The sequence below is a fragment of the Dendropsophus ebraccatus genome, chromosome 11 (genome assembly GCF_027789765.1).
Source record: "Dendropsophus ebraccatus isolate aDenEbr1 chromosome 11, aDenEbr1.pat, whole genome shotgun sequence".
NCBI classification, from domain to species: domain Eukaryota; kingdom Metazoa; phylum Chordata; class Amphibia; order Anura; family Hylidae; genus Dendropsophus; species Dendropsophus ebraccatus.
In genome coordinates, this window is record NC_091464.1 from 62310200 (window position 1) to 62382288 (window position 72089).

General features: G+C 44.7%; 1 long non-coding RNA gene across 1 annotated transcript; it reads right to left on the reverse strand.

Moving 5' to 3' along the window:
* Positions 1-8280: 8280 nt before the first annotated feature.
* On the reverse strand, positions 8281-16344 carry LOC138768041 (uncharacterized). The gene is made up of 3 exons (XR_011358927.1): positions 16257-16344; positions 12826-12973; positions 8281-8364 (listed from the first exon to the last, which is right to left on the reverse strand). It is a non-coding gene; the product is annotated as an uncharacterized lncRNA (long non-coding RNA).
* Positions 16345-72089: the final 55745 nt, after the last annotated feature.

Below are 72089 nucleotides of genomic sequence, written 5' to 3' on the forward strand. Positions count from 1 at the left end.
ATAGGACCCTTACAGTGGTGACAGAGGACCACCTGCAGGGTAGGGAGAGAAGTGGGACCTATCCAGACCCTTAGGTACTCAGCTATGGGGGCTTTAGTGAACAGTACCTACATCCACAGGTATGACCTTCCACCTATTGCTGTCCGTGGGCACAAAGTGACATGAGTCCAGAAATGTAGCCTGCACCTAATAGGTAAAACTAGCTGTGAGGACAACCAATAAAGAAACCAAGCACATTACAGCAGAGTTTGTGACTTTAAAGGACAACTCCCACGAATTTTTTTTTTTTTAGCTTATTTAACACACATTACCCCCTTGCCGCAAAATGACGTTTGGGGAACGTCATGTAAAGTAGGTACTTAATGCAACATGACGTTCCCCAAACGTCATGTTGTTCCTGCCTCCCCCCGCAGCCCGTAAGTGAGATCGGGCAGCGGGAGGAGGCAGTATCACACCACATCCTCCCGCTGCCTCTGCCCGGAGGGGAGCCGCGCTCCCCCCGGGCAGTTAACCCCATAAACGCCGCGGTCGATGCGACCGCAGCGTCTATGGGGGAGATGTGGTGTTCGCCGCTGATCGGGCGGCGGGAGGAGGCTGCAGGACGTTGCCTCCTCCCGCCGCCACTGTCACAGTGTCCCCTGGCCCCCCTTCCCCTGCCGCCGGTACCGGAGATCGCCGATATCAACATTATACCGGCAATCTCCGGTACCGGCGCCGCCGACAGCTTTCATCTCCCCCCACCGTGGATTCACGGTGGGGGGAGATGAAAATGTAATAATCAGACCCCAGATCAGCCCCCCTAGTGCCCCGATCACTAACCCGCTCCCTCCCCGGGCGGCCATCAGATCCAAGATGGCCGCCCCCATCCCTGCGAATAAACGATGTTTGTTCGCAGGGATGGAAATGAAAGAATGATCAAAGCCCCATGCTCTCCGCCACCGGAGGTAACGGAGAGCATGGGGCAGTGATCGGGGACCCCCCTGTGGGGTCCCGGAACAGGCGATCGGCGGTATATACTATATACCGCCGATCGCCTGTTCCCAGTGCTGCCGGCACTTTTTATCCCCTGTCACCATAAATCATTGGTGACGGGATAAAAAGTGTCACCGTGCCCCCCCCCAAGTCGCCCCCCACCCCCCCAGTCACCCCCGTCCCCCAGTCACCCGCCCTTCCCATTATACGTTACCTGATCCTGGAGCTCCTTCCTCTTCGGTGTCCTGGCTGCTTCTGATGTGCGCATGTGCGCCAGAAGCATCCAGCTCTGAAAATTTAAAGTGACAGAGACCAATTTGGTCTCTGTCACTAAACTATTATTACTGTGATAGAAAATATCACAGTAATCATAGTAATACAGTGAAAATGAATGGATAAAGTACAAAAAGTGAAAAACACACAAAAAAAAAACACACACACTTTTTATTATAGTAATAATTGCAGTTTACTCCCAAATTACCCCTAACCCCCCCAGATTACCCGTAACCACCGCACGTTGCCCATAACCGCCCCAGGTTGGCCGAAATCACGCCAGATTGCACGTAACCACCACACATTGCCTGTAACAACCGCACATTGCCCGTAACCACCGCACGTTGCCCGTAACAACCGCACATTGCCCGTAACCACCGCACGTTGCCCGTAACAACCGCACGTTGCCCATAACCACCGCATGTTGCCCGTAACCACCGCACGTTGCCCGTAACCACCGCACGTTGCCCGTAACCACCGCACATTGCCCGTAACCACCGCACGTTGCCCGTAACCACCGCACGTTGCCCGTAATCATGCCAGATTGCCCGTAACAACCACACGTTGCCCCTAACCACCGCACGTTGCCCCTAACCACTCCAGGTTGCATGTAATCACAACAGATTACCCGTAACCACCCCAGGTTGCCCGTAATCACGCCAGATTACACTTAACCACCGCACATTGCCCGTAACAACCGCACATTGCCCATAACCACCGCACGTTGCCCGTAACAACCGCACGTTGCCCGTAACAACCGCACGTTGCCCGTAACAACCGCACGTTGCCCATAACCACCGCACGTTGCCCGTAACCACCGCACGTTGCCCGTAACCACCTCACGTTGCCCGTAATCATGCCAGATTGCCCGTAACAACCACACGTTGCCTCTAACCACCCCAGGTTGCATGTAATCACAACAGATTACCCGTAACCACCCCAGGTTGCCCATAATCACGCCAGATTACACTTAACCACCGCATGTTGCCCGTAACCACCGCACGTTGCCGATAACCACCGCACATTGTCCGTAACCACCGCACGTTGCCCGTAATCACGCCAGATTGCACGTAACCACCGCACGTTGCCCCTAACCGCCCCAGGTTGCCTGTAATCACACCAGATTACCCGTAACCACTGCACGTTGCCCCTAATCGCCCCAGGTTGCCCGTAATCACGCCAGATTACACGTAACCACCGCACGTTGCCACTGACGGCCGCACGTTGCCACTGACGGCCGCACGTTGCCACTGACGGCCGCACGTTGCCACTGACGGCCGCACGTTGCCTCTAACCACCCCAAATTGCCAAAGACCCCCTCCAGATTGCCGTAACCAACCCAAATTACATATAAGCACTTCAGTTTATCCGTAACCAACCCAGATTGTCCGTAACCACCCCACGTTGGCCGTAACCACAGCAGGTTACCTGTAACCACCCTAGATTGTCTGTAACCACCGCAGATTACCCATAACCACCTCCAGATTACCCGTAACCACCTCCAGATTACCCGTAACCACCCCACATTACCTGTAATCTAATTTTTTTATTGTATTTTAGTAACTGCGCTATTCTAATAACTGTTTCTAGCTGCGGTTTTGCTCCAGCAAATTGGCGCTCCTTGCCTTCTGAGCCCGTCTGTGTGCCCATACAGTGGTTTATGCCCACATATGGGGTACCGTTGTACTCAGGAGAACCTGCGTTACAGATTTTGGGGTACGTTTTCTTTCCTGTTCCTCGTGAAATTTAGAAATTTCCAACTAAAGGAACATATTACTGGAAAAATTCGAGTTTTTCATTTTTACTGTCTACTTTTGAATACTTTCCTCTAATACCTGTGGGGTCAAAATGGTCACCACACCCCAAGATAAATTCTTTGAGGGGTGTACTTTCCAAAATGGGGTGACTTATGGCGAGATTTTACTACGCTGGCACTACAGGTGCACTAAAAAATGCACCTGGCGCTCAGAAACTTCTTCAGCAAAATCTGCACTGAAAATGCTAATTGGCGCTCCCTTCCTTCTGATCCCTGCTGTGTGCCCATACAGTGGTTTATACCCACATATGCGGTACCGTTCTACTCACGAGAACCTGCGTTATAAATTTTTGGGTACATTTTCTCTCCTGTTCCTCATGAAATTGAGAAATTTCAAACTAAACAAACATATTATTGGAAAAATTTGAGTTTTTCTTTTTTACTCTCTACTTTTAAATACTTTCCTCTAATACCTGTGGGGTCAAAATGGTCACCACACCCCAAGATGAATTCTTTGAGGGGTGTACTTTCCTAAATGGGGTGACTTTTGGGGGGGTTCTATTCTGCTGACACTACAGGGGCGCTGCAAACGCACCTGGCGCTCAGAAACTTCTTCGGAAAAATCTGCACTGAAAATGCTAATTGGCGCTCCTTCCCTTCTGAGCCCAGCTGGGTGCCCATACAGGGGTTTATGCCCACATATGGGGTACCATTCTACTCAGGAGAACCTGCGTTACAGATTTTGGCATGCAGCTTCTCCCCTGTTCCTCGTGAAATTGAGAAATTTCCAACTAAACGAACATATTATTGGAAAAATTCTAGTTTTTCAATTTTACTGTCTTATTTTGAATACTTTCCTCTAATACCTGTGGGGTCAAAATGGTCAACACACCCAAAGATGAATTCCTTGAGGGGTGTACTTTCCAAAATGGGGTGACTTATGGGGGGTTTCTCGTCTGCGGACACTACAGGGGAGCTGCAAACGCACCTGGCGCTCAGAAACTTCTTCAGAAAAATCTGCATTGAAAAAGCTAATAGGCGCTCCTTCCCTTCTGAGCCCAGCTGTGTGGCCATACAGTGGTTTACGCCCACATATGGGGTACCGTTGTATTCAGGAGAACCTGCGTTACAAATTTTGGGGTACTTTTTTTCTCTTGTTCCTCGTGAAATTGAGAAATTTCAAACTAAACAAACATATTATTGGAAAATTTCGTGTTTTTCCTTTTTACTGTCTAATTCTGAATACTTTCCTCTAATACCTGTGGGGTCAAAGTGCTCATCCTACCCAAAGATGAATTCTTTGAGGGGTGTAGTTTCGAAAATGGGGTGACTTTTGGGGGGATTCTATTCTGCGGACACTACAGGGGCTCTGCAAACGCACCTGGCGCTCAGAAACTTCTTCAGCAAAATCTGCATTAAAAAAGCCAATTGTCGCTCCCTTCCTTCTGAGCCCTGCTGTGTGCCCATACAGTGGTTTACGCCCACATATGGGGTACCGTTGTATTCAGGAAAACCTGCGTTACAAATTTTGGCATGCTTTTTTTCTCATGTTCCTTTTGAAAATGAGAAACTTTAATCTAAACGTTTATATTATTTGAAAATTTAAATTTTCGATTTTTTTACGGCCTAATTGTGAATACTTTCCTCCAGCCCCTGTAGGGTTAAAATGCTCATTATCCCCCTAGATTAATTCTTTAAGGTGTCTAGTTTCCAAAATGGGGTCACTTATGGGGGTTTCCAGTATACAAGCCTTCTAAATCCATTTAAAAAAAGAACTGGTCCCTAAAAAAAAATCAGTTTTGGAAATTTTCACAAAATGTGATAATTTGCTAATAAATTTCTAAGCCCCGTAACACCCTAAAAAAGTAAAATATGTTTCCAAAATTATGCCAGAATAAAGAGGACATATTGGTAATGTGATTTAGCAACTAATTTATGTGCTATGACTTGCTTTTTTAGAAGCAGAGAATTTCAGAAGTTCATAAAATGCAAAATTTTCAAATTTTTCATGATATTTTGATGTTTTTCACAAAAAATACACAAAGTAGTGACCAAATTTTGCTACTAATATAAAGTGCCATATGTGACGAAAAAACAATCTCAGAATCGCTAGCATACGTTACAGCATCACTGAGCTATAAGCGCATAAAGTGAGACAGGTCAGATTTTGAAAAATGAGCCTGGTCATTAAGGCCAAAACAGGCTTTAGAGGCAAGGGGTTACAAAGTTATATAACTTTGTAATGTGGTTAAATAACCGGTCTGGCTCCCTTCCCCCACTTTCGGACCCCCGACCCCCCCCCCCCCTTCCCGGAAGTTAAAGAATGTATACATTACCTATTACGATCGTCACGGTCCTCTTCTCCCGGGCAGCATCTGGTGACAACGACGTCTGAGCCGGGGGGCGGTCCGGGTCTTCTTCCTCCTCGGCGTCTTCATAGAGAGTGAATGGGACGGAAAAGGCTGCTGGTGAACATGCGCACCAGCAGCCTTTTCATTGTCTGGAGCACATCACATGGCTTCCAGCTTGCTCAGCCCTGATTGGCTGAGGTTGCTGGAAGCCATGTGATGCGCTCCAGCCAATGAAAAGGCTGCCGATGCGCAAGCGCACTGGCAGCCTTTTCCGTCCCCAGGACCCGGAAGTCAGAGACATCGCTGGGCGGCGGACAGCGGTGACGGTGAGGCGGACGGAGGGCGAATGGAGTGGCGATCGTCACCGGAGGGATGGTGAGTATGGTGTCTGTGTGTGTCTGTGTTTTTTTTTGGGGGGGGGGGGTCCCGGCGGAGTTGTCCTTTAAGTGTGCTAACTTAACTGCTGTCTTTTACTCCAGTCAAATTATCAGAGAACAAAGAAGATAGCCCGGCATGGACAGGGTTCCCATTATTCCCGGCCTAAAAGTAGTTTTTCATCGGTATAGTCCCACAAATGGGTTCTGGCCTCCAGGTCAAGCTCTGGAAGATACTCCTCAGCAGGAACTTTGATTCTGTACTTTCTGTCACAATACTGTACTAGCCCCAAATTGGCTCTACATCACAATACATCAGATTGGGCAGGTAGGAATCAGAAGACTAAGAAGCTGTTCTGTAACAAGTCACAGGAGTAGAAGAAAGACAAGTGTGAGGCAGCAAGCTCAGGGACTGGCTCTCAGTCAGTTAAATATCAGTGGCATAAAGTAGAAAATACATGAAATCAGTAATGTTTGAAGTTACTCTCCTTCAGCTGTGCTAGAAGGAGAGTAGATGGAAGTGCAAACTACTACCTTCCACGCCACAGCATAGAAATACACTAGTACCAACCTACACATGCTAACCAAAGCAGTGGAATATCCACTCTGGGACACTGCAGAGGATGATAATATTAGATGGCCATGTTGTCAGCTGTCTCCCATACAATAGATGTCAGGCTTCTCCATGTTGCCAGCACTATACAGACTGTATAATAAAACACATATGCTATATTCATATGAACGTGTCAGGCAGAGTTTAAGGACATTATGTTCTTGGCTTAACTTGTCTTATCTCTCTCTGCATCTATTTCTGCATACATTACCGTTCATTTTAATCACCGTCCACCGTTCTGGTCATTTATGCTTTAGATTATTCTTAAAGCGGTCTGTAGAACGGAAAATCCGAAGATCTTGATCCGCGTCTGCTGGACACAAGAAGACAGTGTTTTCACTGTCACTTCCAATAGAGAATCTATAAGACCTCGAAACCTTAAAGCTAAATTCTGATGTTATTCCGTGTCTTCTTCCAACTTATGAAAACTCAGAATTTCATTGCTGTAAAAATTTTTAAAGTTTAACAACTAAATAATAATTTTTCTAAGTCTTTGAGGCAATTATCATAGCATCATATGATAAATATACCATATGCCCTATGTGACTGTCATTTACTTCTATAATTTATCTGTACATCTTAATGAGAATGTATGACCCATATTTTACTATCATCCTGACTGCAGATTTTTTAAATACTTTTTTTCTTTACATGACTATATGGACCACTGTCTTGGCAGAGCTGAACCTATAGCCTAGAGATGACTTTTTAAAGAAGTACTCCAGAGGGGAAAATTTTTTTTTTTTTTAATACATTGCTTTAATAAAGTTAAATGTAATATTTTAAAAATATAAAAAAAATGAAAAAGTTGATTTTTTTATATACCACCTATGTTTGTGTCTATAACTGCAGAAGTCTAAGCCCTGCTCTATTCTTGTGCTGCCGAACTTCACTATTGACATACAACGCAGGTGGTTTGTACTTACCCCAACATAGTCACAGTGTCCTGCAGCCTTTTCACAGTGAGCAGTAGTTGCTATCCATCACTAAGTCATTAAGGAGGAGCTAAGCCGTTACCATCAATTATTGTGAATGGTGTCAGTAAATAGATAACACATGATGAGAACAACCCAAAAATTTATGATGATAATAATAATAATAATAGAGAGAGAGAGGAGCAGAGTCCTTGTGGGACAGGATTGCAGAGCAAAGTCTTGGTGGGAGAGCAGAGCAGAGTCCTTGTGGGACAGGAGAGCAGAGCAGAGTCCTTGTAGGACAGGAGAGCAGAGCAGAGTCCTTGTGGGACAGGAGAGCAGAGCAGAGTCCTTGTAGGACAGGAGAGCAGAGTCCTTGTGGGACAGGAGAGCGAGGTAGAGTCCTTGTAGGACAGGAGAGCAGAGCAGAGTCGTGGTGAAACAGGAGCGAGAAGTAGAGTCCTTGTGGGAAAGGAGAGCAGAGCAGAGTCCTTGTAGGACAGGAGAGCAGAGTCCTTGTGGGACAGGAGAGCGAGGTAGAGTCCTTGTAGGAGAGGAGAGCAGAGCAGAGTCGTGGGGAAACAGGAGCGAGAAGTAGAGTCCTTGTGGGACAGGAGAGCAGAGTCCTGTTGAGAAAGGAGAGCAAGGGAATTACTTTTCACAATCCCCAATGGAAATAATTAATAGAAGTTAATCAATAAATTATATGTACCCCAAAATGGTACAGTTAAAAATGACAATTCATCCAGCAAAAAACAAGCCATCAAATGGTTAGATCCACAGAAAGATAAAAATAAAATTATGGCTCAGTTGAATGCTGAAATTACAACAAGAAGTTCTTATGGCTCTAAGTGGTTAAAAATATGCAAAATTGCTAAACATAACCTTTTTAACTATATGTAAAAATCCCTTATAAAGCAGCTATAATGCAGAGCTGTGGGGAAGAACACTAGCCAAAGTAAGCTCCCTCTATGCCAGGAATCCAGCTTTTCATCAATGTTCTGTACAAACGAACTTACTGTAAATTACACAGGATTGCTACCTTTGAAACAGATCTATGTTGAGGTCGAGGTCGCTCTGACCACCAGCTCGCCATGTGAGAGAGAAATCACTGATTTTAGAGACAGAAAAAAATGGTTGACATTATTAGACTGTTGAGTCACATAAACATTTGGTTTTAATGTTCTAAAGTAAATAGACTTTATACAGGATAAATTTATTAACTGAAAAAGGTTCATCTAACTCACAATACAGAACATTCTCCGCAATTCCCCCACTGCTGATCACTACCGATCCTGATTATCCCAAAAAATTAAATGTGTGCAGTTATAAAAAAAAAAATGGAGATACCTGGAATTGGGCCCTTAGCAAGTGTGAACATGCACCAAGAAAAAAAGAGCAGTTGGCTCGGACTGTCACTGTATCTGGGAAACAGGTCTCTAATGACAGAATGGTCTTATGCTCCCATAGACTTTAAAGGGGTTGTCCCGGCTTAGAAAACATGGCCGCATTCTTCTAGAGACAGCACCTCTTGTTTCCTTAGGGCCCTATTCCACTGGACGATTATCGTTCGCATAATCGCTATTGATAAACGATCCAAATGACCGCTATTACGAAAGACCTGAAATCGTTCGCCCATTTACATGGAAAGATAATCGTTACTTATGATCGTTCTTGCGGTCGTCTTGTCGTCGCTATTGTGTTCGTCACTACTGCGAACGACCGCACGACTTCTTATTCAATGCGAACGATTTGCGAACGAGCAACGATAAAAATAGGTCCAGGTCTTATTGAACGATCAACGATTTCTCGTTCGGTCGTTAGTCGTTAACTGCTATTCAAACGAACGATTATGATTTAGATTCGAATGATTTAACGACAATCTGAACGATAATCGTCCGGTGTAATAGGGCCCTTAGTTTGGGTGTGGGATTTGAAGCTCAGGTTCACTGAAGTGAATGGAGCTGAATTGCAATACCTCACAAAACCTGAGGACAGGGGTAGTGCTGTTTCTGCATGAAAGTAGCTGTTTTTTTTTTTTATCTTGGATACTCCCTTTATTGGAGAGAAAGCTGCACCAGTAGGGCTGACGTGATACCTACCAAGTAAATATGGATCATCAGGGCTGCTAAGGATTTGATGTTGGACTTATCTGAGCACCACAGTTCAAAGGTTTGTTCACATAAGAAATGATCAATCACAGAGGTGTTTTTATGTGGCAGATTCTGCCATAGTTTTGTTTGGCTAATCTATTTTCTGGCTACCCAACCTGGTATCTGTGCAGAATCCTCACTAGTAAATGATATGTCACTTAGCTTGCTCAAATTCTGTGGTAAACTTTACAAAAGTCTGACTTTGTTGAAAATAACATAAAAAGGCCCCCGATAGAATATACAGTAGATTTGTGGTGATGCCCCGCTGGGAGGCGCGACTGGTCACTTGCCAGATGGTAAAGTGTGACTCCACTACAGTAGTGGTTGGTCAGGGAATAGATCAGCCAGGTGTTATACTGTTGTGATGCCAGTGCCAGTTGGGCACACAGGTATGATGGCACACCTGCTTTGAGTATAGTGAGGCTGGCTATACCCTTTCCCCTGTGGTCAGTAACATGCCAGGCTATTTGGGAGTCCCTTGGGCGATTATCACGGTGGTCCAGAGTGGAATCGTTGCCCACCTGGACTATCGGTACTGCCACCCACAGAAAGGGGAGATGACCCAAGGAAGGTGTAATGGCTGTGTAGGTGCTTGGACAAGAATCAAGTCCTGTTACAATAAATAAACTCTTCTTTACTGCAGGAATACTTGATACAGTTATACACAATAGGCTTTTGGCTTGATAAGATAGCTTGGACTTTAGTAACCAGATCTGTGCTGAGAGCTAGAAAAAGAGTACAGCCATGCGTGCTGAGAGGTAGAAGAAGTTCAGAGAAGTAGACAGGAGGATGTCGAGAGAGTCCCAACCTAAAGTAGTACTGTGCTCTGCCGGAACTTGAGAAGTAGAATAGATAGAAATACTTGAAAGTAGAAAGAATACTTGTGCCCGTGTTTTGTCTCCACCTACTGCCCACCAGTGTCGGGTGACTCGTCCTAGAGGGTGACACAAGCCCCAGACCTTGTTACCTGGGATGAGCAGAGTGGCCAAGGTTTCCTGGTTACACCCATGCTGCGAGATAGAGTACGTAGGCTTTTAGCAACTTTGCTCTATCCGGATCAGTTCCTATTTCATCAGGATACTGTCCTGCACTTTTAGGCTATGTTCACACTACGTAAAAGCAACAATTGCCATGATTGCCATTACGATGGCAACAACGGCCGTACTTTTTGCACAGTGCCTTACTTTCAATGGGATCCCGGCCGGAGCGTATACACAACGTATGAGCTCCGGCCGGGATCCCATACGGGGCCGCAAATAACTGACATGTCAGTTTTCTGCGGACAGAATTCTGTGAATTCCGGCCGCAGAAAGACCTGTCAGTTCACACAGTGAAGCGAGCAGCTCCGGCCGCTCGCTTCACTGTGTGCTATGGGAAGCTCGGATGCGGGCGCATGCTGATGCGACCGCATCAGAGCTCTGCAGCTGTCCGGATCATCCGGCCGGTACCTAAGTACCCGGCCAGGGTCACGGAACGGCCGGGCTGATATGTTGTGTGAACATAGTCTTAGACTGGTTCTTGGCGTGGGCTGGAATGATCCCTGACTTGTCCTCTCTGAGTGTGCGTTCAGCACTGCATAGTGTCTAGAAGTGCTGCTTTCAAGAAGAGAGTGCTCTTGCTTCCATTTGCGTCTGTTCACTATCACACCTTAGACTACATTGGACTTGCCCTCTAACACGGGATCTGGCATAAGCCAGGGTCAGGCTTGACCGCTGCATGGACCACTCTGGCTTGCGTCCTTCCTCTACAAAATCCAGAGTAAGACCCCCAAAGGTGTGCCTACACTTCCTCTCCCCATGTGACAACTTCCTACAGCACATGTGACATGTGTTGTGAGTGGGTGAGAAGAGAGTGCAAGACAGAGAGAAGGATAGAGATAGGTAGAAAAGAGAAAGAGCCCTCATTGGTGCACCGATCACAGAGACAATAACCCTTTAACTGCTACAGCTGTGCAATACTTAGGCATACAGTACATGTACTAGCGACATCTAGTGGTAAAACATAGGTAATACTTCACTACCACTAACACTTTGAAGTACAGGCGAGAGGTGTAAAGACAAGGAACACCCGTGGGACACCACAGATTCATCACACCAATATGTTTCCAGCTGTATACAGCTCTTCTTCACAACACCTTATGGTAAATGCAGCAGATGGGAATTGGTAAATGGAGAGGAAGGATAGATGAAAGGGAGGGGTAAGGGATAAAGGAAGGAAAGAAAGAAGGAATGGAGGAGAAGAAAGTAAGGAAGATAGAAAAGAGGTAGGTTGGAAAGGAAATCAGAACAAAGCAAGGAAGGGAGAAAGGAGGGGAAGGAGGAAATAAGGAAGTGAGTAAGGAAGAAAAGAAATTAAGGAGGAAGCGAGCAAGGCAGGAGAGGAGAGAGGAAGGAAGCGAGGGAGGAAAGAAGTGAAAATGGAAGAAAGGAGGGGACTAAGGAAATAAGGAAGGGAGAGTTTAAGAAAGGAAGGGAAGGAGGAAAGAAGGGAGGGAGAAAGAGAGGGAGGAAAGAGGGAATGAAGAAAGGTATTGAGGGAAGCATGAAGAGAAGTAGTGTGGTAGGAAAAAAGGAAGGAAGAAAGGGAAGGAGGAAGGAATGAAGTGAGGGAGGGAGAGAAAGGATGCAAGAAGCGAAGGAGGGAGAAGAAAGGGATAAATGTAGGAAAGTAGGATGGAAGGAAGGGGGGAGGAGGAAAGAAGGGTGGAAGGGATGGAATTAGGATGGAAGGATGATTTTAAAGAAGGAAAGTGTAAGAAAGGTCAGGATGTAATGGAGGAGAGGAGGGATAAAAGAAAGTAAGGAAGCAAGGTGGATGGAAAGGGAAGGAGAAAGGATATATTTAAGGAAGGAAGGGATGTCAGAAAGTAGGTTTTAAAGAAGAAAGGAAGAAGGATGTAATGGAGGTGGAAGATGGGGGAGGGAGAAGAGAAGGAAGGACATTGAGATCAGAGAGGAGGGAACAAGGAAAAAGGGATATAAGGAACAAAAAAGGAATAAACAAAAAAAAGGAATCTAGGAAATTGTATTTGCCCTAATCTGCTGCATATAGAACTGTTCCAGTCTCTCATACATGCAGCTGGCTAGACGATCCTGTTTTGTTTGATAAATCTTTCCTGTTGGCAATTAGCCTTTCTTGCCACATCACACTATTATGCCAAGCTCATATTAATACAGTGATACCAATTATAATGTCATGCAAATTATTTGTAGATTAGGGCCTCAGAAATGTTCCCAGGAAGATCTCCCGGGCTAAGCAAGAATATTCTAAAGTGATTCAGAGCAATTAGCGCAGATCATCAGACGTCTTGGCTCTCATTAGCAGATGAGGTTCCCGTAGCATGCACCTCTTCACAAATCACCATTGTGTCAGGCTTCTCCATCGCCCACATGCTCAAGAAGCAACAGACAGTGAGTCACCTCTAGTAAAACAAAGGTAACTGTTTTCTCAGACAGTTTTCTTCCCTCCTTGTCTTCATATAGCTGCGGAGCCTTCAATAAACGCTATTGTTTTCTGCAGATTGTTCATTGGATCTTGGCTTCAGCGCAAATAGATGGGGAAAAAAGCCTAAAAAGTAGTAAACAAACAATGCAACAAAACATATTTAAAAAAATCTATCTTAAAATTAGTGGTTAAAGAAAAAAAAAAGCCACAATGGAATATCTGACACAACAAGCGTGTGATTTGTGTTCTCTAGGTTTATGGAGGACAAACCCTCTTTTCATGGGGGATGATTTACATGTCATGTGGTTTACCAAATGGTAAAATCCCTAACGACGGGAATCATTATTTTTTTTTTCAAACTGTTATAAAAATTAAACTGCTTTGCCATAACAGTAAATCTCCATTCAGACATTTGAGGCTGTAAAATGTGTAAGCAGTTAAAGCGAGCATCTTAAAAACAAGAGGGTCATGGGGCAACATCTGCATCAGCAAAACCGCACCAACCAATTTGTCAGGGACATCTTTTTGAATTTGTGAAGGACGTTGAGATGAGGAAATTAAAGATTATTAAGAAATAACATAAAAAATATAGAGAGAGAGAGTCATAAGAGTGAAGATGGATTCTGTGTTTAATGTTCCGGACATATTGCGTTCTGCTAATATGGTAGAATTTTTTTTAGCGAAGAACATAAACAAATTTTAAACATTTATCCTAACTAGCTTTCCCTGAACTATCCATCTATCTATTACATTGATCCCTGAACATTACTGACCCTTACTGCCCCTAATAAAAACCCTAACCCTCTACAAAAAAATACAGAAACCAGGAATACACAAAAATGACCAATAACCAACTGGACTAGGCTAAAACAAAGTATAAGAGAAATAAAGTGAACATTGGGTTAATTCAAATCCTTAAGTCTTTCCTAATATGTTTTATGCCTGACACCCTCCACCATTTTTGTCTCCCGTCTCTGGACCCGTTCTATTTTATGAATATCCTTTTGTAGGTGAGGTCTCAAAAACTGGACACAGTATTCCAGACGTGGCCTCACCAGAGATCTATACAGCGGGATCACAATCTCCCTCTTCCTACTGGTTATACCTCTAACTATACACCCCAGCATACAATTTGCTTTCCCCACCGCCTGGTTGCACTGGTGACTGATTTTAGGCTGTCAGAAATCACTACTCCTAAATCCTCCTCTTCTAAAGTCTTTGCCAACACAGTACTGCCGATGTGATACTCGGATAGAGGATTCCTTCTCCCCAAGTGCATCATTTTACATTTGGAAACATTGAATTGCAGTTTCCATTGTTTAGACCACTTATCTAGTAAAGCTAAATAATTTTCCATATTACTGACACCTCCAGGAATATCAACCCTATTGCACACTTTTGTGTCATCAGCAAACAGACAAACCTTACCTACCAAACCTTTTCCTATGTCACTTTAGTACCCTATGAATACTTGTTCCCATAATGCATGTGAGTTCTGACCTGAGAATTCCTATACTTAGGAGCTTCTCCTTGTATATTAATCCATACAAAGGGTTTTTGAGACTTCAATATTAATGGACCGACCTTAGACTAGATCCATTACATCAAATCTTTGGCTATCTGGCTCCCAGCACCGGGCCGGTTGATCATCTGGTATAGAAGGTGTGCATTCACCTGTTCATGCTCAGTGACCAGGTGACCAAACAATTTTTTATATCCTCAGCTATGAAGCCAGCTATGATTGCAACTCTCCAGGAGTACAGGCTGCTGCTGTAGCATGTGTAGTACCATGTTCAATAAAATAAGTAATCCATACCGTATATAAATTTATATAATTTTTGGAGAACCTTGGGACTCTGCAAGGATTTATGTATATTTTATACGTAATTCTATACATCTCTCTGTATAAGACACTAATGATCTTTGTCCCAGTATTTAATAAATTAAGGTGTTCTTTAGATAGCTTTGAAGCCACCTGGGAAATGTAATGTTTCTTAGGACCAGAGCCGCTAATAAAGTAGAGGAGTCTAAGCCTATGAGGTAAGCACTCGCTGAGACTCGCGATCTGTTCAGCCTTAATAGGGATTAATTTTTAATTCAATGACAGCTCTGTAGTCACTAATGAGCAGTGGCTACTGAACTGACAATTTCCATCGACGTTGGAGTATTTATGCAGTCAGCTCCACTACCGAGGACTCTTCTCGCATGTAATTATACTTTCAGAGTGCTTAATAATAAAATGGCTGTAAATGGGCTTTATTCCTTCAAAGAGACGAGAATATCGATTTGGAATTAATCAATTTCAATCCCAATTTTCCCCGTAAAATCCGAAAATTAATCAAGATCCAAAACTTTTGGGATTTGCTTCTTGTGAATACTTCTGTGGGGCCCAATGCCGAAAGTATAGAGCACCATGGAAAGTACAGGGGCAGGGATTCCTGTGAAGGGAAGGAGTCCCTGCTCCTGTACACTGGGAAGCCCACAGGTAAGTGATGATGCTATAGGGTCACCACTTACAATTACTACATTTTCTGGCGCCTGTGAATGTGTAAGGTCATTTCCTGCTCCTGTACATTGCGCATCCCACAAGTAAGTGGTGATACCATATGCATCACCCCTTACATTTACTTGTTCTCCTGAATGCGTAAGGCCGCTTAATATACTGTACAGGAGCAGAGTCTGCTACCTTTGAAAATAGTCCCTGCTCCCGTACTTACTTTCTATGGTGTTCTTAGCCAATAGCATCCCAGAGGTAAGCAACACTGCCTAACCTGCCTACCCTGTACTGCCACAGAGTACTATATGGGAACAAGGACTCCTGCATTTGACATGTTTTCCAACCGATTACAGTTGATTACTTGAAGTCTCACCAGTGAACTCTTTGTGATCAGCTTTAATGAATAGACAATCACTAACAAGTAGGCATTGTCCAAAATGGAGAACCTCTTTCCCCTTTGCTGGAAGAGATTGGATATTTACTGCCACAGATTACAGAGGACTTCTTGTAGTATATACAGTAGATGCTCATACACCTCACGCTGAAGTTGGCTGAACCAGCCTCCAGCAGATTTGGCTGACTGTATAAAGGGGATGGTGGCCTCCTGAGCCTATCCCTCCAACCCCTTTGTTCTTGGTGGGATATGCCAGTGCCAGAGTAGCCTAGAAGCCAAACATTCATGTGAGCTTATCCCTCCAACCCCTTTGTTCTTGGAGGGTAAAGACGGTGCCAGAGTACCCTAGAAGCCAAACTTTCATGTGTATGAGGAGTTCCGAGAAGATTAAAGGCTAACACTTATTAAAGGTGTATGGGGAACTTAAAGGGGTGGTGTCACAAAGCAAATAAAATCAAATGTGTACCACATATGTACAGGAGAATAAGTGCGCTGATTTTAGTAAAATAACTTACATCACTGTGCCAGTTTTCTTCCCCATGTATCTATTCACTCCCTGGTTTCCTCTCTAAACTGTGACCCTACTGTTGCCATGCAACAATGTGGATCCTTTCCCACAATCTCAATTGCCAGTACTAATATGACAGATCATGTGATGATTGAACTGAGCATGTGCGACACGAGAAAGAGGATGCCCAGTGGGCTCTAACCAAGGGCAACAGAAAATGAAACAAAACAGCACATGGGGGCATAAGTGAGCCTATATCTTTCCATCCATATGTTAAAAAAATTCATTTTACACAATATATTAGTATATCCATAGTTATCTTCCTCTTACCACCCCTTTAAACAGCAGCCTTATTTTCTATGGATCCTTCTTACAAAAAAAGAGATGTTTAAATCTGGAAAACCCTTTAAGGAACTGTACTAGTGCACTGATTTTGCTATAAATCAAAGGTGCTCCATAAGGCCGTGTTCACACAACATAAGTTTTGTATTAACCCTTAGGGGACACAGCCAGTTTTCATTTTTGCGCTTTCGTTTTTTCCTCCTCGTGTATATAAGGCCATAGCGCCTGCATTTTTTCACCTAGAGACCCAAATGAGCCCTTATTTTTTGCGCAACTAAATGTAATTTGCTATGGCAGATGTAATTGTTGCCTAAAATGTGCCGGGAAACCAGAAAAAAATTATATGTGTGGTGAAATTGAAAAAAAATGTTTTGTTTTTTTTTATTTTATTTGGGGGGGGTTGTTTTTACTCCATTCGCCCTAGAGTAAAACTGACTTGTTATATATGTTCCTTAAGTTGTTACGATTACAACGATATGTAACATGTATAACTTTTATTTGATTTGATGGCTTGTAAAAAATTAAAACCTTTTAAAGAAAATATATGTTCCTTAAAATCGCTCCATTCCCAGGCTTATAGCGTTTTTATCCTTTGGTCTATGGGGCTGTGTAAGGTGTCATTTTTTGCGCCATGATGTGACCTTTCTATTGGTACCTTGATTGCGCATATACGACTTTTTGATCGCTTTTTATTACAATTATTCTGGATTTGATGCGACCAAAAATGTGCAATTTTGCACTTTGGGATTTTTTTGCGCTTACGCCATTTACCGTGTGAGATCAGGAATGTGATTAATTAATAGTTCGGGCGATTACGCACACGGCGATAGAAAACATGTTTATTTATTTATTTATGTATTTTTATTTATAAAATGGGGAAAGGGGGGTGATTCACACTTTTATTAGGGGAGGGGATTTTGTGTTATTAAAAATACATTTTTCTTTTACTTTACACATATACTAGAAGCCCCCCTGGGGTTAGGGTTATTCCCCCTGGGGGACTTCTAGTATATGCACTCTGATCTCTCATAGAGATCAATGCAGTATAGTTATACTGCATAAATCCATGAGATCAGTGTTCTATTGCTTTTGGCTGCTGCAGCCGAAAGCAATAGAATGCCAAACCAGGATCAGCGCAGACGCCGGCCCGGGATGGATGGGGGGATCGCCCCCCCCGCAACCGCGCCGCGGGGGGGCGATCCCCCCACTAGACCACCAGGTATTGAGATGAGGAAGTATTTAGAAGCAGCTGTCAACTTTGACAGCTGCTTCTAAGTACTTAATTAGCGGGCACGGCGATCGGACCATGCCCGCTAATAGCCGCGATCCCGGGCTACATGCGGGACCCGGGATCCCGGCAGTTCAGAGGGGGGTCGCCGCGCGACCCCCCTCTGAACTCCCATAGCGGCACGAGGACGTTCAGTAACGTCCTGGTGCAGCTATGGGTTAATCAAGGCCGTTGTTGCCGATTTGCAACAACGGCCGTGATTAATACAAAACTTACGCTATACTGCAGTCAGAGGGAATCCCGGCCGGAGTGTATACACATAGTATACACTCTGGCCAGGATCCCTAGTGGCCGCAGGAAAAACTGACATTTCATTTTTGTGTGGCTGCTATTCATTGAATTGCGGCCGCACAACACTGGAAGCTCACACAGTGGAGAGTGCGGATCCGGCCGCACTCTCCATTGTGTACTATGGTGAATTGGAATGCGAGCCACACGGATGCGCCAGCATCCCAATTCAATAGAATTGAAGTTTAGAGAGATAAACTTCACCGACACCGGCTGTTCTGTGAACCTGGCCTAGTCCTATAATATGTGGTGAGGAAACCTTGTCTTAATTGTGTAATGAGCGGTATCGAACAGATGGTCCCACGCCAATTTGATCAATTTGGCACCAAATTTTCCAACTTGAAGGCATCTTACAGTACTGTCGATAGAGTTACCCGTATTTTGTCATCATTAATACATACACAGGTATGTGGTTCAATGTAACATGCCACTTTTTAGAGGTTCCTAATATGCTTATAATCTACCAACAGGAGGCACATACTTCCCATTGTGTATGAATAACGTGATTGTTCCCTATAATTGCCCTTTAATATGAATGAAAAGGCGCAGAGGAATGCAAACAAGATGGAATTTGTCTAAAGGACAAAAAATCTCTTTGGCAGTTTGTTATATTTTTGACGTTTTAACGGCCATTATAAATCCATGAGTTGGTTTTACAATGCTGAGCTTTTGATACTCGCTAGCTCTTTAGGTACTGAGAAATCACACTGCACGTGTTGAGGGCATGGAGTTCACATCTTACAAATTGTGCAACAGGTTGGGTCTTGTTCAAAGCGCAGAAAATAAACTTAAAAGTGGAGAAACCTAAGAAGCTGCGTCTTTGTGTGTCTTGTCTTCCGCCAGAGCCTTTTATCAAAGACTTAAAAATGCTTAAGAGTGAAAAGGGAATCTTACTTATGTTCTTTCTTTATTTGGTGATGCAAAATTTTTGTTTTGTTGTTTAATTATTTTTTGTTTCTTACAATGAATTCAATGTACTATGTACAGCAGAGGCCTGACTAGGCTCCAATTCAGATACCCTCACTGAACATGTGTATTATGTGGCAAAGGGGTCTTTCGCTACCTCAATTGCCAGTGCCAGCACCCCCCTATAGCATATTTTGCAAAGCTACAATTCCCATCATGCGTGGACAGTTTTTCAACAGCTGGAGGGCCAAGGTTCCCTACCCCTGCCCTACAGGTATTCTCTTGGTCTACAACTATGTGAAAAGTGCGTTCGTACCATGAACTTGATGTATGATAAATCTATATCTAAAACTTTAGTCTTCTCTAGATATAAGGAAACCAATTGTTCTAAGGAAGGACATGATTCTAGTTGTATCGGAGGGACTATGTATAGATCCTATTATCATCTGTCCCCTTCCCTGTATCCATTCCCTCCTTGGTTGAACTTGATGGACCTGTGTCTTCCTTCAACCGTATTAACCATGTATGTAACTATGTCACTGGGTTAGGAAGGGGGGAAAATGTCTACAAATTGATCTTCTTCCTTTGGGAGGAAATTTAGGTTTAGCTGATTTCCAGTCAAGGCTCTTTTGTTGTTGGGACATTGACTCTTAGGGTAGCTACTGCCTAACGGTTGCCTTAGGAGGTCAGCGATCTTCCTTCTTGAGGAAGGATAATTTGTATACCCTTTTCCCAGGGAGGATTACCTGGCCTAGAGGAATCCATAAGCTAGCTTGGCAGTCTCTCTACAGGTGTCCATATACTTTCAATGATTGATGGATGAACAATCTCCTGGCCATCAGTTATTGCTCTCCCTTGCATACTCCCTATCCATAAGAACACTCCTTTGTTCTCTATAGGAAGTGGAGGGTTATCTCTCCGAGAACTAAAGCCCTTGTTACACGGGGTGATATTGAGGAGCAAACAAGCTCGCTACCGGCGCTATTACACACATCGGCAGAAAGCGGGTGAGAGCCGGGGGGGAGGGCCAGGAAGAGCTGCGGGGGGCCGGGGGGAGCTGGGGGATGGGCTGCCCGGGTGCTCAGCCTATAGAAGATAGCAGCCATCTGCTGCCGCTGCTTCGATTCTACAGAGCGATGGCAGAAGATCGTTGCAATCCTGGTTGTTTGTCTTTCAACATGTTCTTGTCCATCTCCCTTCATCAGATTGTTCTTAGGTTATTTCTCATGATATATTATCTGGCCAAAGTAAATGTGTTTACTTCCTTCTTGTGTTTACTCAGTTTCCTACCTCTTGAAGTTCCTTCATCTTTTGTTCAATAGAACATAGTTTATTCTCATTCTAGCATTGAGTCTCATGCCTCTCCTAACCTCACTGGTCACCAGTCACCTTCTTACTGGTCAGTTCTACCTTATGTCATAGATTAATTCCTCTAAGAAATAGTCTGTTCTCCGCCCACTACATGAAGTCTATTCTTGTCCAGTCTTCTCCACATCATCTGTTTTAAGGAGTTGCAAACTTGGAAATTAACCACACACCCATTTTCTATGTCCCTCACCGGAGGATAGGAATTTTAGAGGCAAAATATAGCCATAAAGCAGTGTACTGTGATATTATATGGCAATTAAATTGTAGTATTGTGTGGTCACTATTTGGCAGTAATATGAGGACTCTTGCAAATATTATTGGCACACTAAATTTTATGTTGGGCACTCTACTGCAGTATTACCTTAGCAGTATATAATGGTTATGAATGAGAAAGGATTCTGGACACACTCATTGGCCTTTATAAATGAAAATTACACAGGGGAAGGGGGTGCTGAATTCTGAGCTCTATCTAAATACTGGTGCCACCTTTCACGTACTCCTGTCTTTGTTATCTATATACTGGTGTCACCTGTCACTGTATTCCTGTCTGTGTTATCTATATACTGGTGCCACCTTTCACTGTACTCCTGTCTTTGTTATCTATATACTGGTGTCACCTGTCACTGTATTCCTGTCTGTGTTATCTATATACTGGTGTCACCTCTCACTGTAATCCTGTCTGTGTTATCTATATACTGGTGTCATCTCTCACTGTACTCCTCTCTGTGTTATCTATATACTGGTGTCACCTCTCACTGTAATCCTGTCTGTGTTATCTATATACTGGTGTCATCTCTCACTGTACTCCTCTCTGTGTTATCTATATACTGGTGTCACCTCTCACTGTACTCCTGTCTGTGTTATCTATATACTGGTGTCATCTCTCACTGTACTCCTGTCTGTGTTATCTATATACTGGTGTCATCTCTCACTGTACTCCTGTCTGTGTTATCTATATACTGGTGTTACCTGTCACTGTGCTCCTGTCTGTGTTATATATATATACTGGTGTCATCTCTCACTGTACTCCTGTCTGTGTTATCTATATACTGGTGTCATCTCTCACTACTCCTGTCTGTGTTATCTATATACTGGTGTCATCTCTCACTGTACTCCTGTCTGTGTTATCTATATACTGGTGTCACCTCTCACATTACTCATGTCTGTGTTATGTATATACTGGTGTCACATGTCACTGTACTCCTGTCTGCACTATCTATATACTGGTGTCATCTCTCACTGTACTCCTGTCTGTGTTATCTATATACTGGTGTCACCTCTCACTGTACTCCTGTCTGTGTTATGTATATACTGGTGTCACCTGTCACTGTGCTCCTGTCTGCGCTATCTATATACTGTTGTCACCTGTACACTGGAAACTACAAGATTTTAGGATTATTTTAAAATCTAGATAAAATGGAATAAAAAAAAAAAAAAAATTCTTAAAGGGGGAACTATTAGCAGGTTAGACGAATGTAACCTGCTGATAAATTATTAATGCACAGAAGACACAGAGGAGGAAGGTATATCTCTTACCTTTCTCTTCAGCGTTGTTCCTATGCATTAGTTTTTTACTCCACAGTCCGGTGAGACCGATAGGAGCATTGGGACGACTGTGAGGAGCACTGCTCGCCCCCGCAACACACATGCGCTGCCGTCTGGCCCACCCATCTCTAATTATAATCAATGGAGCGGACCAGATCGCGCTATGGGGGAGGGTAGTGCTAATGGGTGTTCCAAGCAGTCATACGTTGAGCAAACTACTAACTGCACCTAATGGTGAAGAGGAGGAAAGTAAGAGACATACCTTCCTCCGTGGCATCTCCTGTGCAATAGGGACATATCAGCAGGTTAGCATCACCTGCTGATAGTTCCCCTTTAAAATATATATTAAACCTAAAATTTGATTTAAACAATATGTAATTTAAACAATATGTGATGTTGCACTCCCTTTAAGGTATCTTAGTTTGAAAAAGAAAAGAAAAATTTAACAAAATGACAAGATGAGCTTCAAAGTGTGTCATACATGTACAGCCCGGCTATAAAACATCAAAGAGATTGGGAAACCGAACATCTGAAATTCCAACTGAAGGTTATAAAGAAGTCACTATAGTCACATGAAGCTATGACAAAGGGACCTGTGAAACTAATATAAACATATCCTCACATCAAATGCATAACATAAGCACTGATATAATACCTGAAAGTTACCGGGAGGCAGTGCCAGCACAATGGGAAGGCATTCAAAGAAAAGATGCCAGGCTGCACCCATCCCTTCCCTCAGAGAGAAACCAAATAGCATGATCTCATGACTGCTGGCAATACTGTGAAGTGTGATCAGTTTTCCGTATTAAAATCATCACTTATATTTGCACAAAATATGTGTTTTCTGTAGTATAGTGCAGAATCCACAACGGATGGAAGCTCTCCACACCTGTGCTCATTCATTCTCTATGGGGCCGCCAAATGTTTCCAAACTTGGCCCTATAGAGAATGAATAGAGCCTCGCGATGGCGGTCGCACAGGTACAGAGATAACTGCACTGGAAATGATTCCCCATTCTTGGGATTGGTGTGGGTCAAGCAGGTCAGACTCCTAGTGACCAGTTTATGATCCCCTCCCCTATGGATAGAGAATAACAAGCTGAGATGCAAATATCCCTTTAAAAATCCTTGAACCCAGTACATAATCTCCAGTTGCACCCGCAGGCTAGTAGCTTTCTGAAGGATTAAATTACATTTTGCCTAAAGATGTCCATGGGGGTAAGGGAGGGAGGATGATGGGGTGGTTGGAGACAGCTAGAAGCACACAGAAAGACTGCAGAGACACTACAGAATTACATGCCACCCTAGTGCTGGTTTTGTTCTGATTACACCGTTCAGTACTGCTCTATAGTGTCCTCCATACTGCTGTTGCTTCTTTAAGTGTATTATAGAGACATAAATGAGTAAGATGCTCTCTTAAGTGTAGGTGCAGTGTAATTCAGCCATCATTAAGGCTGGTATACACTAACTAGTTCAGGGACAACTAAAAATTAGTGATGGAGCTTACAATTATATGGCATCCCTACTATTACTTTACCCTTAACACAGCTCCAGAATGAGTGGAGGCAAGCTGTTTCAGTAGACAGCCAGCAAACAGAGCAAAGAGAACATCCTATAGTCTAGTCTCTGTACACATTCATATAAGCAGCAGCATCATGGAACACATTATAGAGCACCAGTGGGCATTGTAGCTGTGAAAGAAGGACTGGGTGAAGATAGAACACTTACTAAAAGCAGCAGCTTCTGTCTTTTTCTGTACTGACACAAAAACTGAGAAAAAAAGAACACCCTGCAGCATTATGGAGGACATTACAGAACAGCAGTGGGCAGTGAAGCTGTGACTACAGCACTGGATGGACACCTCTTACTAAAAGCAGCAACAGCTTCTCTTTCTCTCTTTTTTTCTCAGTGGTAGCTTTAACTATTCTTTCATCACTGCCAAGACTAGTTTTATCAATGAATTGAGAGTAAAACTACATTAACACCATGGTGTGGTTTTATGGTTGAAAAAAACTGGCAAAAAAATGTAAAGGACAACTCTGGCCAAAAGTATTTTTTAATATGTTATTACTTATGGAAAGTTAGACAAATTCCTAAATTACTTTAATAATGGGAAATGCACATATACTGCTATTTCCCTTAATTTAGTAGATCATAGAGACTTCAAATTCTCTGAAATACCGTGATTGCACGAATCAGGTGTAATTCCAATGGAGTATCCAGCAGGGGGCGCACTATATATAGAATTCAATGAGTACCATTGACTTCTATATATATAGTGCACCCCTGCTGGACACTCAATGGCTGTCAATGTAAAACTGTATGCACTGTTATACACTGTACTACTCCCCATCATCTGCTCATGAGCAGATGATTGGGGAGTAGTACCAGGGCCATGCCCATCACCAATCGGGCCCCCCCGCTGCCGCCACATATGTTCTGTACTCCTTCCCTATAATCTGCTCATACTTTGAGCAGATGATGGGGAAGTAGTACCAGGGCTATCCTCATCACCGCTGCCACCGCCGATGCTGAGTCTGCCACTGATCCTGGAGCATCAGTCGGGAGCTCCAGATGACTATTCCCGGAGCCTACTTACGCCATTAGACCAGGGCCTCAATTTCCGCACTGGACCCGCCCGGACCCTTTGCGCCGTCACTGATGCCTGCCCCTGCTGTCACTCACGCTGCATGCCTCTGGCCACAGCTCCGGCGTGTCAGATGGGTCCGCTGCTGTAATTGAGGCCCCGGTCTCAGGGAGGAAGTAGGCCCTGGGAATAGTGATCCGGCGCTCCGGAATGCTGCTCCAGGATCAGTGGCAGGCTCGGCATCGGCGGCGGCGGTGATGAGGATAGCCTTGCTACTACTTCCCCATCATCTGCTCAAAGTATGAGCAGATGATGGGGAAGTAGTACAGAGCATATGTGGCGGCAGCGGGGGGGCCAGATTGGTGATGGGCATGGCCCTGGTACTACTCCCCCATCATGATGATGGGGGAGTAGAACAGTGTATAACAGTGCATACAGTTTTACATTGACAGCCATTGATTCAATAGAGTGTCCAGCAGGGGCGCATTATATATAGAAGTCAGTGGTACTCATTGAATTCTATATATAGTGCGCCCCCTGCTGGACACTCCATTGGAATTACGCCTGATTCGTGACATCACGGTATTTCAGAGAATTTTAAGTCTCCATGATCTACTAAATTAAAGGAAATAGCAGTATATTTGCATTTCCCATAATTAATGTACATTAGGAATTTGTCTAACTTTCCATAAGTAATAACATATTAAAAAAACAATTTTACCCGAACTTCTACTTTAACTCATTAACACACAATAATATTTAGGTAAAGATAAGTTCCTTGTAATTTTTTGGGTCCAGATTTAAAGTATTATATTTTTTTCCCAATGGCTGAAAATACAACAAATACAAAATTATTGTGTGAACACAGCCTAATTTTTGTAAGCCTAATGGTGTACTCTTCTTCTCTGGCCTATAACACGCATTAGGATTTCTGGTTTTCAATTTTGTGGGTTTTTTCCTGAGATCCATTACTAGTAATATAACCCAGGCTGGCACAAGTTGGCAATTAATTAAACGGCTGTTAGCTCCAGGTCAGGGTGCCATGCCCGCAGCAAACCTCACTGAATGTGTTTTTTTGTTCCTAATTTTAATCTAGTAGCAAGTGGTACCTCCAGCTGGGATTCATTATGGTCGCTCGGAGTTCAGCTTCACACTAGGTGGCTGCAATACACTTCTTTTCACCAAAATCTACTTATTCACCTTTTTTAAGAACAAGACATCTCAACTCCCACTGTACGTTGTAACATCAAATATGCCAACTCACATCATATATTCAGCCAGCAGCTGCTTTGTGATCAGGGGAAAGTGTTGCCTGCCAAGAGGAGCTATTTATTCCCGTACAGAAATAAATATGCCAAGTCACCAGGGGTACTAGCCAAAATGAATCGGAGCAGCAGCTGCAAACAGCAAAAGACACAGGATTAATGCCCCGGCGCAGCGTCAGGTACTGTTTGCAGTGTTCGCTTATTTCGGGAATTGCTGGTTTCTTTTAAATTCATTTAACCTAATTAGATTACATGAAACACTGGAGAGGGACGCTACGATGTGTATCCGAGCTCAGAACCTGTGATCCTGGAAAACCAGACTGCCTTCCATACACTACAGTACAGTTATGGTTTTTCCTTATGAAATATGTTTTCCCGCTTATTCAGTCCTGCTCATACTCATTTAATAAAATCTGGAGAATGGTAATTGTATGATTTCACTCTGCAATATGGAACAAGATTATCCTGTTCTAAAAACAGTCAGTGCCTGGTATAATCTATTTTAATCCCTCCTGTTTTTTCCCATTCTGTTTGCTGCAGCTATGGTGAGTGTAATTCCTTATCCAGACTTGTGCTGCTTGGGGGCGACCTTCTCCGCCGGCGGTGCTGGCCGGGTCCTGGTGTGGTGTTTTTGGGTCTGGTCCTGTGGCATGGGGGTCGCAGGGCCGTCCCATGGCCCCCGTTCCCTGACTGTGCACGCCTGCGGGGTTGGTGGCCACTGCCTGGCACGGTGTGGACTTAGTGTAGGGACCCATGTGTATCAGATACCGGCACGAGGTACATGGGGCAGTATGGCTTGATCAATTCATACACTAAATTCTGATGTGTTTTTTATTTAGCCTAGCGGCACTAGTATCAGCCATAGGTGTGAGGTGCAGCACTCTGTTTCTTCCCTGAACCGCATAACCTATTCATTGCTGCTGCTGTTTCTTTCCTTTTTATTCACATAGTACCCTGCAAACAAAGTCAGTGCATCAGTAACCCCCCCCCCCCCCTCCCCCACATGCCATCTATAGTAGTGTACTGTGTAAATGATCCCCAGCACAGTGCACTTTCACCAGCACCATGTTATGGCATAGTAAAGAAAAAAGGTGAAGAAAGGCCAGGTATAGGTACTACAGGTAAACATCTCAACAAGTGTTACTGCCACTTGAAATGTACAGAATGATAAATGGTGGTCTGTCAACCATGGGGGGGGGGGTCTATCTGGAGCCCAATAACAGCAGTGAGAGCACTAACATTACCTTGTCACTACTCTGAAAGGTAAACCAAACAAGCAGGCATTTCAAATATCTTTTTTTAAACAACAGGAACACGTTAAGTTGGTCAAACATAAACTATTCTAAACACTCATTTGACCAACAGTTATGCCTTTTGCCCCTGATATGAAAAGGGTTAAACCTGCTGTCAGAAACCATTTTGCTGAGAAAAGATTGGGCTGATGAGATCCAACATGCCCCAGACATCTACCTTTAGAGTTGAGAGGTCATCATATATATTAATTGGTCGGCCAGTCCACCAATATAGTTGGGTTTACCCAACAAATGTCTAATTTGTACGCCCTGCTTTCGGAAATATTAAAATATCATTAACTATTGGCAAATGGCTTAGGACCATATCAGCGGCCATCAACACAGGGCTGAGAACCATATCACCAGTCGTGGAAACAGGACAGAAGACCAGATGACCAGCCATAGACAAAAGGATGAGGACTATATGACCGGCCATCGACAGAAGGCTGAGAACTACTTATCTCTAGGAAGTAGTCTACCTCCTATGGATGAATGACCTATGAGCCCCCTAAGGCTTCAGAGCTCAAGCTCAGTCAAGGAAGGAAGGTATGGACCATATCTCGGGCACTTAGTCAGTATAAGTGGCACCTGATAGCACAGTTGGACTGAAGAACTTAAAGTATTACTCTCATTATAGGAAATCTTTTATGCATATGTCAAAAGTTTTGATTGGTCAAATGTAGGAAAGGATGAAAAAGGTCATAAAATTATATTGTGATAGTAGTGTAAAGGGAGAGGCTGTGACGACCTTGTTTGTAAGCATTCCGGGTCAAGCTTCAGGTAAATGGGTATTAAATACATTTTTTTTTAATTTTTTTTTATTCAAACACCAGCACGTAATGTCATATGTATAGAATGCTAATGTAAAGTATATGAGTTGATGGATGTGGTCAGTGCTGGATTATTGTATGTGAATTCGATAGAAAGAATTCTCGTGGTTGATATTGGGCTCATTAGATATGTGGTTACTTCCGAACTAACATGTTACCATCTCTAAACAAATCTATGTGGTCACTTACAATCCATGGGGTCGCAGCGAGACTAATGGGGGGGAGGGGGGGGTTAATGTATGTGCTTTTACATGTGGGTTAATGTAGTGTTATGTAATGTGCGGTCAACGATGGACTAATGGAAGCGGTGTCACCAGGACGGATGTGTAAGGCTCATTGATGGTGATTACATGTGGTTAATGTTACTATATCATGTGTAAGCATAGAGCTGTGGTTATTCTATAGAGCTGTGGTTATTGTAGGGCGGCATATGCTGTATTGGAAATAGCTAGATCCAGTGAATTACTGGCCCTTCTGCAAATGTATGTGGTCACCTCTAACATATGTAGTCACAGCTGGGCTAATGTATGTGGGTTGTTTTATGTGGTTATGGCTGCACTGATGTATGGTATCGCATATGGCCACCGGGGAACTGATGTGGGCACTGATGGAGTAGTAGTGATGGTCCCATCTTAGTTAATACATGGGGCGCTGTGGGCGATTGTCCGCCATCAAGCAGATATGTGGTCACTGATGGGCGGCTGTACAGTCATTGAATATTCTGGGCATCCTTTCTTGCTGGGTGATGGGGTTACTGATGTGTTAAGTGAGGCCGCGCTTGTATAATTATATTGTAAAGCGTAGGTCTGAGGTCGCTGCTGGGCTAATGTATGTGGTTACTGTAGGGGCGACATATGCCATGATCTGAATCCACAGTGTGTGGTCAGCGCTGGGATAATGCATGTGGTCACTGCACGGTTCAGGAGGACCTACAGTTCTAATATACATTTGTCTACATTCAAATTATACTTGGGACTAAGTGAATTTTATCCACATTTTGTAATTTACTGTAAGTTGTGGACACTTGGGATGCACTTTTGCTTGGACTTTGAGCAAATCTTTTAACTGGAGTATAGAACCCACCTGGTCCCTGGATGTCTTCTCGTATGCTTAGGTCTATTGTAGCCATCATGGCTATATATAGAGAATACATACAGAATGGACCAGTAATATTTCTGCTCATGTGTAAAAATTTATACCATTGACCTATTGACACCAATAGGCCATCTCTGTTGGATTGTTTAAGGTGTATTCTGAGGATAAGACATGATGGCATATCTATGGAATGGTACATCACTGTGCTTTTTTTACCTTAATCAATGGGCACCAGTGTGGTCCTTTTTTTTGAAAAGTCGCCGGGTTACCGTGCTCCCCAGTGTGGCGATATCCCCTCCACTCTGGGACAGCAAATAACAGAGAGGATTTTTTTTAAATCCGGAATCCAGCTGTTTATGGGTACCCATACACCTTCTTTAGCTGCTGGTTGAAAAATATTATAGGCAAACAAAATAATAGGTTTCCCATCACTTTACAATAAACAAACAAACATGACCGTACCCTTGTGGGACAAAAAAAATTCAAGAAGTTTAATAAAAGTTTAATAAAATAATTGAATTCAATTCCCCCAATTGCTGTTTTTGCAAGAAAGCAACAGTTTTTTTTTTTTTTTGTTTTAATCCTGAACAACCCCTTTAGGCTATGTTTACACACCGTAAAATAATGCCAAGATTCGACAGTAATTGTGAGGTATAAATTCAGCTTTTTTCTCGACTTGATAATGTGCTGCATTGAAGTCAATGGGAAATTGACCAACAGTGAACATAACATATAGAATAATTATCATAATTGATTATGACCGTGTAAATAATCACCATACTCACTAGGTACCACCTCCAGCACTTGTCTTCTCATTATGGTAACACTCCCCAGACCCTGGTGATAATATACACAGCTACAGCAGTGATATTGTCAGCCATGCTTGTGGTTATGTCCACCAGTGTTACTACCTCATGGTCTACATTCCAGCCCCACCAGATAATCACGGGGGGATCACGTGTTTACATTACCCCTCTGCTGCCTTGGTTATAGGGTGTTTTATGATGTGTTTGCATCTGTTGATTATGGTTTCTTAGCTGCGAGTCTAAATACTACTCGGTGTGGTTAGGTTGGTATAAACAATGGACAGATGCCGTTGTGTGAAGAAGTAAGTATAACCCATGATGGGATTTCCTCCTGCCACTTCCAGTACGTGAAGCCTGTTGCTTGGGCTGGAATCACACCTGCAGGTTTGGTGCAGTTTTTGAGCCAAAGTCAAAGTGGATGGAGAAGTATAGGCCTTATACTTTATTTCACATTGCTTCAAAAATCACATCCAACTACGCAAGAAGTGCATAAGAGGGAAAAACCTTATACTATCAGTGAGTGTACAATGCGTCACATTGAGAAGAGTTTATTATTGTGTTATGTTATATTGTGCTGCTGTGTGCGGTGGTGCTACCATATCCCCGCAGTGGCATTAGGCACCAAGAAACTGGGCTGCAAGAGTCTTTGGGCCTTTGAGCCTCACACACTATACGTTAGGAAAATGGACTGCAAAATTGACACTAGAGATGAGCAAACTTAAATGTCATGAACCAAGATTTGTTAAGAACTTTGCAAAAAGTTTGGTTCGTTATAAAACTAAAGTTTTTTTCAAAGTTCATAATGAACCTGGTACAATATGGTACAAAATAAAGAAACCTTTGTTTGAGACCCCGGGTGACCCCGCTGATGCCAACCCGCCTCCAACTTCTGAGAGGAGAGTGACATCCAGCTCAGCCAATCACTGGCCGCAGCACTATCCTATCTCAGTCAGTTAGTGATTGGCTGAGCAGGCTGTCACTTTTGTCTCAGTCAGGAAGTGAAGGCGGCTGCGAGCAGCAGGGTCACCAGGGGCAGACAGGTAACCTTTCAGCATTTTTGATGGGTTGCCACTGTATGTACTGTATACCAATGACACATGCTCAAAATAGAATGAGAATGCTGCTGGTGGGTTCAGCTGACAGAATAATGTGCACAATGGCCTACCCACTTTTCAATGATGATGATGATGGATTTCCGACACTCAAACCTTTTGTTTTTTAAGGGATAAACAACACTGTAGTTGTGAATCAAATCCGACTTACTCGTTTTTTTTACAGTCTGTGGAGTAAATGAGTTGCTTGTCCCTACCAGCTGGGAAGTGGAGAGTACAGCACATGTATCTTGGTTTTGCAGCGGGTCTCTTTTTGTGTTTCCTGCACAGAAGATATGCTCCTTTTGTGCCTCAATACAGTTTAAGCTTCTTTCATGCCCCCATACATTAGTTAGGTTGACTATCCATATAGTACATACTGTGTAATGTAAGTAATGTGATCTGCATGTTGGCACTGCATGTGGGTAGCGTGCTTCACTCCCTGTCTGTAAATCATATCCAACTCATTCGCTCCATTAGTGTCTATGTAGTGAACAAGTCGGGTTTCCCTACGAGCCAAGAAATTGAGAGCACAGTCTTGTAATCCCCCCACCTACATCACAGCATTGTAGATTATCTAAAGAGTGAGACCCAGTACGATCAATAACTTCTGACATGTAAACACTGACATTAACTCTTTAAGTACAAATACCCACCCATGCCATCCCTGCTGAATTTGCCAGACAAACACTATAAGCTCTTTACTTTTACAAAACCCTTTCCACTTTTTCTCTCACCAAACAGGAACAGTGCCCCCTTGTAGTCTTAGTGCCTCATACAGGAACGGTGTCCTCAAACACTAATAATCCCACCCTTGTACCCCCCCCCATACATTAATAATACTCCCTTTGTATCCCCACATGCTGATAATTCCCCCTTTAACCCTTACACACTAGCAGACCCTTCTTTGGTGCTTCCTACATAGGACATATGCTCCCCTTTGTATCTTAATACAGCCTTCATTTGTGCCCCCATAGAGTAGTTAGGTTGACTCCCCATATGCCGTTTATGTTAGAAAAATCTGCTCGTAGGTGTCTATAGGTATCTATAATCATGTGCACCTGATCTAGTAAACCCAATTCTAATTGAATTCTGTATGTTGTTTTTCACTGAGTTTCCTTTGGGTCCCTATTATTTTTGTGTACACCCCTCCCCAGTTCTTGTCGTCCCTCTACAATAAATACACATTAAGTTTTCCTATGCACAGTACACAAAAGCTGTTACCTGGGGCAAAACATCTTTATAAATTGACTGCCATGAAGGATGCATGTACATATATATATATGTATATATATGTTGTATATGAAACATATGCTGATGACCTAAGATGAAGGGTTCAGGGCTGGTTCACCATGTTCCTTCAAGCTCCCATCTTCCTCTTCACTGGACTGACTTGTAAGGGGGATCAAACAGAGTCTGTGTATAAGATGTAGACACCACATGAGCAGAAGGACATTTCTGTAGGCAGATATGGAAACAATGTGTGAGTCGGGGGAACGTAGCATTATTAGGTAGTGGTCTCATCGGTGTCTAGACTATGTAACCACCACCATCCAGACGTTGTGGACAGTCAGGAGGAGTAAAGGAAGACAAACAAGGGGATCTGAGCTTGTATGGCGGCCACATTGTCTCCCTGCTTTGTGTTTCACACGTGTTTACATTAGACTTTTGCTCTTTTTGAAGGGAGGATGTTACTCGGCAGCTTCTTCGGTGTATTTCAGGCTCTAATTTAATTGAATCTTTGCAGGGAGGGAACTTTCATGTCAACAAATGTAAGTACAGGATTTAGAAGGTTTTTAGAAAATGTTCCCAAATATAATATACACCACACCTTTTATGTTTGATTATTTTTGGACCCTTAAGCAGATCGTAGTGTCAGTCTTACTGGACTATGTTTGACACCAGCTGCTTACATACTACTACTACTTTAGTTTGGCATATTACCTCAGAGGTACAATAGCATGTTCCACTCTGTAATATTCCAAAGAGTATGGACGGATTTCCATCCACATTTGGAGCTGGTCTTTTCCCGAGCACCGGCCCCCCTCGGAGCACTGGAGACAGGCCCTCCGCCCCCCAGTGTGGCGATATCCCCTCCCCCCTGTGACGCAGCTCCATTGATTCTAAGTATCCATAAGAAAAGACAAGACACAAAAATAGAGTGCACTCCACATGTTCAATATATATTAGATCGTATGATGCAATCTAATATATTTAACATGTGAAGTACACTCTATTTTTGTGTCTTGTCTTTTCTTATGGATACTTGGTTGTAATTTTCAGACACTGAGTTGCACCCCTTTGTTGGATAATACATATTCATACAGGTTGAATCCCCTATATTTAATAGAGCTCCATTGATTCTAGTTACAGTGAGGTGGGGGCCTAAGCTTGGTGAAAAGCCCAGGGCCTATGGTAAAATGAATCCACTCCTGTCCCCACTTGCTCCTCCTCTGACTTTGTCTCCACTTGCTCCTCCTCTGACTTTGTCTCCACTTGCTCCTCCTCTTCCTCTGTCTCCACTTGCTCCTCCTCTTCCTCTGTCTCCACTTGCTCCTCCTCTGTCTCCACTTGCTCCTCCTCTGCCTCTGTCTCCACTTGCTCCTCCTCTGCCAATTCCTTCACTTGCTCCTCCTCTGCCGATTCCTTCACTTGCTGTTCATTGCCCCCACAAATTCAGTATAAACTGTTAATAACAACATAAAGGCCATCTATAACCTGTCCCCTCTATACATCTCTGACCTGATCTCACAGCCCGACTCACTGCCCCGACACATCTTGCTCAATTAAACAAAATTATAAAAAGTTATATAATTTTTTAATATAACTATCAAAGAAAAAAATCTGAATATTATGGTATATCCAGCATTACCATAACATAGCAGCTTGCCTCCAGAAACAGCGTCACTCTTGTCCTCAGATTGTCAGTAGTATTACAACTTGACATGATCAGTGCAAGCATAGAGGAGGGGGAGCGTTTTTGAGTTCCTGTGTTATGCCCCTCCCTCTTCACATGACACATTGTATCGGTTTTCCGTCAAAGGGTTTGTCTACGCGTAGAAAAACAAGGCTGCTTTCTAACAGAAACAGCACCTCCCCTGTCCCAAGGTTGGTTGTAAGTTTGAAGCTCAGTTCCATTAAAGTTTATAGAGCTGAACTGTAATACCACACACAACCTAAAAATAGGGTGGCGCTACTTCATCAAGAAGGTAACTTTGCTTTTTCTAATCCTGGATATCCCCTAATTTAAAATATGTTAAGTAGGAATTTCTTTTTTGGGTACTTTTTTCCTTATCGGCAGCCAAGTAGCTTATATGAAGAGTAAATCACCTATCAAAGCAGATGGCATGACGAAATGTGTGGAGTGATCTTACGCCCGTCCCATCCACCCCTCTAGCACCTTATTACAAATAAAAAGGATACGAGTCATGCAAAAAAAAAAGGGGACTTTTTCAGATCTTGAAAAGCCTGTGAAATGTGTGAGTAATATCAACATAGATAATGCAGGAGTATAGGACTGTGTGAAGTGGTTAACCCCTTCCTAGCCATTCTGTATTCTGAAAGGAAGAATTATGACACAGGTATCTGTAGTCTTTAAGTTGATATACCCTGAGTCTCTGCTATTTATATAATTTTTTTATGGGTATACAATAGGAAACTACTATACTTCTTTGTATAAAAATCTGACCTGAGGCGAGTAGGGCAAGTGAAGTAAAGTTTGTATATTAAGCGGGTCTGTATAGACTAACCTTCACTAACTATCTCCTGTTCCGTACTGTGTATCTATGGAATAAAAAAGTACTGCAATACTGCTTTGTGCCAGTAGGTGTAGCAGTGTTCTTGATTTGCAATCTATTTTAGGACTGGATTTATATACAGTAAATATATGTGTACACACTGTCTTCCACTGTTGGATCAACTCTTTTTTCTAAAGAACCAACTTTTTTATTTTAGAACAGATTTTTAATATTACCTGTAATTATTGGGAAATTCTTATTTCATGTTTATACAACAGAGATGGGGAACCTGCAGCCCACTTCATAGAAACAAGGGTGCTCCTGCCCTGGGGCCAGTTAAAGTGGCTGCCTCAGGTAGCACCACCTGCTGCCATTGGTTCCCTGTCCTACTTACCTCTGCAGATCTTGTGGCTAAAAGTAGCTTTTTGCCTGCATGGTTGATACTACCTGCACAGAGAGAACTAACTACTACACAGGGGCATAATTCCATATGGGGGCCACTGAATGCCTAACCACTTTTTGAGGGCACAGAGGGGGCTTATTCTTTATAGGGTCACAGAGGGGGTACTCTATGGGGGCACAGGGGATCTTTACTATGTAGTGGCCAAGAGTGGTCTTGATACTGTATAGGGGCACAGAGGAGGCCTAATGTATATGTGCTGGAGCAAAAGAACCTAAAATGTGACAAGAGTCATGACTCAAGTTGCATGTAAACTATTGCCCTGTGCATAGTATAGGATTTCAGCCGGTTTTTAAATGCTAGCCTATAAGAACATATTGGATGTAACTATAGTGATGGTTTCATTTTAACCCTTATGTAAGTGATTTGTGTGGCCTTTCTTAATGTATAATATTTAAAAATACTTCTCTGCTAGCTTCCTGACGGCAGTGCATTTTGGGAGATGATATACACACCTGGAAAGAAGATGTCCGGTCACATGACCAATGCCTTTTTATATATAAGAGAAAGTCCTGGTGACGGAACGCGTGGGGTGTTCTGGTCTGACTGTATCTGGGGTGGCAGCAATCACTTTGTATTTTGCACGATGATTCTGTATTATTTGGTCATTTGTATTTAACATATATTTCATATATTACATATATTTCCTTTGGATATTGGGGTATTACTACTTATGGTTTGAGTTTTATTCTATTTGGGTTATTTCTTTTTCATTTATGCTGCTGCTCCTTGCATTTGCCTATGATAGATCAGTTTTTGCCGTGTTGGATTGGAACAGTAACTTGCATGTTTTTAAATGGTTTTAAATGTTTGTCCCTTGCATATATGTGAATAAATAATAAAAAATTGTACATAATTTTTCTACTATCAGGAGGTGCAGTTTACTTTTTTCCAGCCACTTTTGTTTGTAATTTTGCATGTTGTTTAGGTTGTGAAAACTAGCACTCCTTTTATCACTGTTTGTGGTGCCAGCCTAGTTTGTGCATATATTTGAAGCGATTGGACCATTCTGCACACTACCGTATATAATGTGTTTATTTATTTTACATATTTTTATTTTTATAATAGGCACAGAGGTATTTTAAACTTTTAATGCTAGTTATAAGGGTTTTTTTAATACTTTAAAAAACTTTAATTTTTTCTATTACACTTTTTGTTTACACTTTTTGTTTACACTTTTATTTTACTGTTAAGCATGCAATCATTAGATTGCATATACTGATCTATGCTATGCCATAGCATAGCATTGATCCATACTATCGGCAATCTCCCCGATCCAACAGGATGGAGGTAAGTGTCTTACCTCTGCCTATCAGTACAAGTGATCCGGACCCCCCGCAGCATGGCTGCTGGGGTCCCAATAAGTTAGTGCAAGGTGCTTAACCTGTCACTGACTTCCTAAACGCTGCAATCGCTATGCATCGCAGCGTTTAGGGGTTAATGACAGGCAGCTGCGGGATTGCAGCTGCCTGTCATTATCATCGGCTCTGGGACACTGATTTGTGCGGGACCACTCACACTGGAGTGGTCCCGCACACATCCAAACCCTTAGAAGTCAAGAATGTATATATACGTTCCTGCTGCACAGGAAATCTGCAGCAGCAACGTATATATATACTGTATGTATTGCTGACTCGAAGGGGTAATTTAGTAGCACTGTGTGTGCATGTGGGTATGTTTATGCAGCAGAGCTGTGTGTGTGTCTTTATGTTGAGAGTTTTTTGTGTATGGTGATGTCTGTGTCTGTATATTGATGTAGTAACACTGTGTCGGTCTGTGGGTATGTTTATGCAGCAGAGCTGTGTGTGTGTCTTTATGTTGAGAGTTTTTTGTGTATGGTGATGTCTGTGTCTGTATATTGATGTAGTAACACTGTGTCGGTCTGTGGGTATGTTTATGCAGCAGAGCTCTGTGTGTGTACTTTGATGTACAGAGTTGTTTGAGTATTGTGCATGCAGTAGAGCTGTGTACGTGTGGGGTATAAGGTACCGTTAAGGAGAGTATTAAAGTGGTGTAATCTAGAAAACCCCCATGTACATACTCTCTTGGTGTAGTTTCCTTTAGGGTTCGCTTTGCCTTATGTATTTTCCTTGTCAGCAGTAATGAGTCAAGGATACACATTTTCTTTTCCAAATGCTTGGAATATATTCTATAATTCCTTATCGAACAATAAATAAATAGAACATCTTTTCTCTTACTTATAAGTGCAAAAAAACCCATCAAGTGCAGCACGATCACCAGATTCCGTCTTGGCGCTCCATTTGGAGGCTCGAGAGTTCACTCAGTTGACATAGAAACATAGATTGTTGGCAGAAGAAGACCACTGGGTCCGTCTAGTCTGCCCTATTAGTATTTCCCTTATTATTATCTTAGGATAGATATATGTATATACCAGGCAGGTTTACATTCAGTTATTGTAGATTTACCGACCACATCTGCTGGAAGTTTGTTCCAAGCATCAACTACTCTTTCAGTAAAGTAATATTTTCTCATGTTGCTTTCACGTTGAGTTCAGCTTTTTTCTAAAAACACTTCCCTCCTGAACCTTATTTAGTCCTTTAACATACAGTACTAGGGAGGATTTTGCCTTGCAGTGCGTCATCACACAATGTTTTTTTGTTTTTTGGGGGGCAGGGGGAGAACACCCCCTTAGTCAAGCGGCGTTAAAATGGACCTGTCATTTCAATAAACTTTGACCCCTTGACTGCCTCAGGCCACCAGGGAAGTTTAATTAGCATGAAATTTTTTTTTTCCTGTTTTCAGTTGTGTAAACCAGGGGTGCGTCTCATAAAGTAAAACATCTGGTATATCAATGTATTGTGTAGATTTACATGGACTTAAATAATAGATGAGACTATGCTATTGCCTTATCACAGTCCCGTGTCCACTCTTTCAATGGAGTGGTGGTCGAGCATGTGCACTCTGCAAGCCGGAATGGAGAATGACTCTGTATCATGGCTGCCATGTTTGCTTCACTTCAAGGGAACTGATTAACCTACAGAGTAGAGAAGCTACACCTACATTTGGTTTTCCACTACATATTAAACATTCAAAAAAGTGTCTCACGAACACATTATAAATGGGGGTCCACCACTGTATGAGTACAGTAGCTGCCATTGTATAAGGCCTGGACCATATAATACACTGTTTAGATCACAACAAACTACTCTACGTCCTTATGTGGCCCCGTGCATACGAGAGCTTAGCATAGTATTAATTATTCTAATGAAACAAATGGCTATAGTCCATGTGACAAGGCCCTGATGAATGATCCACTTTTTCACATACTATGCACGACTCATGCCCTATGTGCCTGTGTAGGTGGATGAAAAAATATTACAGCAGCTGCACTTAGTCAGTGTAAAATCTGATTTGTCATAAAGTCCTCTGCAGTTGTCAGCACATAATATGTAAAACTAAGTGTTTTCTGATCTTTTGTTTTTTTTCCTATGCTGAGACGGCCAACGATACATAAAAAAAAGTGAAAAGGAGTCTCAAAATGTTTACACCAGGCTCTATTGTATCCCTGTGGACAGAATGGAGATTGATAGGGAAACAAGACGACTTCCAGCTGCCAGAAATTCTCCTAGGTGGAGCCGCAAATCTCCAGCGCCGCTCCGCACGGACCGCCACCTGCCAGATCATGTCCACTTTATTATTCTCTGTCATCTGTGAGGAATATTCACTGCATGTGAGCTTTATTTCCACAATTTAATAGAAGGTTCAGACTTTATTTAGATAAACAATCTTTGCCTTGTTTTAGATAAGATGAAAGATTCTGGAAAACAGCGCTACTCTCGTCTATGGTCTAAGTCTGGTATTGCAGCTCAGTTGTCTCTCCATGTCTTCCTTCTTCCTATGACTTCCCCATGTGCAGGAACTGCCTGTGCAGCCAATCACTGACTGTAACAGTGACTAACCTCTTCCAATGTTTGGCTAAGTGGATTTGAATGGAACACCACATCACTAAAAGTAGGAAGAAGTGAAGAGTGGCAGTGGCAGGAGAGTTAAGCAGGTGAGTATGTTTAAGCATGTTTAATTATAACATCCCTGGTGGTCTAGGGCATAAAATGATTTAATGATAACATCCCTGGTGGTCTAGGACAGTGAAAAGATTAAAGAGACTCTGTCAGTAGATTTATGGTGTCCTATCTCAGGGTAACATAAACTAGTCACAGAGAAGCTGAACAGAATGATGTATCACTTACATTGTTCTGTGCAGCTGATCCAGAGATATCCTCCTGAGTAATATGGACAATAAGTAGTCCTCTCCATTATGTGCATGAGCCCAGTAGTCCTCAATATTCATGAGAAGCAGAAAACTCCACCCACCAGCTGCTGATTGGCAGTTATCTATCCATGCTGTGTATAGGCAGTCAGCTGTCACTCAGCAGCTGGAGGGTGGGGGGAGGGATGTGGCAAGAATCCGATTCTCCTGCATATTAGGAGAACGGCTGACAAGACTGATGTAAAACACAGATCTGTTCAGCATTTCTGTCACTAGTTTTGCTGCCCTCATTCAAGGCACCATAAACCTAGTGACAGATTCCCTTTAATGTTAGCATTCGGGATAGTCAAGAGTAGTGATAGAGTTATTAAGAACATCTCACTGTATACGGTTTAGACAGAAACTGTATCATCAGCCAATCATAGAACAGGGAATCTACTCACCAAGACTCATTAAGATTAAGCATTGTATAATAGTCTATGAATCTATGTATGAACAAAGGGCTGACCTTATGTTAGATGGTGCCCTGTACATTACCGTCTTGTGGTGCCCATCCCCCATATGATGTACAGTATAAAAATAGGATCAGGATAGTAGTTTTAAAACCTTCTAACAAAAAGAAACCTATTCCCCTCTGGACAATATGTCAACCTCCGAACGAGGTCCATATAAAAATTTTGCCTTTCACTCTTTAGAAACATAGAAACATAGAAGATTGTCGGCAGAAAAAGACCACTGGGTCCATCTAGTCTGCCCTTTTAGTATTTTCTTTCTTATTATCTTAGGATAGATGTATGTTTATCCCAGGCAGGTTTAAATTCTGTTATTGTGGATTTACCAACCACCTCTGCTGGAAGTTTGTTCCAGGTATCTACTACTCTTTTTAATAAAATATTTTTTTCTCACATTGCTTCTGATCTTTCCCCCAACTAACCTCTCACTGTGTCCTCTTGTTCTTGAGCTTAGTTTTTTACGACAAACACTCCCCTCTTGAACCTTATTTAGTCCCTTAACATACTTAAAGGTTTCAATCATGTCCCCCCTTTCCCTTCTTTCCTCCAGATTATACAGATTCAAATCCTTAAGTCTTTCCTGATATGGTTTATGCCTCACACCCTCCACCATTTTTGTAGCCCGTCTTTGGACCCGTTCTATTTTATCAATGTCCTTTTTTAGGTGAGGTCTCCAGAGCTGGACACAGTATTCCAGATGTGGCCTCACCAGAGCTCTATACAGCGGGATCACAATCTCCCTCTTCCTACTGGTTATACCTCTAGCTATACACCCCAGCATACGATTAGCTTTCCCCACCGCCTGGTTGCACTGGTGACTCATTTTAAGGATGTCAGAAATCACTACTCCTAAATCCTTCTCTTCTGAAGTCTTTTCCAACACAGAACTGCCGATGTGATACTCGGATAGAGGATTCCTCCTCCCCAAGTGCATTATTTTACATTTGGAAACGTTGAACTTCAATTTCCACTGTTTGGACCACTTATCTAGCAAAGCTAAATCATTTTCCATATTACTGACACCTCCAGGAATATCAACCCTATTGCAAACTTTTGTGTCATCAGCAAACAAACTTTACCTACCAACCCTTCTCCTATGTCACTTACAAACATATTAAAAAGAATAGGACCCAGAACAGACCCTTGTGGCACACCACTTGTAACCAGTCTCTGCTCGGAATATACACCATTAACAACAACCCTCTGATATCTCTCCTTCAGCCAACCACAAATCCACTGAACTATCCAGGGATTAAGTCCAATTTTCTCCAACTTCTCTATCAGCTCTTTATGGGGAACTGTATCAAAAGCTTTGCTGAAGTCCAGATAGGCGATATCCACAGCACAACCTTCATCCAGCACTTTTGTGGCATAATCAAAGAAATCAATGAGATTAGTCTGACATGATCAGCCCTCAATAAAGCCATGCTGGTTTGGATCCATCAAATTGTTGATTCTTAGGTGATCCACTATCTTCTTTTTTAGAAGAGTTTCCATCATTTTTACTACTACAGATGTTAAGCTCACTGGCCTGTAGTTACTGGGCTCTTCTCTACTCCCCTTCTTGTGGATTGGTATAACATTGGCTGTTCTCTAATCATCGGGGACATCTCCTGTTAGCATGGATTGATTATACAGATCTGTCAGGGGGGCAGCAATCACAGATCTGAGTTCTTTAAGAACCCTGGGATGGACGCCATCTGGACCCATCGCCTTATTCAGCTTTAAAGGGGCAAGTTCCTCTGCAACTTCAGCCTCTGAAAATACTGGAGCTGAACCCATATAACTGGAGGCAATGCTGTGTCCAACCATCCTGTGATTGTGAAGGCCGCCTTCTGAAAACACTGAGCTATGTTCACACCATGTAACTTTTGTATTAATCACAGCCGTTGTTTTCAATTTGCAACAGCGGCTGTGATTAATACAAAAGTTGCGTTGCACTGCAGTCAGAGGGAATCCTGTCCGAAGTGTATACACATAGATCCCTAGCGGCTGCACGAAAAACTGGCATGTCAATATTGTGCGGCCGCTATTCATTGAATAGCGGCTACACAACCCTGACAGCTTACACAATGGAGAGTGCGGCCGGAGAGTGTCGGCTATAGTGAATTGGGATGCGGGTGCACTCTGATGCACCCGCATCCCAGTTCAGCACAAACAAAGATCATCCACCCAGTACTGCAGTACCAACCGGGATGATCTTCACTGACACCGGCCGTTCTGTGACCCGATGTGTGAACCCAGTGTCAAGTCTGTACTTGACAATTTTTGCATTTTTATTTGCAAATTTTTTATGTGATTAATTCATTATTTTAATATCTATTATTTGCTGACAAATAATTTTTTTAGTTTTCAAGACAAGAAAAAAAATTGAACGACTTGAAGACGGATGTAATGTATAAGAGCGAATGATATAAGTAGTGATTTCTATCTATATGGCGAGGTGCGGGTTATTTCTGTTGGCGGCGCTTGGGGGCCAGCTGCCCGGGCTCACCCGTCACATTAGACTTTCTTCACTTCAGCATTATTCAATTCTCACATTCAGCTTTTGCTTTTGGTAATAATAATATTACAAGGAAGTGGATCTGCTTAATCTCATTCAGGATCTGAGTGTAAATCATGCGGGATCAGCGCTTTCCTGACAGCCAGAGCTGTATCCACCACAACTGTTTTTACTGACATGGTTACCGACCCTTACTAATTTCACAGATATTTTCTCCCAAAAATGTGTTCTTTTCTGATAACAATTCTTTCTGTCTTGTCTCACTCACTCTGACTTCTAGATGTCTGCACACAATGCCTAGAAAGTATTTCCTTCTATGAAACAAACTCTAAATTCTATTGGATTTTTGAAAGATTTTTTTCTGAATTTTTATTTACTTTATTTGCTTGTATCCTCTTTATGTCTTATAATAGACACATAGCTATTTGTGGCAAAATAAGATAATTTTTTTGGAAAGGTTTAAAAAGGCAATGACTTACGGAGTGTATAGTTATTAACAAAACCTAACTACTGAATGGTGCCCGTCATAGCCCCTATAGAGTATTAGGAACACAAAGTCCCCGATACCCAAACACGCCCAATGGCCACATAAGAGGATAGCAGAGCCGTAGAATTGCAGGTAATCAACAATCAACCGCAACCTGGAGAGTCATAAATGCAAAATTTGAGATCAATACTACCTTGGGACAATACGGCATCAGTGTTTTGTGCTTATCTGATGCTGTATGGTTCGTCGATATGCAATGGATTCATGATACATTGTCTTGTGCCCTACGGTATGTGTTGGGAAGTTGTTACATCCCATTGTGACTATAGTCTATAAAACACTCATTATCTTTACTAAACAACAGCTATGCAGTATGAACCAATACTGCAGCGCAAACTATTAGACTATACGACTCTGCATAGTGATATTTTACTTTACACTTTCATGCTTATATGTATAATATAATATTTTAAAAGGATTAAAAGGCCTGCTCCAGTCATTCTCTACGGACGTCGGACCCATCTCTGGTAATTAGCCTAACACGCGCACAGGGCTTCCGACTGCGATTTCTCGGCGGCTAGACCGGTTCCAGGAGCGGGACTTCGTGAAAGGGGTAAGAATATGGGGCTTCACCAGGGGGTCGGGTAGCCGGGGTGAAAGGTTCCCTTTAGTTATGGTACCATATCTACTACATGCAGCAAGCTTAGTTTTAGTACCATGTGTCTTTGTTTATTATCATATCTATATGCTGTATGTATATATTCAGAACTACCTAAGGGTTATATCGTGTCAGCTGTTCCTATAATGGGGCAAACTAGAACCAAGTGACCTTCCATTCATACAGTATGTACATTGTGTATAGGTCAAAGAGGCTATTTTAGTGCTGGTGTTAACATGCTCTTAAAACAAGGCTCTTTATTGTCAGCGGTGTCAAAGGGCACATCACTCCTGCCGTGAAGCACAGATTCCTATTTGACGATGCCAATAACTATATGTAAGATTTGGACGAGGAAAATGCATTTAGAAGGTGAGGCCATCACATCTCCTGTATCTTGTGAATAAGTATTGTAACCTTGGATATTATCTTTTTTACGTTTTGAATTATAAATTATTTTCTGCTTGTCAAAACAGATGATTCATTTCTAATATCCTATGAAAAAATATTGGCCTGAGTCACTTTCTTATGTAATCATTGGACCATGAGCCACTCCGACCTCAATCACCACATACATCAAGTGAGGAATGAGTGTAGGGCTTTCCCTGGTCGCCATGACATCACATAACCGTTGTCTTGAGTCATCATAACCAGGCCAAAGAGCGACTTATTGTTATAGATTTATGATGAAATTAACTTACACTCCAACTAAATGATACTGGATACTTTCCTTGACCAATGCTGTGTATATACACTACCATTCAAAAGTTTGGGGTCACCCAAACAATTTTGTGTTTTCCATGAAAAGTCACACTTATTCACCACCATACGTTGTGAAATGAATAGAAAATAGAGTCAAGACATTGATAAGGTTAGAAATATTGATTTGTATTTGAAATAACATTGTTTTTACATCAAACTTTGCTTTCGTCAAAGAATCCTCCTTTTGCAGCAATTCCAGCATTGCACACCTTTGGCATTCTAGCTATTAATCTGTTGAGGTAAGCTGGAGAAATTGCACCCCACGCTTCTAGAAGCAGCTCCCACAAGTTGGATTGGTTGGGCACTTCTGGCGTACCATACGGTCAAGCTGCTCCCACAACAGCTCAATGGGGTTCAGATCTGGTGACTGCGCTGGCCACTCCATTACCTATGATAGAATACCAGCTGCTGCTTCTGCTGTAAACAGTTCTTGCACAATTTGGAGGTGTGTTTAGGGTCATTGTCCTGTTGTAGGATGAAATCGGCTCCAATCAAGCGCTGTCCACTGGGTATGGCATGGCGTTGCAAAATGGAGTGATAGCCTTCCTTATTCAGAATCCCTTTTACCCTGTACAAATCTCCCACCTTACCAGCACCAAAGCAACCCCAGACCATGACATTACCTCCACCATGCTTAACAGATGGCGTCAGGCATTCTTCCAGCAGCTTTACATTTGTTCTGCGTCTCACAAATGTTCTTCTTTGTGATCCAAACACCTCAAACTTGGATTCATCCGTCCACAACACTTTTTTCCAGTCTTCCTCTGTCCAATGTCTGTGTTCTTTTGCCCATCTTAATCTTTTTCTTTTATTGGCCAGTCTCAGATATGGCTTTTTCTTTGCCACTCTGCCCTGAAGCCCAAAATCCCGCAGCCGCCTCTTCACTGTAGATGTTGACACTGGTGTTTTGCGGGTACTATTTAATGAAGATGCCAGTTGGGGACCTGTGAGGCGTCTGTTTCTCAAACTAGAGACTCTAATGTGCTTATCTCCTTGCTTAGTTGTGCAACGCGGCCTCCCACTTCTTTTTCTACTCTGGTTAGAGCCTGTTTGTGCTGTCCTCTGAAGGGAGTAGTACACACCGTTGTAGGAAATCTTCAATTTCTTAGCAATTTCTCGCATGGAATAGCCTGTTAGACTGTTGAGTTTCAGATGAAAGTTCTCTTTTTCTGGCCATTTTGAGCGTTTAATTGACCCCACAAATGTTATGCTCCAGAAACACAATCTGCTCAAAGGAAGGTCAGTTTTGTAGCTTCTGTAATGAGCTAAACTGTTTTCAGATGTGTGAACATGATCGCACAAGGGTTTTCTAATCATCAATTAGCCTTCTGAGCCAATGAGCAAACACATTTCACCCTTAGAACACCGGAGTGATAGTTGCTGGAAATGGGCCTCTATACACCTATGTAGATATTGCACCAAAAACCAGACATTTGCAGCTAGAATAGTCATTTACCACATTAGCAATGTATAGAGTGTATTTATTTACCACATTAGCAATGTATAGAGTGTATTTGTTTAAAGTTAGGACTAGTTTAAAGTTATCTTCATTGAAAAGTACAGTGCTTTTCCTTCAAAACTAAGGACATTTCAATGTGACCCCAAACTTTTGAACGGTAGTGTATACACCTGTATACCATGCTCTTTGTACAGCTTGAGAGAGATCTCATAGCAAGATTGAAACTTTGCGGCTGTTGGGCTGAATAAACCATGTTTTTTGTTTTGTTTTTATCTTTTTTTGTTTTTCCAGCACTCTGATATATGCCGCCATCATGGTGAGTGCTCCATTTATTGCAGGGATGATTGCTTCTCCATCTCAAGATCAGTGGACGATCTGTTTCTTATCCCCTTTCCTAAGGAATAACAGGCTGAAGTGGAGGGTTTGGGCCTGGGGTAAGGTCTGGGGCCTAATATTACTACAGGTGATCTAAATATATTTGACCTCCCACATTTTTTGCTATGATCCTATAGAAACTGTAGAAAGTTGCTCAATGACCCATCTGCCACATATCATTAACACTTGGTGAGAATAACTATTATGGATTTTGCATTGGAGCCAGAAGCTTCAGTTTTTAGGACTATAGAGATGCCCTAATCCCTGTAACAAGACCCCTTTAAAGGGGAACTATCAACAGGTTAGACAAATCTAACCTGCTGATAGCTCCCTATTGCATAGAAGACGCAGAGGAGGAAGGTATGTCTCTTACCTTTCTCCTTAGTGCCGTTTCAGTGCAGTTAGTGGTTTGTTCCATGGTCCGGTAAGACCGTTAGGAGCACTGCCCGCCCCCATGGCTATGGGGGCCGGCAGTTCTCCTAACGGGTGCCCCAGTACGCCTAACAGTCTTACCACACCATGGAGCAAACTACTAACTGCACTGTAACGGCGCCGAGGAGAAAGGTAAGAGACTTACTTTCCTCCTCTGCTCCCTGCCCAATAGGGAACTATGAGCAAGTTAGATTCAACGAAAGTGCTGATAGTTTCCCTTTAAAGTGTAATGCATGTATGATTGTCATATGAGGTATTGTTAAGGAACACCACACTACGACTTGAACTTGATTTTTTCTTGCTGTATACTCAGGTAGTTTTCCCATTGTGGTGCACTGTCTGCTGTAGTCAGATGTTGTTTTATTTGTTGCAGTCTTCACAGACAGGTAGATATCATCACCCATCTGCTCCTTATTAGATTCCTGACCGCAGGGGATTGTGCCGTCTGTAAGCAGGAGAAGAAAACAGAGAACAAGTTTACAAGGTAGAGCAGAGAAGTTCCATCGGGCTTCAGCGATTGCCGATCTGCATCTAATTACAGCCGGGAACACATGTCTTCACTGATAGCAATTACCTTCTTTATTTCCTAATGGAAAATAATCTGAAAGGAGAATCAAAGGTCTGTATCTGATGGCATTTCCTCACTAGACGTAGACGTCCTCAGTTGTGGTAAACCACTGTTTTGTATTAGGATCCTGGTGCTCCGCGTGCTGTGGGATTGGTGTTTTGCAGATAGAAGTAGCCGTTAACCACGAAAAGCAATGGCAGTTAACCGCTCGTAGACAATCTCCTAGTGAAAATTGCCTTGGTAATTTAATAATGACGCTTCAGCCTGTCATTGCTGTCAGAAAATAACATCCCTTTCACTTGTAGGAGATTTTGGTCACAAGATAAATTGAAAGTAAATGTGTCTCAGCTTTCCCTCAGGCCAGAATGTTAGGTCACTTTTTTTTGCTTTTTTTTTTTTGCATTTTTTATTTTTTATTTTATTGCAAATTGCAAAGTATTCATTTATTTCTATATACAAAACATGTGTCACCAGTACTGCTTATAACTAGGAATGAGCCAACTTTTCAAAAGTTTGGCTCGGCAGGTTTGCTAAACTTTGACATTAAGTTTGAGTTTGTCCAAACCGAACCTTAAACAAACCGCTCATCTATACTTACCTGTCCATGCCCCTTGGTGTCCTCCTTCTCTGGTCTTTCGTGTTCTCCGCACCCACCAAAATCTGTGATTGGCTTAGCAGGCTGTCCCATTTCAGCCAGCTGTAGTGAGCAAGGGGTTATTGTTTATTTGGGATCTGTGCACCAATGAGAGCTCTTTCTTTTCTCCACCTATCTCTATCCTTTTCTTTTTCTACAATTTCTCCTCCACCACTTACAGGAGTTATTACATACCCTTTAGGAAGTTGTCACGTGGGAAGAGGAAGTGAACGCCCACACTTAGTGAGTCTTATTTAAGTCTTGGAAGAGAGAGGAAGCAAGACAAGACGGTACTGCTGTAGCACAGCTGGGCCCTGGCTCTGCCAGGTCCCCCACCAAGTATAGTGTGGTCTAGTCTGGAGCATGGTAGTGGTTGAACACACATGGAGACACAGGGACTCTTTTCTTAAAAGCAACACTTCTTCTAACTATGCAGTGCTAAACCGCTCAAGAAAGGACAAGTCAGGGATCATCCCAACCCACATCGTTGAACATCTCTAAAGGCGCAGGACAGTATCCTAAAGCTAGAGGAACTGATCTGGATAGAGCAAAGTTGCTAGAAGCCTAATTATTCTATCTCGCAGCACAGGTGTAGCCAGGTAATTTTAACCACCTTGCTCAACTCAGGTAACAAGGACTGGGGTTTGTGTCACCTTGTTAGGACAGGTCACCCAACACTGCAGGGCAATAGGTGGTAATACGACACACACACACAGGTCGAAACACAGGCACAAATATTCTTCTGCTCTCAAGTACTCGCAAGCAGGCCTGTATTTAGAGTTCATGCTGCCCTAGGCACTTTGCATGCCGAGGCGCCCCCCCCCCCCGAACTAGTGCCCCCTTCCCCTCGGCACTGGCAGGTTACATGCATGGTGTATACCCTGGCACAGCTGGCAGGCCGGCACTCCAGCACCCAGTACTACTGAGCGGCACCCCCCGACTGTCAGTAGTACTGGGGTGCCCTTTTGCTTGATGCCCGCTCTTCTCATCATCAGACGTGATGGAGGAAGGAAGGAGGGCGGGGACTTAATTTGGGGACCGCTTCTGTCCAGTGTCGGACTGGGGCACCTGGGGCCCACCAATATAGAACCAGTGAAATGCGACATGCTGACCCGCTCCTTTCCTGGATTTATCTGTATCTGTGACAAATCTCAGAACACCCTCCATTTATACAGCTCTCAGGGTATGCTGGGAGTTGTAGTCTCTGAGAGGACAACCCTTTAATAAATCACTGTGTGCAGAGTCTCCTGGTGGCTGCAATCTGTGGGGGACTACCATCAGCCCTGAGGGTCCAGCAATACATCTGTCTACACTGTACTACAACTCCCAGCATACTCTGAGGGCTGCAGACTGTCAGTACATGCTGGGAGTTGTAGTGCCTGCAGCTTTTGTAGTTAGGTCCTAGGAGGCTTGGTGAAAGATCAGAATACATAGATCTGTGGGGGCTCAGTGCAGGGAAGTGACCCCAGAACATCACTAATAGGGGATAGAACAAAAACCATCTACTCCTATCCCCTATTAGTGATGTTCTGGGGTCACTTCCCTGCACTGAGCCCCCACAGATCTATGTATTCCTATATGTCGTATAATGCACCTAGGACCCAACTAGAACAGCTGCAGGCACTACAACTCCCAGCATATCCCGAGGGCTGCAGACTCAGTACATGCTGGGAGTTGTAGTGCCTGCAGCTGTTGTAGTTGGGTCCAAGGTGCATCATACACTGGATGCTTTGTGGGAGATCAGAATACATAGATCTGTGGGGGCTCAGTGTAGGGAAGTGACCCCAGAACATCACTAATAGGGGATAGGGGGAGATGTTTTTGTTGTATCCCCTATTAGTGATGTTCTGGGGTCACTTCCCTGCACTGAGCCCCCACAGATCTATGTATTCTGATCTCCCACAAAGCATCCAGTGTATGATGCACCTAGGACCCAACTACAACAGCTGCAGGCACTACAACTCCCAGCATGTACTGAAAGTCTGCAGCTCTCAGGATATGCTGGGAGTTTTAGTACCTGCAGCTGTTGTAGTTGCATTTTAGTTTAAAAGTTTGTGCTAGTGTACTGTAGTGACCGCGGGGCTGTGTCAGTACACTACCGCAAACCATACACTGACCCATTTAGACCCCAATGGTACCCAGGCTCTGCACACTATAGAAGTGATTACAGTGCAGTTACTAATGACTCACAGGTGACATCTTCTCCGATTGCCGTCGCTCACTTTTTTCTTTCTTCTCCATCTGGTGCAGCATCATGATGACTTCTCCGACCACAACTCGTCTGCAGGCGGGCAGAGCAGGGTGACTGGGGAAAGGAGGCAGCTGGGGGTAACTGGGGAAAGGAGGCAGCTGGGGATGGCAGGAGGAACAGCTGGGGTGATAGGGGGAGGGGGAGAAGCTGGGGAGTAGCTGGAGTGACAGGGGGAGCAGGAGAAGCTGGGGAACAGGGGGAGCAGCTGGGGCAATGGGGAGAAGCTGGGGCGACAGGGGGAGAAGATGGGGTGGCAGGGGGAGGGGGATAAGCTGGGGAACAGGGGGAGCAGCTGGGGCGACAGGGGGAGGGGGAGCAGCTAGGGGTGGCAGGGGGAGAAGATGGGAGGGCAGCTGGGGTGGCAGGGGGAGAAGCTGGGGTGACAGGGGGAGAACCTGGGGTGACGGGGAGAAGCTGGGGAACAGGGGGAGCAGCTGGGGCGACAGGGGGGCAGTCGGGTAAACAGGGAGGGGAGAAGCTGGGGAACAGGGGGAGAAGCTGGGGCGACAGGGGGAGGGGGAGCAGCTAGGGGTGGCAGGGAAAGGCGGAGAAGCTGGGTAACAGGGGGAGCAGCTGGGACAACAGGGGGAGCAGGGGGAGGAGATGGGAGGGCAGCTGGGGTGGCAGGGGAGCAGCCGGGGGGGGGGGGGGGTAGAGGGAACAGCCGGGGGGGCAGAGGGACCAAGCGGGGGGGGGGCAGAGGGACCAGCCGGGGGGGGGGGCACAGGGGGACCAGCTGGGGGGGATGCAGAGGGACCAGTGGGGGGGGGGCAGAGGGACCAGCTGGGGGGGGAGGCAGAGGGACCAGCGGGGGGGGAGTGCAGAGGGACCGGCTGGGGGGAGGGCAGAGGGACCAGCTGGGGGGAGGGCAGAGGGACCAGCTGGGGGGAGGCAGAGGGACCAGCTGGGGGGGGAGGCAGAGGGACCAGCGGGGGGGGAGTGCAGAGGGACCGGCTGGGGGGAGGGCAGAGGGACCAGCTGGGGGGAGGGCAGAGGGACCAGCTGGGGGGAGGCAGAGGGACCAGCTGGGGGGAGGCAGAGGGATCAGCGGGGGGGGGGGGGGATGCAGAGGGACCAGCGGGGGGGGGGGGGGGGGGAGGGCAGAGGGACCGGCTGGGGGGGGCAGAGGGACCAGCGGGGGGGGGCAGAGGGACCAGCTGGGGGGGGAGGCGGAGGGACCAGCAGGGGGGGGAGGCAGAGGGACCAGCGGGGGGGGGGGGGGGGGGCGGTGGATTAGCCGGCCGGCAGGAACAGAGGCAGGCTGGGAAGGAAGGTCCCCCTATGCAGGGCCGGCGTGAGCTTCCGGCACAGACTGTCACACAGGCCGGAAGCTCACAGTGCAGCCCCGCGATGCCCAAACTTCCCTGCTCAGCAGCGTGCGTGTGACGTCATCACGCCGCTGCTGAGCAGGGAAGTTCGGGCATCGCGGGGCTGCACTGTGAGCTTCCGGCCTGTGTGACAGTCTGTGCCGGAAGCTCACGCCGGCCCTGCATAGGGGGACCTTCCTTCCCAGCCTGCCTCTGTTCCTGCCGCCCGACTGATCCCCCGGCCGACCGATCACAAGACCCCCCCCCCCCCGCGCACCACCCGGGCGCGGACGTCAGCGGCGGGGCGGCGGAGGGGGTAAAAAAAAAAAAAATTCAATAAAAAAAGAAATGTGTCCTGCGGGTGCCGCCCCCCGCAGGGCGCCGCCCTAGGCACCGGACCACGGGTGCCTAGTGGCAAATACGGCCCTGCTCGCAAGTATCCTATTTCTACTTCTAAAGTTCTGGCAGAGCACATTTCTAAACTGGGTTGGGACTCTCAAGACAAACTCCTCTCCACTCATCTGAACTCTCACGACCTACTCTACTCCTCTATTCTGAGCTTACTCTACTTCTTAGCATGCAACCAAGTCAGCACTATTAGTCTATCTCTGACCAGATTCTGTCCAGTCAAGTCAGAAGTCTATCGTCAGTTGGTGTATTAAGTATTCCTTTAGTAAAGAAGAATTTATTAATGGTAACAGGACTCAGTGGTTATTGCTCAAGCACCTACACAGTAGTAACACCGTTCTTAGGTCATCTCCCCTTTCTGTAGGTGGCATTACCGATAGTCTGGGTCGGTCATAACTCCACTCCAGACAACCATTATAATTGCCCAAGGGACCTCCTCACAGCCCGGCAGGTCACCGACCACAGGGGAAAGGTTATAGCCAGGCGTCCTAAAGTAAAAGCAGGTGTGCCTCCATACCTGTGTGCTCAACCAGCACTGGTGTCATGACAACCTACCATCCAGCTGAGCGATAGTCCGACCAACCACCACAGTAGTGGCGTCACACAGTACCATCTTGCAAGTTACCAGTCGACCACTGCGCACCACAGAACGATATAGTCGTCCGACCTTATCTCCTGTAGAGATTTTCATACTAAGTGGAGAGGTAGGACTAGGAAACAACCTTGTAAGACAATCCTCCTCCTGAGCTTCGGAGGTTCATGGAGGGGGTAGCCTTATAGAGACTGAGAATGGCATAGTAGGACAGGCTGTACAGATTGTCCTCACCTTTGCATAACTCAACATTAGATATATAGATAGATAGATAGATAGATAGATAGATAGATAGATAGATAGATAGATAGATAGATAGATAGATAGATAGACAGACATGAGATTTCTAGACAGATATGTAATAGAAGATGTATGTCTTGGCATGTGTATAAGAGCATGTAGCAACGTGAAAATGTGAAATTCGTGTGGAGTCTACAAAAATCTATTAAACCCTGGCGCCAAGGGCTGCACACATTAACACACCAATGTGAAATGCTTGGCACAACACACAGCTATTAGCTTAGCCTGGTAGAGATACTGTACATGCCTTCTCTTCATTTGTGTCCAGTCAGGCTGCTGGCACGGCTATGAATCAGCTGCTTAGGCATGTCACAGTACAACAAATGGAAGTGAGGAAGAGTCAACATGTTTGTCCTCATCAGATGAGTCATGAAATTTGACGGCAGCTGATACCAAGCAGATCAATGGAAAAAAAAACTGTAAAATGTTTTATTCCACGTTATTGCTTTACTTCTACAATAACAATACAAGACATTTTCTGCTTAAAGGGGTTGAAATAACCTAATAATGAAATCTGGGTAAATGCAACAAGGAATTATTATTATTACTCTGGGGGAGTAATTTATTTTAACTATGTAATAGTTTGTTTCACCTGTGGTGGTGCTACAGGAAAATTTTACATTATCTGCCCCTACTTGTTTACATTGCCCATGCTTCTGACACAGCATTTAAATCATGATAAATGAGATGCGGGAGAAGGTCACGCCACCTCCCCGCCTTAAAGCATCCCCCTGAGTACCCCCTGCCTATCCATCGGGCGAGTGGGGGACATGGCAAGCATACGTCAGGGAGAAGGGGCGAATCTGCACCTTCTCCCTGCTGTACACCCCTGCCGTAGGTTTCATTAATGTCTGCCATAGTGACCAGACACCAACTCCAAACTCGCTATGCATGAACTCCAGACAAGACCTTCTAAAGAAGCGCGATCTGGTCTGAAGACTGTGTTTATTTAGTCTGCTGTCTATAAGTTTAGGGGTCTGGAAAAAAGTTGTATTTATTTATAGGTCTGTATTAGAGATGAGCAAACCTTGAGCATGCTCGAGTCCATCCGAACCCGATCGTTCGGCATTTGATTAGCGGGGGCTGCTGAAGTTGGATAAAGCTCTAAGGTTGTCTGGAAAACATGGATACAGCCAATGACTATATCCATGATTTCCACATAGCCTTAGGGCATTTTTGGTTCAGTGTTCTTCTTAGTCCTCAGTTTACCTTGCTTAGTGCTCAGTTCTTCTTGCTTCATCTCTGGCTTTGGCTTCACCGTTACCTGGTTGCATCTCTGGCTTTAGTCCTCCGTTCGTTTGGTCCTCCGTTCCTTGCTGCTTTCTTGGTCCCGTCCTTCTGTGTGTCTTTGTGACTTTGCCTTGTCTGCTGTCATTGTTTGTTTGTCCTGTGTCTTGTCTGTGTTTACACTTATTTGAGTGCAGGGATTGTCGCCCAGTTGCGGACTGGTTGTTTAGGACCTGCACTGCAAGTAGGTAGAGAGAGTGTGGGGGGTCTTAGCTATAGAGCCCACTTGTCTTGTGTCTCTGTGTTCTTAGGGGCCCTGACATTATCAAGAGCCTTAACATTTTTAACTCCTTACCTGTTGCCAGTAATGGACTCAGCAGAGGAGTTATCTGCACGCTTTGAGGGTCTTGCTACCCTCGTTTCTGAGCTGGCCAAGCAGGTCCAGCTATTGGCCCAGCAGCTACCAGCTACCACTCCTGCCACCCCAGTGGTCACGCTTAAGGGTGACATATGTGACATTCAGAGATGCCTGGGTCAGTCACCCCACCCCTAGCTCCCTTGAAGAGGCCATTTCCCTGGCGATTACCATTGATCGCACACTAAGACCACGCCTTGACCACCCCTGTGTCATTAATGTTCCTTCTTCTGTCCCCTCCAAACCTCTGCCTACTATGTTTCGTCCTCTGGTCACCGTGGAGGAACCTTCTGATCTGGGCAAAATTAAAAGATCTCTGGCCCGTAAGGAACTCAGAAGAAGGAATGGACTCTGTTTTTAATGCAGACAAAGTGGACATTTCATCAGCTATTGTACCAAGCGTCCCCCGAAACCAGATCATCAGCGTCCAGATGACAACCAGGATAGTCATCTGGGCGCCCAGGTACTTGTGGGGGGTCTTGATGTGCATTATCCTGTTGATGAACCTACCAATGCTATATCTATGACTTCATGCAATGTGGAAATTGGCTCTGTATATCATGGTGATGGTACTAGGTCTGTGTCCTCATGTAAGGCAGAATTTGGATCTGTGTCTGGTATTGATTTGAGCAGTTATGTGGGATCTGTCAGGAGACCGGTTACCTATCTCTTGGATTCTGACTCTGATGAGTGGGAGACGGACGATGACATTTACAGTGACACCGAGACATGCATTGTAAGAGGTCCTTTTCCTCCTAGGTCTGGTTCATCTTGTGAGGGTCCGGAGGCCCCTCATAAAAGGGGGGGTAATGTCATGATCGCACCTAAAAAGGCATCAGTGCCACCCTCTGCTGCGAAGTTTCGACCTCTGCGCCAAAGACTGCGCTTTTGGCCATGATCCGTTCCTTGTTTTACTGTGTTCTCTGCTTATGTCATCTGTGTTCCGGTCCATGTTTTCTTAGTTCTCCCTGCACTTTCCTTGTTGTGGTCTGTTCATTAATTGTGTCTGCTGTGGTGTGATTGACAGGTCTCTTCTCCTCTGGTTTTCTGTTATTCTCTTGTGTGTTTCTTCTACTCAGCCTATCAGCTTGGAGTCCGGGACTTCTGATCCCTTATACCTGTGCCTCTCCCATCACTCTGGGCTCTTGATAGCGTTGTTCAGCTTGTCTGTCAGCTAGATCCTGCCTTTGCTCAGTCTGTCTGTATTCCTAGTTCCTGATCCCTTTGCTTGTTTCTTGCCTTTGTCTTTTGGTTCAGTGTTCCTTGCCTTGTCCTCTAGTTACCTGGTTATTGTCTCTGGTTTCTGTTTCACCGTGTACCTTATTTACTGTCTGTTATTGTGTTCAGTTCCTTGTACATTTCCTTGTATCTCCGTTCCGTGTTTATTAGTATTTCGTATTAGGATTTCGTGACCTCGACTTTGCTTGTGGATTCTGACTCGGTACTTCTGCTGCCCATTTGTTGCCAACCTTGCCTACTGACTATTCTTTATTGTGTTAGTTTGTCTTGTCTTGTTTTGTGTTTCGCACTTACTGCAACGTAGGGAACGCCGCCCAGTTGCGGACGGTCGTTTAGCGCCTGTTCTGCAAGCAGGTAGGGACAGTGTGGGGGGTCTTAGCTATAGGGCCCACTTGTCCTGTGTGTCTTTGTCCCAGGGGCCCTGACACCAGACCTTTATTTAGGCTACAAACTACCCCTTTACAGAACCTGGATCTGACACCTCATCTCTCCTTTCCTGAATTCCCCTCTACTGTACCACACCCGGAAGAAGTGGCAGATGCAGGATTGGGAGCATGTAAAGGCCCTATTCCACGTACCGTTATCGGCCGTATTCGGATGATAATTGTCCCATGAAATAGAAGGCAACGATCAGCCGACATCTTTCATGTCGGCTGATCATTGCGTCATTGTCTTTCAAATATGTTGCAAGACAAATGACTCATACAGCATCGATCTGCTGCCGTCGCTCCGTGGAATAGGATTGGCGGCAGCAGACCGCTGCTGTATGCTATGGGCTGCCCCGCCGATCTAGCGATCACCCGGGCAGCCCCCCGCAGCTCCCCGCAGCCCCTCCAGCACTCACCCACTTGCTGCTGCCACATGGAACAGCAGCAGCAGCGAGCGGGGAACGTGATTTATCCAGGAGATCTTCATCTTTTCCCTGATTTTCCTAGACATTCTGGAAGAGTTGCCAGCTATACTCAATAGTAACCTCCATAGCTCACTTCCAGCCAATAGCAATCCCTGATATTAGATAATGAAGATTCCTAAAAAAAAAAAAAAACAGCATACATCTTGAAAATTGTGAGGAAATAATAGAAAAAGTATATTGGAAAACAACTTTTTATAATAAAAAGAATGACCTTTAGTTCCTTAAACCTAAAAACATCCTTGAAGGAATCTTCAACCACCGCAGGTTGCGCATAACCACCCCAGGTTGCCCGTAATCATGCCAGATTACATGTAACCCCCCAGATTGCACGCAACCACCGCAGGTCGCGTCTGACCACCGCAGGTCGCCTCTGACCACCGCACGTTGCCTCTGACCACCGCACGTCGCCTTTGACCACCGCACGTCGCCTCTGACCACCGCACGTCGCCTCTGACCACCGCACGTCGCCACTGACCACCGCACCTTGCCTCTGACCACCGCACCTTGCCTCTGACCACCGCACCTTGCCTCTAACCACCCCAAATTGCCAGTGACCCCCTCCAGATTGCCCGCAACCACGCCAGATTACAGGTACCCACCTCAGATTACCTACAGTATTAGCACTTCAGTTTATCCCTAACCACAGCAGGTTGTCTGTAACCACCCCAGATTGTCTGTAACCACCCCAGATTGTCTGTAACCACCCCAGACTGTCTGTAACCACCCCACGTTGCCAGTAACCACAGCAGGTTGCCTGTAACCACCCTAGATTGTCTGTAACCACAGCAGGTTGTCCCAGGGGCGTAGCTAATGTCTCCTGGGCCCTGGTGCGAGAGGCCAACTTGGGGCCCCCCCCCCCCTCCTTTCACGACCAAGTGATGCTATTGTTGTGTGTGTGTGTGTGTATATATATATATATATATATACACACACACAGTGGTGCCTTGGATTATGAGCATAATTCGTTCCAGGACCGTGCTTGTAATCCAAATCCACTCTTAAACCAAAGCAAATTTTCCTATAAGAAATCATGTACAATTGGTTCCGCACCCCAAATATATTTATTATTCTGTACTGTACAGTAATGGAGAGGATGGGAAACACAAGGGCTGACAGAGACTGCAGGGAGCATGAAGGAATGAGCAGTACAGATGTGGGCACATACATGCAGCATTCTCTGTCCGGGGAGAGAGGGGTTACAGCTATGGAGAGATTACCCCCCCCCCCCACAGTCCTGTCCCCTGATGTAAGCCCCAGCCTGAAGGGGATCTGCTATGATTTGGAAGGTGTTTAGAGTACAGTGCTGTAGACCCCGCTATGCAGGCCATGCCCCTTCTCCACTCGCGCTCCCACCCAATACAGGAAGTTCTTAAACCAAAGCAATGTTCTTAAACCAAGTCCAAGTTAAACCAAAACGCTCTTAAACGAAGTTACTCTTAAACCAAGGTACCACTGTATGTATATATATATATATATATATATATATATATATATATATATACACACACACACACACCAAGACAGATATTACCTATTACCGCCATACTGTTACCGACCAAATCCTGTATACTGAGACCAATATTACCAGTAATACCAGTATATAGGGAGGAAACATTACCGCCACACCACAACCACTACCATCACCACCATATTGTTACTGACCAAATCCAGTATACTAAATCACCTCATCCAGTCATATAGAGGTGGCCCCAGCTCCACACAGGTCCTGTACACCATATACATTACTGTGCAGTTATATCAGGTGACTCACAGGAGACGTCTTTTCTGATCGGAGTTCTTCCCTTTTCATCTTCTTCTCCATCCGTCCTGGGCCGTTATGAGAACTTCTCCGAGCCACGAATCCACAGAATCTGCCAGACAGACATATTAGTCTCCACACTCTGACACCATCCTCATCTATATACACACTGCACATCTGTACTGTCCCCTTTACACCCTCATTTAGTGGGTAGCCCTGACTCTGTGACCTCCTAATAATATATGCCCCCCTCTGTGTATTCCCTCTCCCCCTATGTTGCCCCCCAAATAGATGGCCCCCTCCCTTATAGATGGCCCCCTCTACCCCCTCCCTTATAGATGGCCCCCTATACCCCCTCCCTTATAGATGGCCCCCTATACCCCCTCCCTTATAGATGGCCCCCTCTCTCCTCACCCTCCCTTATGGATGGTCTCCTCTCCCCCCACCCTCCCTTATAGATGGCCCCCTCTCCCCCCCCCCCCTCCCTTATAGATGGTCCCCTTCCCCCCCCCCCTCCCTTATAGATGGTCCCCTTCCCCCCCCCCCTCCCTTATAGATGGTCCCCTTCCCCCCCCCCTCCCTTATAGATGGTCCCCTTCCCCCCCCTCCCTTATAGATGGTCCCCTTCCCCCCCCCTCCCTTAAAGATGGTCCCCTTCCCCCCCCTCCCTTATAGATGGTCCCCTTTCCCCCCCTTTATAGATGGTCCCCTTCCCCCCCTCCCTTATAGATGGTCCCCTTTCCCCCCCTTTATAGATGGTCCCCTTCCTCCCTCCCTTATAGATGGTCCCCTTCCCCCCCCACCCTCATAGATGGCCCCCCTCTTTCCCCCCACCCTCATAGATGGCCCCCCTCTTTCCCCCCACCCTCATAGATGGCCCCTCTTTCCCCCCCACCCTCATAGATTGCTCCTCTTTCCCCCCACCCTCATAGATGGCCCCCTCCTTCCCCCCACCCTCATAGATGGCCCCCTCCTTCCCCCCACCCTCATAGATGGCCCCCTCCTTTCCCCCCACCCTCATAGATGGCCCCCTCCTTTCCCCCCCACCCTCATAGATGGCCCCCTCCTTTCCCCCCACCCTCATAGATGGCCCCCTCCTTTCCCCCCACCCTCATAGATGGCCCCCTCCTTTCCCCCCCACCCTCATAGATGGCCCCCTCCTTTCCCCCCCACCCTCATAGATGGCCCCCTCCTTTCCCCCCCACCCTCATAGATGGCCCCCTCCTTTCCCCCCACCCTCATAGATGGCCCCCTCCTTTCCCCCCACCCTCATAGATGGCCCCCTCCTTTCCCCCCCACCCTCATAGATGCTCCCCTCTTCCCCCCCCCCTCATAGATGGCCCCCTCCTTTCCCCCCCACCCTCATAGATGGCCCCCTCCTTTCCCCCCCACCCTCATAGATGGCCCCCTCCTTTCCCCCCACCCTCATAGATGGCCCCCTCCTTTCCCCCCCACCCTCATAGATGGCCCCCTCCTTTCCCCCCCACCCTCATAGATGGCCCCCTCCTTTCCCCCCCACCCTCATAGATAGCCCCCTCCTTTCCCCCCACCCTCATAGATGCCCCCCTCCTTTCCCCCCACCCTCATAGATGGCCCCCTCCTTTCCCCCCACCCTCATAGATGGCCCCCTCCTTTCCCCCCCACCCTCATAGATGCTCCCCTCTTCCCCCCACCCTCATAGATGGCCCCCTCCTTTCCCCCCCACCCTCATAGATGGCCCCCTCCTTTCCCCCCACCCTCATAGATGCCCCCCTCCTTTCCCCCCACCCTCATAGATGGCCCCCTCCTTTCCCCCCACCCTCATAGATGGCCCCCTCCTTTCCCCCCCACCCTCATAGATGCTCCCCTCTTCCCCCCACCCTCATAGATGGCCCCCTCCTTCCCCCCCCACCCTCATAGATGGCCCCCTCCTTTCCCCCCCACCCTCATAGATGGCCCCCTCCTTTCCCCCCCACCCTCATAGATGGCCCCCTCCTTTCCCCCCCACCCTCATAGATGGCCCCTCCTTTCCCCCCACCCTCATAGATGGCCCCCTCCTTTCCCCCCCACCCTCATAGATGGCCCCTCCTTTCCCCCCACCCTCATAGATGGCCCCCTCCTTTCCCCCCACCCTCATAGATGGCCCCCTCCTTTCCCCCCACCCTCATAGATGGCCCCCTCCTTTCCCCCCCACCCTCATAGATGCTCCCCTCTTCCCCCCACCCTCATAGATGGCCCCCTCCTTTCCCCCCCACCCTCATAGATGGCCCCCTCCTTTCCCCCCCACCCTCATAGATGGCCCCCTCCTTTCCCCCCACCCTCATAGATGCCCCCCTCCTTTCCCCCCACCCTCATAGATGGCCCCCTCCTTTCCCCCCACCCTCATAGATGGCCCCCTCCTTTCCCCCCCACCCTCATAGATGCCCCCCTCTTCCCCCCACCCTCATAGATGGCCCCCTCCTTTCCCCCCCACCCTCATAGATGGCCCCCTCCTTTCCCCCCCACCCTCATAGATGGCCCCCTCCTTTCCCCCCCACCCTCATAGATGGCCCCCTCCTTTCCCCCCCACCCTCATAGATGGCCCCCTCCTTTCCCCCCCACCCTCATAGATGGCCCCTCCTTTCCCCCCACCCTCATAGATGGCCCCCTCCTTTCCCCCCCACCCTCATAGATGGCCCCTCCTTTCCCCCCACCCTCATAGATGGCCCCCTCCTTTCCCCCCCACCCTTATAGATGGCCCCCTCCTTTCCCCCCACCCGTACAGGCTGATAAAAAAAACAAAACTTAACTCACCTGACATCGCGCTCCCACGTTGATCCTCACTCCTCCTGGTCTGTCCCCGGCTGCTGCGCGGCTGCCGGGGGTGTCGCGTCTTATCCCCGGCAGCGCGCGCATCCCAGAACTCCCTGCGCGCCGGAAACCGGAAGTCAGGGCCCAAGGCGCGCAGGGAGTTCTGGGATGCGCGCGCTGTAAGACGCGACACCCCCGGCAGCCGCGCAGCAGCCGGGGGAAGACGGAGCCCGACTCTTGTGACCGCAAGCAAAACAATGCTTGCGGTCACAAGAGTGATTGATCGGGGGGCCCCGCGGGCCCCCCTTGTGGCGGGCCCGGTCGCGGCGGCGACCCCCGCGACCACGGTGGCTACGCCACTGGGTTGTCCGTAACCACAGCAGGTTGTCCGTATTCACCCCAGGTTGCCTGTAACCACCCCAGGTTGCCTGTAACCACCCCAGGTTGCCTGTAACCACCCTAGGTTGCCGTAACCACAGCAGGTTGCCCGTGACCTCCCCATGTTGACGGTATCCACCCCAGATTACCCGTAACCACCCCAGATTACCCGTAACCACCCCAGATTACCCGTAACCACCTCAGACTGCCCGTAACCACCCCAGACTGCCCGTAACCACCTCCAAATTACCCAGAACCACCCCACATTACCTGTAATCTAATTTTTTTTATTTTATTTTAGTAACTGCGCTATTCTAATAACTATTACTAGCTACTGTTTTGCTCCAGCAAATTGGCACTCCTTCCCTTCTGAGCCCGGCTGTGTGCCCATACAGTGGTTTATGCCCACATATGGGGTACCGTTGTACTCGGGAGAACCTGCGTTACAGATTTTGGGGTACGTTTTCTCTCATGTTCCTTGTGAAATTTAGAAATTTCAAACTAAACCAACATATTATTGGAAAAATTCAAGTTTTTCATTTTTACTGGCCAATTTTGAATACTTTCCTCTAATACCTGTGGGGCCAAAATGCTCATCCTACCCCAAGATGAATTCTTTGAGGGGTGTACTTTCCAAAATGGGGTGACTTTTGGGGGGGTCTATTCTGTAGACATTACAGGGGCGCTGCAAATGCACCTGGCGCTCAGAAACTTCTTCAGAAAAATCTGCACGGAAAATGCTAATTGGCGCTCCTTCCCTTCTGAGCCCTGCTGTGTGCCCATACAGTGGTTTATGCCCACATATGGGGTACCGTTCTACTCAGGAGAACCTGCGTTACAGATTTTGGGGTGAATTTTCTCTCCTGTTCCTTGTGAAATTGAGAAATTTCAAACTAAAGGAACAAATTATTCGAAAAAATTAGATTTTTTCATTTTTACTGTCTACTTTTGAATACTTTCCTCGTATACCGGTGGGGTCAAAATGCTCACCACACCCCAAAATGAATTCTTTGAGGGGTGCACTTTCCAAAATGGGGTGACTTATGGCGAGATTTTACTCCGCTGGCACTACAGGGGCTCTGCAAACGCACCTGGCGCTCAGAAACTTCTGCAGCAAAATCTGCATTGAAAAAGCTAATTGGCGCTCCTTCCCTTCTGAGCCCGGCTGTGTGCCCATACAGTGGTTTATACCGACATATGAGGTACCTTTTTACTCAGGAGAACCTGTGTTACAAATTTTGGGGTACTTTTTTTCTCTTGTTCCTCGTGAAATTGAGAAATTTTAAACTAAAGGAACATATTATTGGATAAATTCGAGTTTTTCATTTTTACTGTCTACTTTTGAATACTTTCCTCTAATACCTGTGGGGTCAAAATGCTCACCACACTCCAAAATGAATTATTTGAGGGGTGTACTTTCCAAAATGGGGTGACTATGTGCGAGATTTTACTCCGTTGGCACTACAGGGGCACTGCAAACGCACCTGGCGCTCGGAAACTTCTTCAGCAAAATTTGCATTGAAAAAGCTAATTGGCACTCCTTCCGTTCTGAGCCCTGGTGTGTGCCCATACAGTGGTTTACGCCCACATATGGGGTACCATTGTACTCAGGAGAACCTGCGTTACAGATTTTGGGGTGAATTTTCTCTCCTGTTCCTCGTGAAATGAAGAAAATTCAAACTAAAGGAACATATTATTGGAAAAATTCGAGTTTTTCATTTTTACTGTCTAATTTTGAATACTTTCCTCTAACACCTGTGGGGTCAAAATGCTCATCCTACCCCAAGATGAATTCTTTGAGGGGTGTACTTTCCAAAATGGGGTGACTTATGGGTTTTTTTTTCTCTGCTGACACTACAGGGGCACTGCAAATGCACCTGGCGCTCGGAAACTTCTTCAGCAAAATCTGCAATGGAAAAGCTAGATGGCGCTCCCTTCCTTCTGAGCCCCGCTGTGTGGCCATACAGTGGTTTACGCCCACATATGGGGTACCGTAGTACTCAAGAGAACCTGCGTTACAAATTTTGGGGTGCGTTTTCTCTCATGTTCCTTTTGAAAATGAGAAACTTTAATCTAAACGTATATATTATTGGAAAATTGTAATTTTTCATTTTTTTACGGCCTAATGGTGAATACTTTCCTCCAGCCCCTGTAGGGTTAAAATGCTCATTATACCCCTAGATTAATTCTTTAAGGTGTCTAGTTTCCAAAATGGGGTCACTTATGGGGGTTTACAGTATACAAGCCTCCTAAATCAACTTAAGTAAAGAACTGGTCCCTAAAAAAATCAGTTTTGGAAACTTTTACGAAAATGTGGTAATTTGCTGATAAATTTCTAAGCCCCGTAACACCCTAAAAAAGTAAAATATGTTTATGAAATGAAGCCAGAATAAAGAGGACATATCGGTAATGTGACTTAGTAACTAATTTATGTGATACGACTTTCTTTTTTAGAAGCAGAGAATTTCAAAGTTCATAAAATGCAAATTTTTTCAATTTTTCATGATATTTTGATGTTTTTCACAAAAAACACGCAAAGTAGTGACCAAATTTTGCCACTAATATAAAGTGCCATATGTGACGAAAAAACAATCTCAGAATCGCTAGCATACGTTAAAGCATCACTGAGCTATAAGCGCATAAAGTGAGACAGGTCAGATTTTGAAAAATGAGCCTGGTCTTTTAGGTGCAAATAGGCTTGGTCTTGAAGGGGTTAAAATCCTTCCAGGGACCACAGCACAATACCAAACTAGTTGCCGAAGTGCTGCAACACAAATATATAAGAAATGAAAAAGAAAACAACACTTAAAGGTTTCGATCACTTTTTTCCAGCTCGACGCTTGTTTTTTTCTCTGTTTTCTTTGCGCGTGTGTGTGTTGCCACCCTGTGTAAAATGTTTCTGGTACAGTGCACCGGTAATTGGTGCGGCTATAGCAAAGCTTAGCAATGCTTAGCAGTCATTAAGGGCTGTCAGTTCGGAACTGGCAGGAGTTTCACTCGCTGTTAAGAGGACAGCTGTAGGAATCACTCGGTTATCTAATCTCTAGCACGAGGCAGTGTGCGAAAAAGCCGCAAGTTAATATACAGCAGCGGAGTCATGGCAGTCTGGCTTTTTATTCAAACGAAAAACAATCCCTATTGGCAGATGAGTAGGCTGAGTCTCCGGGGACCAATTATTCCACTTTGTGCTGTACAAACTGCAGAAGGCTGATGCCAGCTCTCCTGAGTCTAAACCCACTGGGCTTAACGGGGCCAGCATGAAACCAAAGACGCTGGTTGCTCTTCCCATCAAAACTACGGCAAATGACACAATTAAGTAGCAGGGGACTACTGAGAAGCTCTTAATTAGGTAAACAGAACTCTTCGAGGAAAAAAAAAAGAAATGGATAAGACAGATAAGACTGCCCACTTCACTCCTAAGATACGTCAAATGGGTAAAGGTATCGTGCCGCGCGAGGGGCCAAACACATCAAGAGTTTACAGTGTATTCTGTGAATTTCAACTATTGGCTGGATGGTAGAAACCAATGTGATGGTTTATTCAGCAATCAGTAGAGCGGTGTCTCTCAGTTCTGGTCCACAAGGACCCCCAATAGGTCATGTTTTCAGGATTTACTTAGAATTCCAAAATAACAGTGGATCTGAATTGGATATCCTCTATATTTGGCCTGTTGCAAGGCCATGAAGTTGAGAAACAGTGCAGCAGAGGATTATGTTGTATTGCTGACATGTTAACGGCTGGCTGCAGAATTATCCCTCTTTTATTTCATTCTTATGCTAAAAATGGCAACATAAAATCATATTTTGTCTGAACTGATAAATATAGCTTTAGTGGGGTGATGTTCAGATATTTGTTGACTCTCTGCAACAAACGCCATGGAGTCTTGGTAATTTAGAAAATAGTAAAAAAATAATAATAATAATAATCTGCTATGCTGCACATAGCTGAAAGATGATAGTAAGACTCTCCATCGATGCCCCCTAAAATTTAAATATGCAAAAAAGGAGTATCTGGAGCCTCGGTTACGAGTCTCAAAACACAGGAATAGCCAGATATCCCTAGACTGTTGCCAAGGGGGGGCCTCCAGATAAAACTGACTTAAGGGGCTACCTATCAGGGTGTTTTGGTGCTCTCCCCATCTGGAGGCACCCCTTGCCAACAGGCTAGGGATATCTGGCTATTCCCGTGTTTTGAGACTTACAACAGTGTCATAAGCAGGTATAAGAAAGGAAAGAGGAGAAAAAGGCAAACACGCAGTGTGGAGGTGTGGAGGCGAGTGAGTATGGGAGAACAGTCAAGTCTGGTGGAAGAAAGGAGAGGAGAAGGAAGGACACAGAAGACGTAAGGAGGAGACAAATTGTGGGTACAGAAGAGGAGATTCATGGTTTGCCAACCATCTGTTTATTTCCAGTGTCTATAAAAAAATGTGATGATGATTTGTGAGGCTGGAGGAGTCTGTGCAGGTTATAGTAACTGTACATATCATCACTTTACAGTTCACGGTTAAGGCCGCTAACTTGTTCATATTAAAGGTAACCAATCAGCCCATTTGGGCTTATTTGGATCCCTGGAGCACAGTACAAAGCTCCTGTAAAGTTCACAGCACGTATCAGCCTCAGCTGAAGTAGCAGCTTTATACCAGAGAAAATTAAGTTTAATTTGCCGGCAGGGCAGGTAGTCATCTGGGTGGGGATGAGGGAGAGGCAGAGAGGCCCATTACTGGCGCCTCTCCCTGTCAATCATCCCTTCTGAGCGCGCTGACAGGTAGAGAGAGGTGACTAGACACGGATGGGGAGCCGCCCAGATGACTACTTAACGCCTCCCCTCCTTGACGGTACAACGCCGCTGCAGCCGCAGCCATTATGTGCCGCGAGCTGCACAGGAGCTTTATACTATGCTCCAGGGAACCAAATACGGACCTATAGATGTACAGTCTATCGCTAATCTTTACAAATAATGTTAGATTTCCAAATTGTCACTTAAACTATTGGCTGCCTGGGATTTTTGCAAAAGTTGTTAAAAAAATAAATGTAAAATTACTGCTGGATGAATCTGTAAGCTGTAAAGTCTGCTGACTGGCTTAATACCTATACACACTGTATATACATTTATCCCACATATAATAGTTATTTACTGCCATTTGTAATTTTTGGTGGGAGCAGGTCATCGGTTCATAGCAGATTCTCTCATTTTTTGACTATATTTCAGGATACTTGACATACATTTTTGTATAAGCTTTTTGGCAGTCAATCTGTTATTACATACTTTTGTTATTACGAAAGGGTTCATACTCTGCTAGGCATGACGGACCATAGCTATGCCAATTAGCATATATTTCATTTACATAAAAATGCATCTTAAAGCAAACTTTTCAAAAACATTCTCCCTAAATATATAGGGTTTTCCCTTTATCGCAAAGTCTCATCACATCTATAGGTTATGACAGCTAATTACCTCCCCCCAATGACTTGTCCATCTCTGGGCGGTGGATCTATTATAATGTATTTGGCGGCCCTGACACACTGGTACTTCATTAACCTTGCTGCTTCTTAACGTATGCCAGAAAAGCACAGACAACTGTTCCCACTTATAGAACGGTCTCAGGAAAGGCATTGTCTCGTCAAGGAGAATTATACTCTGTCTACTTGTCCTGCTCTGAATTTAGGCTATAGAGTCCATACGTCATGTATCGAATCCGTACCAGCTCAGTAAGGAAAAACATAACAGGAACCTTACACAACCTTACAGGCCCCGATCTGCAAATTGGTGTCTGGTTATATTTTTTGACTTAATGTTAAACATTTCAAGTAACACATCTTCCTGTGTTCTGTTTGCCGTCAGTGTCTCCTTCTCTACTCTCTACCAATACCTTCATGGCACCATCACTGACATCACCCAATGAAAAAAAGGAGCAAGCTCGGAAACCCTTAACCTCAAGTTCAGGTACACTGCAATCGGAACATATGGAGAATTTTTATTTATTTTTTATCAAAGGAGGGAAATGATGCAATGATTTTTCTGGTTAGGAGTTGGATATAGCGGAATATAAAAGGACTTCCTAGGTATAGCGGGGTAATTGTACAAGACAGGATGCAGTGTCGGACATTAGAAGTAGTTGAGTTGCATTAAGAACTACATGGAAGAGTCAACCACTTGGCATATGTTGACAGGTTTGCAAAAAAAAAAAATATATATACTATGTGGCCATATAACCTGCATCCTCCCTAATAGGACAGTATGGTTTTCTATTTTCAGATGATCCGAAGCTCTCAGTCTCACTGGAATATAACTTGGCCAATAGTCTTCTGTAAACATGGAAACTTAAAAGCTGTCATGACTGCTCACTCTTAAGAGCCAGTGAGTGCTGGAGTACTTCTTCCCAAACCAATGTCCTTGCTCTAAGATGGTGACCTACTCTTCTCCCATCACTCCCTGACTGAACAAGTAGGTTTATAAAAGTGCAAAGGCATTACCCTATCCTGTATACTCAGTTGCTGACCTGGCTCGATTCTGGTTGTTCATTCCCTATTTGTCTTCTCCATTGGTACCATGCAGGCACAGGTCTTACTAGATTTACTAAGGGCCCTATTAGACAGGACAATTATCGTGCGTAAAAATCGTTATATCGTTCGAATTTAAAAGATAATCGTTCTGTGTAATTGCAGGCAACTATCGAAAAAATTGTTCATGTGTCGTTAATCGTTGATTTAGATCCGTCCCTAAAATTATTGTTAATCATTCGCTTATCGTTCGCTGTAATTCCACATTCATTCGCTGTAGTTCCGCATTTGTTCACTAATTATTCAGTGTAATTGCACATTGTTCATTGTTTTGCTGGGATCATATAAAGTAAACGATCATAGTAACGATCGCAAAAACAATCATAGTAACTATTGTAACTAACGACTATTGTTCTATGTACTATGGTGAATGATTTCAGGTTAATGATAAACAATCTAATTTGCAATCGATTATCGCTAGTCATTAAAAATGGTTTCATCTAATAGGACCCTAAGAGGTGTGCACCTGTTAGTAAACCCCATTGGACTGCATGAGGGCGTGGCTTTATTTAAAGTGATACTGTCACCCCCCCTTCCCCTTACTCTGGCTTCATTTCATCAGTTAACTGTGTCACAGCAATTGGCCCCATCTCCTGGCTAGAGAGAAGTGTCACCTAGGTGACATTGTCCACCAATGAAATGAAGCGATTTTAGAGCAGAAAAAAAAGAGGCATGGATGGTGTGGAGAATCGCACATAGAGTAATTGGGGGGGGGGGTTTCTCTTTAAAAAATATCTGTTAAAGTTTTATAAAATTACTTTTTTTCTCATAAGACCAGGGCCTAATAGAGTCTCCTAGTTTACAGGTGTAATATTAGAATAAAATATTTGTCCAAATCATAGTCCAGCAATAGGAAGCAGCCAGTTCTCCATGATGAAGTAATGAAGTAATGGCTGAAATCATCCCCATACCCAAGAGAAACCTACCCTGACCCTGATGCCTGCCCATACCCATAAATCCCTGTAGGGATAGAGGACTGACACATGCAGTAGTTTAGTATTGAAAAATTTCCGAACCAGTTGAAGCACTTTGCCCAAAGCTTACCCACCAACAACTTGTACAAGATAGGGGAAATGTATGGCAACCCATATTATTTCTCCTGTAAAGGGAAAGAAGTTGCCGTCGCTCAGGTCTGATTTACATTAGAGACCCGGATGAAAGGCAATTAGGCTTTAGATGATTCCCGCAGAGGCTCCTTCAGCGCAGCCCCTGACATATAATGTAAATAGGTACAGCCTGTGCTTTTCCTTTGCCGCTTTCTGTAATTCTCCCTAAAGAACTTGGATACATTTCCTATGCTTTGGAAGAGTATCAAAGAGATACATACAGTGCCCATGATATTCCAAAATGTTTGCAGTTTAAGTTAGGCCAAATATGTACATATGTAGTGTAATGATTGGCCGAGAGTCAGTAGGAATTAATATGGTTATTTTGATTAAAGATGTGAGAACTGCCATTTCATCACCTCCCCCTGACCTGGTATGAATCCAGACCTGGTCTGCAGCCGATTTGTCGCTGATTTGCTTAATAGATCAAAGAGGAGCCCGAGCAGGCATAAATGTGGTTCTGATTGTTCACCTTAAATATCCCAAGTAGGACAGAGTTATACAGCACAGACAGGAACAGAAGCATGCTCCGAACAGAGCGGCCTGCACTTGCCAAACAGACAAGGATAAGGAACATTTAATATCTTCCTTACACCTGGAATAAATGAGCTAACATTCACCAATGAATCTAGTATAGACGTTACTTATTGGTTGTGGTGGTAAGGACAGTGGAGGAAATAAAGTCCTATAGGTCCTATCACTCATACCGCCACGTGCATAGCCACATAGTATTACCATGTACAGCCTACATAGAACACAGTCTAATAATACCACCATGTACAGCCTAGGTTATATCAACACATCCATAGCCACATAGTATCAACATATACAGCCCAGATAATAATACCACCATGTACAGCCTAGGTTATATCAACACATCCATAACCACATAGTATCAACATATACAGCCCAGATAATAATACCACCACAAAAGTTTCCCAAAAAAAACAAACATACATACATACATACCTCTGAAATTAGTGCATCTCCATCAATTGCGAAGCGGTGATGTTTTGCCATTTCTGGTCAGCTTCTCTCTGCTCATCAGCATTTGTCAAGAGCTGATTACGAGCTGATTACGAGCTGAACAGAATACACAGGGATTCTGTTTAGGCCCCGTTCCCACTGAGCAAAACTAGCGGAATTCCGCGGTGGAATTGTCCGCCGTGGAAAGCCGTTAGCCTCCCGCTCATAATGGGAGTCTATGGGAGGCGCGTACTCCTGCCCTGTCCGCGCTGAAGAATGAATATGTTCATTCCGCTAGTTTTGCTCAGTGGGAACGGGGCCCTTATACATTGTGCATACATTCTGCTCGGAATTCAGTGTCAGTTGATTTCAGGCAGAAATATTTCCTCGCGTAATCCGCCCCTTTGCTCTGTGTGAACGTAGCCTAATAATACCACCATGTACAGTCTGGGTTATACTGCCACATCCATAGCCACATAGTATCACCATATACAGCCCACATAATAAAACCACCATGTACAATCTAGGTGACACCACCACATTTATAGCCAGATAGTATCATCATATACAGCCCACATAATAATACCACCATGTACAGCCTAGGTTATACAGCCACATACATATAGCCAGATAGTATCACCATATACAGCCCACATAATAATACCACCATATACAGCCTAGGTTATACAGCCACATACATATAGCCACATAGTATCACCATATACAGCCCACATAATAATACCACCATGTACAGTCTTGGTTATACCACCACATTTATAGCCACATAGTATCATCATATACAGCCCACATAATAATACCACCATGTACAGCCTAGGTTATACAGCCACATACATATAGCCACATAGTATCACCATATACAGCCCACATAATAATACCACCATATACAGCCTAGGTTATACAGCCACATACATATAGCCACATAGTATCACCATATACAGCCCACATAATAATACCACCATATACAGCCTAGGTTATACAGCCACATACATATAGCCACATAGTATCACCATATACAGCCCACATAATAATACCACCATATACAGCCTAGGTTATACCACCACATTTATAGCCACATAGTATCACCATATACAGCCCACATAATAATACCACCATGTACAGTCTTGGTTATACCACCACATTTATAGCCACATAGTATCATCATATACAGCCCACATAATAATACCACTATGTATTTCCTAGGTTATATCACCACATATATAACCACATAATATCACTGTCCCCATGCCCCGTAGCGCTACATCACCCCCTATCTGACAGCCACCGGGCTTAACTTTCTCCCAGCTTTCTGGTACGCCACAACCCAGGGGAGAGTACCTGCTCAGCCAATCAGTGACTGCACCTATCTTTGTGCCTTGGTGCCTGGGGCGGGCTCAGCCGGCCCATGACTTTGCAGTTGGAAGAGTCGGATATGTGATGTACCCTGTTTTCAGCAAAAAATGACTTTTGGCGGCCACCAGCAGGACCAGGGAACATCACAACAGAGGCACATGGGCAGGTGAGTTTAGGCTGTTTATTATTTTCCTGCATCTCCACCCCCCCCCCCTCCATTTTTTTTTTCAATTTGGTGTGACTTCTTTAAGATCTTGTGTGCTTATATGTGCAAAAAACACGTAAAAAGACCAATTATAAAGGACATATTTAACCTTACTGTTCTGGGGTCTATATTATTTTTGGGTCTGATGTAAGTCTAAATTTTGGCGTCTGGTGGGAATCCCATTTGCAGTTTGATGCCTACCATGCCCACATCTTCCATTTATGCCCACATTTGGTACCACTGCCCCAACATGCTCATGGACCTCACTTACATTCTACACCTAAGAACAGATCCTTGTGATTTATTAAGTCCTGAGAAGGTATATCCTGTGTAGCCTACATCTATCTACACCTAAGAAACAAGGAGGCCATGCTTTGAACTTCAATAAATCAACACCTTAATTTCCACAACTTGCAAACATTTCTTTAAACCAGATATGTGTACTTGTAAATGTAAAAGCCGCAGAAAACGTAACCTAAGAATAACAAACTCCTATGGTGATTAGAAAGCTTAGCAGTTTCTGGCCAGCTGACTCTAGTATTGAGGAGTATTTTCTCAAT